At 41.9% G+C, this 72,089-nt stretch overlaps 1 protein-coding gene across 1 annotated transcript; it reads left to right on the top strand.

The window, feature by feature from the left end:
- Positions 1 to 17,671: 17,671 nt before the first annotated feature.
- Positions 17,672 to 63,577, top strand: LGSN (lengsin, lens protein with glutamine synthetase domain). Its single transcript, XM_090052208.1, has 4 exons — positions 17,672 to 17,701; positions 33,521 to 34,526; positions 60,618 to 60,796; positions 62,378 to 63,577. Exons 1-4 carry the CDS (start codon positions 17,672 to 17,674, stop codon positions 63,575 to 63,577), a joined length of 2,415 nt encoding a protein of 804 aa, XP_089908334.1.
- Positions 63,578 to 72,089: the final 8,512 nt, after the last annotated feature.

The following is a 72,089-nucleotide window of genomic DNA, read 5'->3' as shown; positions in this document are numbered from 1 at the left end:
AAGGGCAGATGCCTCTACTGGCTGTGCAGTCCCCATCCAGGTCTGGCAGGTGCACAGCAGGTCACAGCCAGGCCACAGCCCCCACTACCAGACTGCTGCAGTGGTTAAAGGGTGCAGGGGACTCTCAGGGCTGCTTCAGCAGTCCATCTGGCACAAGAGGTAGTGTCCCCAGGTACCAATTGGCCCCAGAACCTCCTGAGAGTGAGTAGCCATGAGCTACTTGCCAGGGCAGCTTTTTATACTGTTGGGGACAGCACAGGTGCTGGCCCCGTGCTCTGGCTCCTCCTGGCTGCAGATCTGGGAGGAGCCAGGCAGGGTTATTTTGCCTCAAGTGGCACAATTTACTCCACAACAAAGTGCATGTCTGAGTACGTGTGCTGAGGCAAAAAGCCCTGACTCAAATTTGCACTGCTTGTATTTGAGCTGCTGCAAGCGCACGTGCTTTCATGTGTGGATGTGCCCTATGAGATTAAAGAAGAAAATAGTGAGGAGCCTAACAACTCATCGATTAAGCAATTAGCTGCTCATTCACGGGTGCTCCCTCTCTTACCTCCTAGGGCTTTATGTTAACTGTGTTGTCTGGCGGGGCTTGCCACCACCTCCTCCCATCCATCAAAGTTGGGGAGGAGGCAGTAGGGAATGGCGCCCAGCAGCAGCTATGTCTAAGCTGCTGTGTTATTGGACCAATATAATTACAGGAAGTTAAATGAATAATTTAAAAAATGATATTTACATTGCTACTGAACACCACAAATGATTCACTAATAAATAGGGAATAAACACATATGAACAGAAACATTTGGACTAAAGAGTTTTCTGTATATAAATGATATGGCAAAGAACTTATTTTTTACACATGAATAGTTTTACTGAGAAGACAAAAATAATGGAGAGAGGAGCTATGGTAGAACTTAGCAGACGCATCAACTGGACCTAACTGATTACAATGATAAAGCTGGGATCAAATTTTAATCATCAGAACTACATAGGTTTAACAAAAGCATAATCACCTAGTAGACCTAATGTGAACATTTGGAACATTCAGATTTAAATTCTTCTTCATCTAGTAAGAGTTCAAAGTTGCTCCAGAGGTCACCTGAAAGGCAAATTCACCTAGGATTTAATTAAGATTCCAGGCTTGACCTAAAAAAAGACCCCAGCATTAGCAGGGATTAATTATTTCTAAACAGGCAATGCACAATGCAGACAAATATAAGCTCTTTTTGTAGAACTCCTAGACTTAAGATTAGATTAACAACAAGCATTACTTAAAATTGCAGCACTTGTTAACTTCTTCATATTCAACATGCATATCATTGGAAAAGTTATTGCAAAATAGCACTAACTTGTTGGCTATGCTCAGTATACACAAATCAAATACAGAATGTGTGGTAATATGCTGTGTATCATTAGTTTTGGTGGTTCACGTGATAATGTGTCTTGAAACAGTCACTGGTCACTTATACAAAAATACTGGACCACATATAAAAATGCACATTAATCAGACAGGCCAAGGTATTTGACAGATTTAAATGTTATTTTGATAGCAGACCTTTGAAGAAAATGTAAGTGATTCAAGAGTGTTACTCTTACTTTTGAATCAGTAGTGGACCAATGCCAGATCACGTTAGGGAGCTCCAGGTTGCTATTCATATGTCATTGTATGAATAGTCATAAAATTGAAGTCTTGCTACTAAAATTCCAATGACATTTTTTTGGGCAAGATTAGAGGTGTGAGTACCAGTATCCTGATTTAATTTCAGTTTGGACAACCGCAGGCATTCTATATTTTCACAGCAATTTGTATTTTTTTCTACCTGTTCCAGCCTGATAAGTAGTATTTCAGTGCTGTAAAACATGTATAAAATTCTACCCCAGGGATGGCTATACTTAGTAGTGGATAAAATAATATATATATAGAAAAAGGCGGGGGGGGAGGGAGAAGTACAATTACCCTTTTTTGGCAGAAGACATTATATAATATATGATGTGCAACCACAGTAACTTCAAGACTTTCTAAAAACCATCAATGGCAAATCAGTACAAAAGAAATAAATTATTTTAAATCACCTACTAGGATATTAAAAATAATGAAAGGTATAAAACCAAAAAGCATTAAAAATTACTTGATTTTCTCTTGTTAAGAATGACAAAAACCCAGAAGGCTTTGCATACAATCTCACTTATTACATGGTTGGACAGAATATCTACTATCTTCTAATCAGTAGTTCTTTATCATTTGAAAAGTATTTTTAGCTTGCAGACTTGAAAATAAATCACATGTAATGCCATAAGTAAGGCGAATAAAGGGTTTGTAAATTTTGTTTGCGTATCATAAAGATGAATGACCAAGACCTGTGAAATATATTACTCTGTCTGGCATTTTGTTTTAATGCCTAAATTATAGAGAACATGCATTAAGAAATTATTTCGAACACAAATCATGCTAGAGATTCCAAAGATCTTGCTTTGTTTCTTATGAGCATAAATAATTGCTTATTATTTGCTGACAACTATCAGGCATCAATTTAAAAAACAGAACAGTTTCACATCATTAAGTATATTGTAGGCCAATTTTTCAGTGGGCCAGTCTTGTTTGTGGATGCCATATCCACCAGCTCTTAGCAGTAACATGTCTAACAGCTTGAGAGTGGTGAAAAAATATTCACTGAACAGCTGAAGCAGGGAAACTGGGACAAAGTCAACACAGTCTTGTGTAAAGAACAACAGCAAGAGCAGGAAAGGTTAACACAGAAAATACAACAACTGCCATGCAAAAGCCATAGTGAAGTTTGGTGAATGGGAACAACAGCAGAGAGAATCGTATCAGGAGGCTGGCTGCAGTCATTCAGTATGATACCTTGCAAACACCATGCCCAACTCTGGTCCCTATTTGTGGTTGTATAGTTTGATATGTAGCAACATACTTATGGAAGCCTTGGGACTTCCTGGTTGGAAACCTTTGAAATCTTTGGTGCTGAATAAATAACCCATGTAAGAAAAGAAAAGGCATAGTCTATAAGTAAATAACACAGGAAATTGGATAAAAAAGGAAATATATACACATGAGTAGATTCTTTGGGTGGAATTTTCTAAGGGGAACAAGGTGTTTCTATCTCTCAGGTGGCTTTTCTAGATCAGCCTTGTGGTAGGAGGGTAAAATTTTATAGATTCAGGATCACAAAACGGAGATTTAGGCTTTCTAAGGTAAAAATTGACATGTCAGAACCTCAGATGAAGGAAAAGTTAAATTGAAAGAGTCCCTGGTCCCATAGCTCTGGCAGCTTGGGGCCCCCTCTGGCAGGGCAAGGAGGAAGGAGCTGTGGTGGGGGGCAAGGGGCACGAGCAGGGCTGGGTGAGACTGGGGGGCCTTTAATTTTAATCATGAATTTTGGGGTTTTCATCAGAGAATTTGCAATTTTTTTTATCACAGAACACCAGGATCCGTGGTCATTGTCACTCCTGGAGCTGAACCCTGTTACACCTGCATAAACTGTTTCAGTGAAGATGACTGGTGCTGTGCCCACCCAGAAGGGCACACTGATGGAACTGACTTGTATGTTTATATGGAAATGGCAATGGTCAATTTTAATAATTATTAGAAAGTCAAGATCTCTGGGAGAGGAGCCAGGATCCTGAGCAGAATGCAGGAACTAGAGCTTACACATTCACTAAGCTGGAGCATTATTTTCTATGTAGAGTCTAGTTCATATATGCCAAACACACTAGTCATTTTCTCTAGTGAAATTTAGGCAATATTGGGAAGCCATTTAAATTAAATTCTGATGAAGGCAGCATATCTAGTAATCACCTTCACAGAAAATAAATAAAAACTTTCCAGATAGCAGTGTATGGCCTAATTCCTGTCTCATTGGTACTAAATAGGAGCATTACAGAGCTTCCCCCATATGAAAGTGGGTGTGAGTTAGAAAAGATTCAGTCCCATGGCATTTTCACTGCTCTTGAAGCAGCCAGGTATGTAGGAATAAAAAATGCCATCTCTGGAGCTGAAATTACTAATGAGGACCTGGTTGCTAATATCTGTTTTTAGGCCACCCTGATGGTACCATTTATAGAGAAAAGCAGCCATTAGGATAATTTCCTAAATGGCGTATAAAGGGGAGGAAAGAGAGGCGAGCAGCAGCTGCTACTGGAGAGGTTCTGCACTTCTGTTTTAGCTCCTGAAGAGCTGTTAATGGGATAATAAACAATCACAACACTCCCATCACTGCCTAATTCAGAGGAGAAAGCAGAGATGTAATATAATAAAAGAACCAGTAATAAGTGATAATTTTTATGGTATTGGTCTGTGGCTTTTCCCATGAAGTATCTATGCTTTTAAATAAGTGCTTGATAAAATAGAATTAGAAAGAATTTACATGTTTATCAAAACAATTATGTGGAATTCCTAACACCAGCTATATGTCCCACAAAGGAGGCTAACATTTTATATCAGGTTTCTTTTCCTCTTAGAGACAACCTGCTCTCCCTCATTGGATGGACTTATTGTGAATATCTTTCCAGAAATGTCACAAAGAGCAACAGCTTTACTAATATGACCTTGAGGAATTATGTTAATTAACACAATTTCACATATGACTTATCAGACAGCATAGTCTAGGGAAATCATTTTTAACACTATGTCATCCAGATAACCAGATGGCTCCATGAGGATTCCTATATGGCAAGAATTTTCAGTAGTTCACTGGAGACAATGCAATTACATCACCGTGTCTGGATGAGGATGATAAAAGGCCTGAGGAAAAGGCTGCCTTTCTCAAATGTTGAGTAGAAGGGGTAACACTGTTAGAAATAGGAAGCAGGACTATCCAATGCTGCATCCAGGAGACAGTCCACAAGCTGACCTAGCCAACAGATCTGCATATGACATGATTAATATAATGCCCATATAATATTACTATTGATAGTTCTAGGAATATAACTACAATTTAAATATTTATTCTGTTAATTTCCCTTATTAATCTGAAACTTCCTTGAACTAGCAAAATCTTGGTAAAAAAATGAAATCCTGTTTTTTGTGTCCACTTACACTGTGAAGGCAGCATATCCCTACAGGGATGGTTTTTTGGCACACCCTGCTACTGTTCACCTATGCAAAACCCAAAGGTACCCTGATTGCTGTCTCAAGAGTAAGCCCAGATGGATGTCCTCAGAGAAGCCTTGCCATCTCATTTCCAGATGCAGAAGCAGCAGGGTAGGGCATGCTCAGGATCATCCCTTCCGAGCACACTGCCATGGAGGTGTAAACATATCCTCAGTAGCAAATATGTTGGGGGGATATAGATGTGTTGGGCACCAGCCCTGGGTACTGAATTAGAGGGGGCACACCTGTGCTCTGTTCCCCTGCATCCATGGGTGACTGGTGCCTCACGAGTCTGGGGGAACACCAGATTTCCAATGGGTGGGGGTGCCCTGGTTGCCATCACTGACTTGGGGGGTGGTGAAACTGGAAGTGCACTTCTGGTGGCATGTCTGGTTTCATGGCTGGCAGTGCATGGCTGTTCTCAGGGGGTGCATGTACACCCACATGCACCCCCTATGCATTGCCAATGCCTGCATCACTGCCCAGGGCAACAAAATGTTACTTATACCTCTGCATACCCTTAGTGACTTCTGTTTCTTGAGATTAGGAAGACATATATCAGTGCATTAGCGTCAGACTCTGGCTTGTTGGTAACATTGGATAACCACATCGTCTCATGATCCTTCTTCTAAGCAGTTCAGGGGCTCTGGTTTGCGTGTTCTTCTGGTTTCTGAATCAACCTGTATAAGTTCTTTGATAAAGAAACCCTTGGGAAAGTCCACAACAAATTCCATGGCAAAAATCATTTTTCTTACACGGGAAACACTCTGTAAGCAATTGAACACTTAAATGAGTACGTTGTAAGACAGAATAAAGGATTGTGGCTTTATAAGTGAACTATTAGATTTCTATGACTATCAATTTTCCCTTATAAATTGCTAATGAATGAAGCTGGGATTGTGAATCTTAGTATTTTAAAATTTTAATGATTTTTTTTGTGGAGCAGAAAGATATAAACCATTTTTTTTGCTTAGACGAGAGGGAAAACATATATAAATATAAAATACAGATATTAGAGTGTTTTAATAGTGAAAAACACACTAATTCTCCAAAGTTTAATGGGGACATCATTTAAACTCAGTAAAATGTCACTGATTTGAATGAATACTTTCTTTTACCTGGATGAGGAAGAATCCCTAACCCAGCCGGAATCAAGAGGAATCATACTGCCAGCACACACAGCAGCTTCAGGGCTTTTTATGTGGCACCTGTTCTTCCAGTCCAGGAGGACTGGACCTCGGAACCTCCTACAGCAGCTTCCTTAGGGCCTCAGCGGAAATACTTTCTCCCTCAAAACTGAGAGTGAAATTCACTCCTTTGCAGACAGTCCTGCATTAGGTTATATGCACTACTTGCTTCCCACTACTTAGTCCAGGGTTTAGTAGTCTATGGCTGCAAGCTGGATCTAGCCTGTGGTATGGAGCCATTCAATCCAGCCCATGGACATAGGGTTTCGACAGCCATTGCTTTTTCTGCCACCACAGGGAAAACTGCCATCAGTAGGGGCTCTCTCATGCCACTGTAGGCACAAGTGGTGGCGGCAGGTGCTTTCTTTTTGCCACTGCTGGGAAATGTGGTAGCAGTGGCTGGGTCCTAGCACTCATCCACGCATCTCTGACCCGCACTGGGTCAATATTTCCTGTAGCCTTAAAAGGTTGCTGACTGCTAACTCAGTCCATGGGCCAAAGATTTTGTCAAAAAGGCTACCTTGCACATAAATACTACATGAGGTTTATGATGCATAAAGCGGTTCGTTTCTCTGGAGGCCACAAAAATCACAGACACACACTCATTAGATGGCACAAAAGGTGTATTTGCAAATAGGGTCAGAGCAGAGTTAAAAACTCAGATTACTCTGAACCCACCAAGGAATTTTGCAGAGGCTGTATTTATCTTTTTCCTCCTGGGCACGTGTGCAGAAACAGGAACTCTTATAGCTCACTTCCGTTTCATACAAGCACACATGTGGTTACATCACTACATACATCGCATGTATAGTATAATTAACTACTTAAGTATGCAGGGCAGAGAGGTAAATATGCATCAGCTAATTGCACATGCTCAGAGACTACTATAGGTCACCAAGCCTTCAAACCTCTCCCCCTTTCAAGGAGACAGTCAGTTGAATTCCAGCTTCTGTAATCTGCATGAGAAAGGCTAGGGAGAAGCTGGGGGAGAGTCTGCGATTTAGCATAAGAAAAGCTGTGGCAAGGCTGGGAAAGGAAAAAAGTCCTTGGCAGTGTTTCTTTCTTATCCGGTGCAAGATGCAAGCTGTGCATTTCTAACAATACTCCATTTCTAACAATATTCCATTTCTAACATTTATGTGGGGCCATCAGTACCACTGCCTGCCAGCTCAAGGGCAATGTCAAACTTTCTCAATGCATCATTAAAAGACAACACTTTAGAAATCTAGCCCTCACCTCTGGGAGAAGAATTGAGGCAGAACCACTACTCCAAAGCACTTGGATTTGGTGGGGTTCCATGGCGTTTCCTTCATGATACTGCACCGAAGGAATAGCTGAGCACAGACTTACATGGCCTCCTGCTGTGTAGTTCTCTAGCCCTGTAGAAGGCTGTTTCCATAGCCCCAAAGGGCTGCTCCCTGGCCTTAGTGGAATAATTGCTTTCTCCTGGTACTTAGCACCCACCTTGCCCTCAGACAAGATTTGGCTCTTGCTGCAGTACAACAGTGGTGCTCATCCTTATGGTCTGCAGGCTGGATCGAGCCCCATACATCAGGATTGGGCCGTGTAAGCCTTGTCTGGCTCCCATTCACTGGGATTGATTCTGGGGCCCAGCACTGTTCACTCCCTGCTTGGGGTGCTGGGATTGGGCCTTGGGGCCTGGTATCACCCTCTCTTGGCCCTACACACTGGGACTGGGTATCTGATTCAAGTGCAGAGCCTAGGGTTCTCTATGGGTCTGGAAATGTGGTAGCAGGGGAGCAGTGCCCTTCCTGCCAAATGTATGGACCCGTAAGAAGCCCCAAATTGTCAGGTGACATGATGTTGTGGGCCAGATCTGGCCTCTGGGCTGGGAAATTGAGCACTTCTGCAATATAGCGACTCTTCTATTCTTTATCCTCTTGGGGCCATTTTCTAGTCTGCATTTTAGATATGCAAGTGGACTTCAGGTCCCACCCTACTCAAGTCCCTGAAAAACAATTATGCAAAAGATGGGTATCTCTTCCTTTTCTCACTGCTTTTTTGTGACTCAGTCTTAAGGGTAAGATGGTGGTATGCTATGAAAGTAGATGCATTAATGAATTTTTAGGGACTTGGGGTGGGTGGAACAGGATTGTAGTTAGGTGTCTAAGTCCATTAAAACACTTAATGGGTGAAATAGAATCAACCTGAAGTGTAGGAAATGGTAGTTGCAACCATTGATCCTCCTGGATCATGGTGTATGCATGAGGGCCACCCAGACCTTTGATGCATATGCCTGGGAAGGAATTTTTGGAGAAGTGGTTAGTGTATTGAATATCACAATTAATTTTAGCAGCACACATTATAATACTTGAGAAAAGTCAAGTAAACTCCTCCTTTTCCATTTCAATTGATGTCATGTAGAACTGCTTTGTTGCCATGCCAGGGCCCAGGCATGACTTTGAAGATGGATAAATGCTGCATAGAACGCTTATTTCTCCTGAACTTGAACATGAGTAGATCTAGGATTTTGAAAAGGGGAGTGTGTAACAAGTGGGCTGTCCTGGGGCTGGTCCGAATGTTGGCCCGCTCACTTGTCTAGGGCAGTCTGCCCACATGCCTCGCCTTTGATGTAATTTGTTTCCAGGTGGGAGGCTGTCCATTTAATTGCCGTGATGCTAAGGGCATCTAGCTGGTGTTATAGCCCCTATTGACTCATGATTGTTAGCTTTCAGCTCCTTTTCCCACAAGATTCCTTCATTTGATGTTATCATTCCTGTGACATTAAAGCAACTGACTATTTTACAAAATTTATCATTTAGGCTATTAAAGAGTAATTTAGTTTAAACTATTCCTCAACATAGATCTCAAATCTAAAGTCTAATCTGATCCTTTTGCCTATGATTCTCTCTATCATCTATATTCTGAATTAATTTCTTTGCTGCATTCTGTATTTGATTTTGTAAGCAGGGAAGCAAGCAGTCTAAGATATGCTTCCTAGAACCAGTTTGTAAGTCAATGGTAAAAAAACAATAGGAAATAATTCATTTGTTTCTGGGTAATACTAATATATTAATAATTCCACTAGGCATTTCAGATATTTGTGTAAGTATAAACTAATTTAGTGTATGTGAAAGTAGGCTTTGACAAAATCCAAAATCAAATGATGGGTTTTTACAAAACAATATATGAATCCAATGAGACATATTGTTATAGATAAAGAACTATTCCACACCTCTAGAAACTGTAGGAGCTGAAAACTCTTGTAAGTTTTTTTTTATCTCACCTCCCATGAGGCAAAGCTGGGAAAAAACAAATGTAAAAAATAACATAAAGGAGGAAAATAGGTTAGGTATTGAAAATTATTTCATTTTTCATAATCTACAATGTTTTTAGGTAAGGAACTATATATAATGTCTTTGTTGTGGGAGAGTCTTGCTTTCATCTCTGGTCAGCTTTAGTGATCAGAATAGCTTGACTCAAGTCATTGGTATTACAGAATTTCACAGTAGCAGAGACTCCTACCATCCTCCTCTGTCTTTCAATTTTTTTATTTTTACTATTTCCAGAAAAAGAAAATAAACAAGTCTTTGTGGGAGATGCTGTTGCACGTATGAGCTAAAGAATGATTGATCCCTCAAGTGCCAAAGGATTCTTGCAACACAAAGCACTGATAGTATCTGCAGAATTGGGCTTTTTAGGCAGCAAGATCATTAGAATTAAATGATTGGTTTGCTGTTACTAGTGGAATAAGACACAATGTGTCCACCTCTCCCTGTGGCTTAGCCTTGGGGATTGGCTTTGTCATGCAATGGCTCTCTGGCACTGAAACTGAAATTTTATGGCTAGTCTATGTGTTTGGAGACCTGGATATTTTAATGACAGTGCTATGGGATGGGCTGATGAGTGAAGTATGATCGCCAGGTGCTGCCTAAGTGGGTGGGGGGACATAAGAATGGAGCGGAAGCCCCTCACCCTCCCATCCTGTGTTCCCCCTTCCTCTATAGTCTTCCAGCTTTAGCTCCAGCAAAGCAGTGGTGGCCTTGCAGGAGTAGGTGTGAGAGAAGAGCTAGATCCTGGCAAAGAAGGTACAGAGGGAGGATAGATTGACCCAGATAAAGCCCAGGCCAATTATGTCTCTGTTTAATGGTATATCCTTCTTGAATACACTAATAAAAGATATCATATCTACCCAAAGAACCTAGTCTGATAAAAGGAAGATGTTAAAAACGGATATTGTCATCAGAAGCATAAACAAATAGAACTTATAACTTGTAAGTCAAAAACAGAGGCTATGGATGTCAATGCGATCATCATTCTAGAAACAGAACTGTTTATGAATTGATTTCCCTAGGCACTATCTTTCATAAGTCTGGTGTTTGAATCTAAAATATAATGATATACTTGGGTAAAGAAAGTGCTTTTTTTGGAAGCTTATTGAAGTCTTGACACCATGGCAGCAGCACAAAGCTAGAAAACATTGGTAGTAATGTACTAAGTGTTCTCCTGTATGGGTTACAATCACAGTAGAGCAACAGGTCCAAGAAATGGAAGTTGAAAAGGTTTTATGTTTGTAAGTTACACAGGTTTCTTTACTCACTGGGCATGTTTACATGTACTATTAATGTGCTGTAAGCTTACTGAACAGTAAATACAGTGCAGTAAGCTTTCCCCAGGAGCACATCTACACATGAGCCCATTGGAAGCAAATTTACTCCTGACAGGAGCAGTTCAGTGTATAGCTACTGCTGCCTGGTCTTTCCCCCTACAGTAGCCATGGGGAGCTGCGTCCCTTCCCTCCACCCCCATCCCATCCCTTCCTGGCAGGGGCCTCTAGGATCAGTCTTGGACTCAGGGGGGCTGGGATAGCTGTCCCATACAGCATCTCATGTAGATGTGCCAACTGAAAGTAAAATAAACAAAATTAAAAATGTTGAGAGCTGGAGTGGGTACAGAATGGACTGGCTACCTAAACAACTTGAATAAATCCAAGGATCTGGACCTTGAGAGCATTGGTTAGTAACAAGTAACCTCTGTCTTTTTCACCTTGAGAGCATTGGTTAGTAACAAGTAACCTCTGTCAGTTAGTTAGATTGGACCTCTGCCCTGCCTCCCGTTAGCAGACAATAGGAATGTTGGCTTGCAGTAAGATTTTCCTTTAGGACCTCAGAGGTCATCTATTCCCTTGTTTTTGCTGGTTACTGTGTCAGATAAACACTTTTATATATTGATCAAGCTACTTTATCAGTCAAGAGAACAAATCCTGCAGTGGATTTATATTAAATGATTAAAGGGGAAGCAGACAGTTTCTCAGAGGCAGAACCTAATCTGCATTCTGCAATTACACTCTGGGTATTCTCCATAAATCCAAGCTGTAAAGTAATACTTAAATGTATTCTATGAGAAAATGAATGATTTTTTTACAGGAAACATGGAAAAGACTAAATGAATATTTTTGGGCTATAATGTGTGGAGCTGTGGAGCAATTGGGCTCTTCCATTTGCTGTGTAGAAAAAGTGGATAAAGCCCAGTTGCATAATGGATCTTATTTTGCTTTCAGTTTTACCAGCTGTGTACAGGAGCAGGCATATACCCCTCCACACATGCTGATCACTGTTCTATACCAAGACAAAAAAAAGTTGAGAGGATATTTTATAATCTGCTCTCTTGCAGTGTTTCTTGCATGCCTAGATAAATTTTAGGAACTGGAGCTCACAGTCATCTCATTCTGCACCTTAAGACACTGCTCCTTTGTATTCTGTTTGCTCCTTCTTTGATTGTATTTTGCCTATGCTGCATTTATTTTCCACTTAAATATGTATATTGGGGATGCTCAACTTCCAGCTGGTGGCTCAAATGCAGGCTTTAGAGCCTTAGAATATGGCCTGCAGGACTCCCCATGGGTTGGGAAATTTGGTGGTGGGGAACCAGTGGCAGTACTGCCACCTCTCCCTGCTGCCAAAATCCCAAACCCCACATTGCGGGACTGACCTGGGTCATGACCCTCCACTGTATGGCCAGGTTGGAGCGGGGCCACACCCTTTTCCCAGATGCTGGGTTGTGGCTGAGCTGTGCTCCCTTCTCCCCTCCCCGCCAGGCCATACCTCCTTCCCTCTGCCTGGCTAGGCTGGGGCTGGGCCATGCCATCCCCCCACACCAGGGCTGGGTCACACCTCTTTCCCCTGCATGGAGCTAGATCGGGGCCAGGCCATGCCCGCTCCCTCTGCAGAGCTGGCCTGGGGCAACATCACAGCCCTACCCACCATGAGGTTTGGTTTGGGCTGTCTCAAGTCCCCTTCCACCACATGGCTAGGCCAGGCTGCACTTTCCCCCCCTCTCCACAGCCTGGTGAGGCCCTGCCAAATGCAGCCTGCAGAGAAATTGAGCACTGGCCATCTGGCTCCCTGGCTGAAAAAAAGGTTGAGCACCACTGTTACACACTTTAATTTCTTTTGTTTGCACTTTGTCTATGGCTTGGTTTTTTGCTTTTTCCTTATATACGTATATATTGCTGCACTTTGTGAATGGCTTGCTTTGATTCCATTTTTATGTAGTTTGTTCTTAGTTTTTTGGCTGTACTCAGTTCCTGGTTGTTTTCTATATTTGTTAATTTGCACTTTGTTATTGGTTTGGTTCCATCAGTTGTAGTTTGGTTAATTTATTTTGGTCGGCCTATTTTGGTTTGTAAACCTTTGATAATTTATTCATGTTTACAGCTCAATAAAGTTCTTTCCTGCTGAGCCTTGAACTGGATGCATTTACTGCCCAATTCTAATATAAAAGGATGATGCAGCCTTGCAAGAAGATTTTATTGAAGTTCTATAAAAGAGCAAACTGCACATTCATACACCCCACAGACCGAAGGTCCATTATCTCAAACTAGTTAAAAGAAAAAGGCTTGCACCTGATCAGGTTAATTTAGGTGCAATTTGGCCATAGTGTTCAGCATTTCAAGGGAGTTAACTACTCCTTGAAAACTCATTGTGGGGCACAGGAACTTGTGAACCAGGGGTGGGAAACTCCACCAAGATAAGTTTCCTGTTCTAACACCCAAAGATGGTTAAGAGGTCCAGCAGGATTAGAAGTCTAGCATACAGAAAACAGACTTTGAAAATGTTGTGCAAAGCTCAGAAGGTAACAATTATACATACAGCTTTTCTTTCGTTGTCATCCAAACAATTCTGGAAGGAGACTATTTTCTTTCAAATTTTCACTCCATCATTCATTCTAAAACTGCCAAATATGTAACCTGGATGATGCCACAGGGCTTATCCAGACAAGTGCAGACATGAGGCATGTGGTGCTGCAAAATGTTTGCAGAGTTCTCTGTGCTGCAAAGACATGCTGCCTGAGTGTGTGCTGCTTTGGGGTTTTTTCCCCACAGTTTTTGGACCCCTGGACATCCAGGGGTCAAAAAAAAAAATAAATTAAAAAGCAGGAAAAACCCCAAAGCAGTGCATGCTCAGGCAGCATGCACTGCTAAAAAGTGAAGCCGGGCTGCTCAGTTGTGCTGTAGCAGCCAGTCAGGCTATACCCTGCAGGATCACCATGGCTGTAGCTCCAGGAGGCACCCAGGACCTCAGGTAAGGCTGTTGGGGCCAACACAGTGCTGGCCCCAGCCTCCCCTATACCACCAAGAGCAAGTTGCCACATGCCAAAGCTCACATGGTACAAGTGTTCCCCAGGGACAAGAAGTAGTGGTGCAAGGTGCAGCGCTGCTTTTTGTCCCCAGAGAACAAAACATCCACACACATCTGGATGCACCCACTTTGTTTGGGTGCATCTTCTAAACCACAGCAGGAGAAGCTAGGTGTGTGTCTGAATACTCATACATCCCTCATCAATGAACATGTCTTTGGAACCAAATAAGGTTCTAGTCTATCCAAGCAAATAAAAGATTGTTCTTCTCAGAACTGTGGCATTATCCTACTTGGCTACACTGTGATCCCTTAGTGATCCCATCATAGTTTGGGAGCCCCATTCTCTGAAAGACAGTTATTATTTCAGGTACTCTGTGAAGCCAACAATCCCTGAGTAAAAGAATGATAATATTGCCTTGCAAATTCCTGCTGCTACCCCAATAGTTGACTTGCCAACATCAAAACTAATCTGCTACTCACTTGTAGCAGTCTGTGGGGGCCAATTCATTTCTGTAACAGTATGAAAGTACTATTAGTACGGTGCTCTGATGCTGTAGGGCTAGGGGCAAGCTCCTTGCAAAGATCCAAGAAGGTCTTCCCCTTTATATGGAAGTTCTAGAGACAACTATGGGCATTCTATATGTGCAAAATGATATGATGCCATCATTCTGTCTACCTCCAAAAAGCTACTATTTGGCCAAAGCAAAATTGCCAATGGCACAGTGTATATGTGGATCCAGGCATTCGAAAAGGGGTGTACAGAGAAGCTACTAGTGCTATGGGACAGGTTTTGGCCATTCCTTCTCCACCTCCCCCCTCCCCCCACCCACCACGGTGGGAAGCAGCTCCCAGGCACTTTTTGGAGCCTCTAAAGCAGCTAAGATGCCCCCCTCAACACCTCATGGAACCTACTGTCCTCCAGGGAACATACCTCTCCTCCCCTTCCATTCTCTTCTCCCCCACTTCCAGTAGGGGGTGCTTCCAAGTGCAAGAAGGGAGGACCCCCCTCACTGCCACTACTGCCCACTTGGGGGCCAGAGGAACTCCAGGGCTGCTTCTGCCCTGCTCCAGATGGGGGCTTCAGTAAGTAGCAGCATAAGGACACAGGTGCACAGTGCTGGGGAGGCCTGGGAACAGTGGTGTCAGTGCATGATCTTCCCCTTCTAGGTGCTCATGCTTCTTACCCACCTCTTGGATGTCCCCTGCAGTGCAGGAGCAGGCACTGGCAGTAGGGGGTTGTCCACTGATAACTCTGTCCTCAGCCCTGCCTGGCTTTCAGTTCAGATGTTTGTCCAGATGAAGTCTCCTGGCCAGAGGAGGAAATACAGTGGAAGGGGAGGGAGCAGGGACCTGGCAACCTGTGCAGCTGCCAGCTCCCAGCTGGAGTGGGACAGGATTGTTCCTGGGTCTTCCCCTGCCCCCCAGGTCAGCTGGGGTCCCCCCTTCCTTACTCCCCATTCCTCCTGGGTGTCCCACTCCCATCTGAGGCTTCAGCCATGCCTTGGACACCACAGGGGATCCAGGCACCCAGGGCCATTGGGAAATGGAGCCACCAGCACACTATCTTTACTGCTGATACCTCTTGAAGGTAAATACCTATATCCTTTAAAAACTGAAGTGGGAATGACTCCTTAAAAAAGAAAAAGAAAAAAACAAGGAGAAACAATGTCAGAAATGTGATTCTGCAAGGATCATTTCAGTAGTCATTGGGTGCATCTACACATGTCTTTTACTGCAGAGTAGACTAATTTGCTCCACAGTAAAGCATCACCATCTACACATGCACTGCAATTAGGCCCGAGTAGATTAATCTACTCTGTAGGATAGTCCTGTCAGATACAAATACTATCTGATACCGTGTAGATGGTGATGTGGGTATAAACTGTGCCCAGTCAGCTAGGCCAGCAGGGAGCCAGCAGGGGTCCCTGACCTAAACTGTTCCAGTTTGCTTAATTTGCTCCTATCACTGGGTGCATGTGTAAACACTGCACCCAGAGTAGTTAACTTGGGTTCAAATTGGATCAGAGTAAATTCAGTTGCATTAATTGCATGCGTAGATGTGCCCATTGGATAAAATATTCAAATAGTACTTGAAGAAGGAACTGGAAGCCAGGTCTCTCCTCTTCTTTTGAGCACCCTACCTACTGGGCTATGAAGTTATCCTCCCATGTCATATTCCCTCTTTCTGACTTTGAACTATTTTTTACATTGTGTTAGAGATTCTGGGGGGGTGGAATGTACTCTTCCCTGGAACAGCTTATGAGTTGGTAGTTAGGACACTCTTATGGGAAATGAGAAACGTGGGTTTGAATCCATTCAGGCAGAAGATACAACTGATCCTGGCTCTCCCAAGTGTGGGCAAGTGCTCTAACCACTTGTATAAAAAGAAAGAAAACTATAAAACCCCACCCCTGGGTTTTAGAAGAAAGCAGATGTCTCCATGATATTTTATGAGGAACCCAGTTCTGCCCGTGTGTGTTGTGTGTACTCTGTGTATACCTGCTGGATTGAACCCTCCAGGAGAGTTAGGCAGTGGAATCCAACCAGGCTTAGGTGTAAGATAGGTACTGAGCTGCTAACCCCTGTGAAGACATAGGCAATTCAGTATGAAGGCTAGAGTGTCCCCTTCCCCAGAATAATGTATAGACTGAGCATTAGAGCACATTTTTGGGGGATCTTTAAAGTAACCCCTCCCCCCCCCAAAGTGCCAGAGTTAGGTGCGTGTAGGTTGTAGCCGTGTTGGCCTAAAGACATAGGCAGACAAGGTTCTTTGGGTAAATGTGATATCTTTATTAGACCAATTTTAGTGTAGTTTACAAGATACCATTTTAGGAAATTGCTGCTTAAATTTTCAGTTCCACTTCAGGAACCAAGTCTCCTAGCCCATAGTCACAATTTTAATTGTTTCAGTTTTAATTCTACTTATAGAAATGACTTATATAACCAATTACATTGAGTTTTAACTCACTTAAGTGTGATTGTTAAACACTGTAAAGTCAGGATGTTGAATGACTGTTAGCAAGCATGTACCATAGTTTTATGTTGCATGGTTCACTCACAATATTCTCTTCTAATGCTGAATACCTTCTTGGGCGATATACATAAATGACATTGCAATTAAACATTATCCCTTGAATTACTTTTCACCTTTATAAACAAAAAGGCATGGACAAGATAGGTATCCATAACTTTATTCTATATGATCTTTCTCATACTGTGTAGTGCACACCACTGCCTTAAAAAATACACACCAATATTAACAAGCAACATAAATGCCTCAGAATTTTAGTCTGGTGCTAAAGCTCTGTTTTTGCTATGAACTTACCCTTTCAAATTCCTGTTGATTAACCTCAATAACATATTATTGTTATAATGCCCAGGAAAGATTTTACCTCTAAGGAGCTTAACAATTGATTCGATTCTAGAATAAAAATGGTTCATTACTCGGCAAAAACCTTTTGTGAGGAAAAAAGGGTTGAGCAAAACAGTTTTATGCTCAGTCGTCTTTTGTTTTGCAGGCAGGCAGGCAGTCAGCTAGAAATGTGCATTTGTCAGTTTATGACTTTAACACTATTCCAGAAAACTGTGCTCCTGGCCATGACACATGAGGGTTTGCTCTTTATGGTTCATCATCTGCCATGGCCTTCTGGGAGAAGAAACTTATAGAAATTCTATTCTAACTAATGTTTTGTTGTAGATAGACCTATAAATACTGGTCACATTTTTACTACAAGGCAATTGCCATTTCTGATAGTAACTTGAACCAGAATGTGCTGGACATGGACCAACAAGAAGACTTCAGTCAGCAGGTAAGAAGTCTATTATGTGTGATTTCAACACAGAGACATTGGTAAAAAGTATTCCTTATTTCTGGTTTGCAAGATTTATGAATAAGCAAATTTATTCTACTTTTTGGAGGCAGAAGTCTTGATTTGTGCACATTGAACAGAATGTTTCTGTTCTGAATCAGACACAGATAAGAGAGAAAGAACGAGAGAGAGGGAACGAGGTCTCTTCAACTATTTTAAATTAGATCTATTCATTTTACCGTATCTTATTTTTCATTAATAGCTTCATTGAAAATGTCTGAGACAGAGGGCCAAATTCCAATCAGACTTACACTGGTGAAAATCTAGAGGAACTCCACTGTTGATGGAGTCACTAGAGTTTCAGGGCCAAGATCAGAATCTAATTAAAACACTGAAAATATGGTCCCAACTGACCAGAAATGGTTAAAATGTGCTGGCATGGCCAGTAGTATGCTTCCTGAAGCTTCAAGACAGTTTCATCAGCATGAAAAAATTAATAGCTCATTTGACAGAGATACGCTTTGTTTGAGGGCCTGGATATGCAACATATTTACATAGGTGTTTACATCAGTTTTGTACAACAAAGTAAAGTAAATTACACCAGACTCTGAAGTTGATAGATAAGCAGCTTATTCCTCTGTAGCAGCCTCCAAATTGCTATTACTACATTAAATGGTGGGAGAGCCCAGAATGCCTTGTTTGTATTGAGCAAATGGCTTCACTGGGACATACAATCCCAATGATGTCTAATTTACACCAGTGTAATTTTAGTTCAAATTCTTTCAGGGGTCATTATACACCAGATTGGATAGTTACTTAGTGTAGAAGTTCACGTCATTTCTCCACTTCTCATTTACAGAGAATAAAAGTCAATTGCACTTTTCAAAATTTCTCATGTGCCTGGTCTCTGGGTCACTGTCTCCTATCTCTTCTCTATTTTGTATACAAAGGCACCCACAGACTTCAGATTTAAAAAAACCCTTAGATCAGTGGTTATCAGTCCCCACAGAGCTACCTGGCACTTTGCCAAGGGGTACATGCCTACATCTTAGTAATGGCAGTGGAGCTTCCACTGGTCTGTGCAAAGTGAATAATGTGTTTCCATACACTGATGTCCACTGAACATGCAAAGCGGTATGAGAAGCAATATTTTTAGGTAAAGGGGGATGCAGTCAAAAATGCTGAAAAACAACCACATTAGATCCATTCCCCCACAAATATCTTCCAGCCAGAACATGAATCAGATCCTGCGATGGTAGGAGCAAATACTTCTTTTGAGATGGCATCTTGTTGCAGAGCTCTTTCCTTTTGGAAAGTTGGCCTTATGTAAATTAAAGTGGTTGCAAATAAACTAACATTGCTACCACCAATACAAGAACAACCATGATGCAATGAAGCATTATGAAAATCAAAGGCTTTCAGAACCTAATCAGAACTGAATGCTTTAAACAAAGGCTTTGTGTGAGAATAAGGGACAATAGCAGTTGGCATATGTGAAAATAAACAGCATGATCATGTGAGCTAAATTCTAATCCATTGTCAAAGGAAATACATAATCTATACTAGTTTATAACTAATCTTTATTAGTGGAAGATGGTGTTGGGATGAAGGTATTGACTTGAGAGTCAGGAGACCCTGATTCTATCCCCATTTCAGCTATTCCTTTTGACCTAGGGTCAAATGCCTTACTTCTTCAAGCTGAAAAAAATAATACTACTTGAAGCTTAATATCTATGAAGTACTCTTGGTTTGCCTACACTCCATAAATATAGACAACCACAAGATATATGGATTCCTAGAAAGAAACTTCCTTTTCTCTGAGTAGGGCCCTTCTAAGAACCAGTCTGTATTCATGTCCCCTCTCCTGTGAGTGCAGTTATTGCATTGCTATGTGACAGCTGCCATAGCCTTCTGGGAGAAGAGCCTCACAGAAATTCTGTTCTAACTAGCCTTCTTGTAGACGCTACTATAAATATTGGTTGCATTTTTACTACAAGGCAATTACTTGTATAAAAGGTATAAAAGGGACTAGAGGACTCTATTTCCCTATAGATGGGGAGGTGTGGCTTCAGGTAGTTGAGGTTGACCCATAGGGTTTATCCTAAACAGCAGTATAAACATGCCCTCAGTTGGAAGGCATTTTATTATAACCCAGTTTCCTATTCTGTTTTGAAGAACTACTTCATCAGAAACATTCAGAAAAATACTATTCAGAGTGAGGTCTTGACAAAGAGTGGTGATTTTTTTGTGATTAGTATGTCATCGTTATCCATAATGCACCAGGGTTGCCTATCACTAGAACCCCACACTTTGAGAATGTTTTGTACTATGCTGCAACCCAATTTTACACAAGACTAAATTCTCTCTGATTTACACCAGTGGGTAAGTTAGTCCAGTAGCCACTTCTTTTCCTTCCCTTGTTAATGACTGAGAAGCGTGAAGAGATGCTTTTTCCATCCTGCCTGCTTTCAGGGACAGCAAAGCATCCTACAGATTCTGTTTCATTTGCTAAGCACAAACTATACCAGTTCACATGAGCATAAAGGCTACCTGTATTATCAAGACTCAGCTTTGATGACATTTTTGGACAGGATGAGAACTAGAACCTAATAAACTTCATTGAGTTTTAGGGTATAATAAAGAAAAGAGCTATGGAGAAATTTCCATGAAACTTATTCCATTGAAATATAGAATTCCATTGAAATCTAAATGCTTTCTCAAGACTAGGTCAGTCTCACTGCAATTTCATGGCAGAAGAAAACTGGAAAAAATAATTAGACAAAGACAAAATCTCTCATATCAACATTGAAACAAAACACTTAGATTCTTTTTTTTAATGAAATGTCATTTCAGAGGGAGTTTTCATATGATAACTATAGTACAAAATACTGAATTCAGACAACAAATTTGAAGTAAAGCATCTTGATTTATGTAAAATGATAATTTTTTAATTTTTAATTTTTATTTGTGGAGAAGTTAAAAATTTCATTTTTCAGTCTGATAAAGAAACACTGAATACTAACATCTCAAAAACCTTTACAAAATGTAACTTAAATCTTCTGTATAGCTCTAGTAAAAATTGGATTAAGGATATCACATTTCACTCGACAAAACCCAGATCTACTTTGTTTAGACAGTAACCCAAATGAGACTTAGGCAAAGTTTAGATGCCTACATTCTAAAAAAAAAATCTAGATTAGAACTCTTCCACAAACCACAGAACTCAACAGGTACCTAAATCCAGGTAGTACTTTTTTTGTTTTGCAAATTTCCCTAAGGGCCGCTCTACATATGCACATAAAGTCATGATGGGATCTAATGCACAATCCACACCATTTTGCTTTCTGCCATGCCACATGTGCATGGAAGGAGGGGTGATTGTGGGATTGGGCATTAGAACCTCTCCCAACTTATTGCTGGTGCAGGAGCTCCCAGCTGCAGAGGCTCCCCACAGACCCCCTAGGGCTGAGAGATTGCAGCAGCTGTGGTCTCCCAGCCCCAGGGGTGTGTGGTATGGGACATTGAGTCACTGGCACCATGGGGCCCTGCTGGGACTGAGTCCACAGCTGCTGGGCAGTGCTAGGGCTTAGAGTCCCCTCAGCAGTGGCATCCCCAGCCCTGGCTGGGCATGGTGCATCTCTAAGCCTGGGAGTCTGGTCAGCTGACAGGGCACTCAGCTACAGGGAAGACCCTGCTACACATGCAAATTAAAGCTGCATAGCAATCAGCTATAAAATTAGTACATATTTTTGAGGTTTAACTTTATAGCTGGTTGGACCTTTTATGGTGTGATAGGTACTTGGCATGTATAGCTGGTCTCAGTTAATCGCACAATTAACCAGCTAATTGTGCAATGACTGTAATGTGTAGAGGGGGTCTATGTGCCTAACCTTGAACTTCTGTTTGGAAGTGATTCATACTGATCACCCAGAGTCCTGCCCAAGCTCTGTAGTGATCCAGACTGATGCTGGAGAGCCTCTTGAGGAACCTAATCCCCACAGAGTGTTCAGAGCACACCTAACTCACATCAGCAACACTGAGTTTATTAAAAAATACCATTGGTAGTGATACCTACCAATTAATTAATGACTTAATAATCTAAGAAGAAGGAAGCCTAGGTTATAGGCCCTTTCTCAGCCTTTGGGGTTTTATGCCAAATTCTCCCACATTTCATGCAAGTGCCCTACATATTAGTTTATAGGTTAGTCTGGATGGTACCCAGGGTGGTTGCTTCATTTACTCTGCTCTAGTTATGCTACTGCTATCCACCCTCACTTGATTTCTAAAGGCTAGATTATATCCCATCTATTAGGCCCTAAGTGGATTTAGTCACCTAGGTTTACCCTGAAAATCCATAATGAAAATCCATTAATATATTTACTTTTGTAACACACCACTATCTTCCTTTTAATAGTGGATTACAAAAAAAACAGTGAGGTGCAGGACCCACTTTCCTTTTTACGTTAACTGTTTTTAACTCAAGCATAATGCACCTAATACAAATTATAGAATGGGGTATTATGTGCCATCAGCCTGAATTTATAGGGTGGGAGTTCAAGTGACTGGCTACCTCCTGCCATTTAATTGCCCTTCGGGAATACCTACCTGCTTCTGTTCTCCGTATAGGTTATCTAAACTCATCTGAAGGTTGGACAGGTGGTCTTCAGAGGTACCTGAGTTTCTCCATTGATTTTATAAAGTTTTTAGATACCTAAACCTGATCATATTAGTTCAGTCTCCTGGCACAGAGTCTCTATACTTTAAGGCCAGATTTTAGTCCACCTATTTGGCAGCTAAGTAGGGCACTGCGAGTCCCTGAAAAGCCGCTAATGAATTTACTTTTTTAGCTCAACATCGTCTTGCCCTTCAGACTAAGTCACAAAAAAGCAGCGAGGTGGAGGAGGACCCACTCATCTTTTGCATTAACATTTTTCAGGACTTGAACTTGGTGGTATAGAATTGCTTTTAAGCATCAAAGTCCACTTACGTGCCTAATAGGTGGAACGGAATCTAATCCTAAGTGTTCCAGAGCCTAAGTGTAGGTGCCTACCTGGCCAAATTGGCCCTATAACACTTTTATAATATGAAGAATAAATGAAGAACAAGAGACTGAGAGCAGAACAAAGGTGGTGAAAAGTAAATTGGACCAAGTTTGTAATGGTGGGAGGTCTGCATCACTGTTTTTGATTGCCTTGTGGGGAACAAAATTGTTTACTCCAGTAATTAGAATTATGATAATTTTTGTTTGAGTTATATCATTTCCTCTTCCCCTTTCATCACAGGACCCTTTTATAGCTGCCCCCATAATACTTGCAAATGTTTTAAAACTTCTTGACTTCCCCTCCTTCTTCTTAAATGTGACAATACAAGCTTTCTCTTTCTTTTTTGCTGATGCGTTTTTGATGGAGGTTTATACATCCCAAGGGTGCTTTGTAGGCTTGCATCAGGTCATGAAACATTTAGAAAGCGAGAGAAAAAAACAAGCCCCTTCCTCTGTAGCTTCTGAATTTGTCTAATATAAAACTGCAGAAAGTATTGACCTTTGTGTAGAGTTTTTTCAGGGCAAAAGTTCAAGAACTGCCTTGAATTTTCACATGTCTGTCACATGATAAAATTTGCAGCATTTAGCATTCCTCCCAAAGGCAATACTTTCAAATGGCTCCAGACTGATCAATGAAGCTTGTGGATTGGCTTTGTTGAAGAACTGCCTTTTTGCAGTGCTGTATATCACATTACATCTAATGTCCTATTTCAGAGCTTTTAGAAAGTTTGAAGACTAAATTAAACTGATCAAGATAAATTGTTTCACATTTCAGGGTCTGACCTTATTCTATAATATGAAGTGTGTAGCAGCTGTAATAACTTGATGACATGTCATTGGCTACACAGAGTACAGCTGGCAAATTCAGTGTCAAAACCAGTGTTTGTTATGCCTTCCCCACTTATTACCCCTTCCCTATTTGTTTTTTTTTACAACAATAGCAGTAAAAGGAAACCAGTTACAGGAGGGTTCTTCATGTTTCCAGCCTACTGTACAATATCCCTATTTGAGGGGAGAAATTAAACTGAGGAATTTGCACTGAGGAATTTGCTCTGACTTCAGCCATTAGTACCCAGCCACTGGTGTAAATGCATCAGTGGAAACACCAGAAAAAGAAAGGGAAAGCTACTGTTTACATTCAAGAAGTTTACCTCAGTTGCACTAGGGTCTGTACAGGTATAGCTATACTGACAGCTGTAACTATGACAAATCCCCAGTATGGACAAGGACTGCAGCAGACTGGGAGTAGACCTAGTGGAGTACTTTGTAGTACCCAAAGTATCATTTGGGAGAGTGACAGTGTCTGGACTCCTACAAACTTTGCTTGTAAAAGTGCACAGACATTGGCTGCTTTAATATTTAGAAGGCTGACTGTATAGTACATATAAGAACTTATGTTAAAAAAAAAATCTAGATTTCAGAACTTTCTGTCTGTGTGTTTGCCTCAGGGCCTATTAAATAACTCTTATTTGCAAGGGATGCCATCTCTGTGCATACTGGCCACAGGAAGGAAGTGAAGCCACACCCAAATCCTGTAAAGGCCCTCAGGATACAGAAGACACAAATGACACCATATCAAATAACTCAGCTGGCTATAGTCCCCAGAGACTTTGCCTTGCCTCCACTAATCAAAGGGGCAAAAACAAAACAAAACAAAAAAAAAAGGAAAAAAAAGAGGATGTTCTCATTTCCTCTACAACATGGGCTCAGTTTTGTCTTCTTCCTTATATATCCTAGCCAGCCCTGGGACAAGCTGAATGACATTACTCATTTTTGCTATGAATTGAATTTTCCTAAATGAAAGAATTGCTGAAACTCCTAGAGTTCCTGTTTACTAGGCCTGTGCAAATAGGTAAGTATTTGATTCAGATTCAGATTTGGCTGATTCAGAGGACAGTGATTCAATTTGGAGATTTGGATCACTGTCCCAAATCAATTTGGCTGAATCGTCTTCAGCAGATTCAGTTCCGATTCAGAGAGATTCGGAGATTCAGCCATAGACTATAATGGGGAATCAGTGAAATACCTATAATTTTGTCATTTTTTGTCTGATTTAGATAAAACTTGCAGAAATGATAGCTCCTTCTAAGGGAATGAAGGTTGCCAAGTTTCAAGGAGATAGGTATAGGGTTTTCTGGGACACTGCATCTCAAGCTGATGACAATCAAACTTTGGGGTAAAGTGTCCACATGTGAGGACAGGAGGGCAATCCAGGTTGACCTCAACAGTCTCAAGAAATGGGCAGATGAGAACCTGGTAGCATTTAACACCAAAAAATGCAAGGTTCTTCACCTTGGGAGGAAAACCCCACAGCATGCTTATAGGCTCGGTAGTGCTACAGTGGCTAGCACTTCTGACGAAAAGGACTTGGGGGTCATGATTGACCACAAGATGAACATGAGCCTTCAGTGTGATGCTGCAGCTAGTAAAGCAAGCAAAACACTGGCTTGCATCCATAGATGCTTCTCAAGAAAATCCTGGGATGTCATTCTCCCGTTATACTCAGCCTTGGTGAGGCTGCAGCTGGAGTGCAGTTGGAGTACTGTGTCCAGTTTTGGGCTCCACAATTCAAAAAGGACATGGAGAAGCTTGTGAGAGTCCAGAGGAGAGCCACATGCATGATAAGAGGTCACAAAAACAGACATTACGATGAGAGGCTGAGAGGTATGGGACCCTTCAGCCTGAAAAAGCACAGACTCAGGGGTGATCTGGTAGCCACCTATAACTTTATCAGGGGTGCTCATCAGGATCTGGGGGAACATCTGTTTACCAGAGCACCCCAAGGGATGACAAGATCAAACAGTCACAAACTCCTCTGTGACTGTTTCAGGCTGGACATAAGGAAGAACTTCTTCACTGTCCAAGCCCCCAAGGTTTGGAATAGACTGCCGCTGAAGGTAGTTCAAGCACCTACTTTGAATGCCTTCAAGAGACATTTGGATGTCTATCTTGCTGGGATCCTATGACCCCTGCTGACTTCCTGTCCTTTGGCCAGGGGGCTGGACTCGATGATCTTCTGAGGTCCCTTCCAGTCCTAATGTCTATGAAATCTATGAATCTATGACAAGCAAAACTCATGTCACGTGTGTGTTAAGGCACAGTGGGGTGAAAACTGCAGGCATGCTAGGCCCTGCTGAGGCCATGAAGTCTGCCAGCTTTCAAAGAGATAGGTGCAGGGGTTTTCGGGAAACTGCACATGAGGCTGCTGACAAGCAAAACTCATGATATGGGTGACAATGTGTGTGTGTGTTAAGGCATGTCCTCACTGGTGCTGGGGCCTCTACACGACATGATAGTGTGCTCCAATGAGGTCTCCTCCTCCCCTACAGCCTCATCTCAGTCCACCACTTTAAATGATAACAGGTAATAAAATAAGTGAGCATTAGCACAGTAGCACTGGTTGGCATCACGGATGGCCTTGACCATATTGGCCCCATGTTCATGCCATGAACCTGCCCAACAAGCCACCCCTGTACCATGTGGTTCATGGCCACCATGATCTTCCTTGTCGTGTGGGACTTCTCCATCACCTCATCTTGAGGGAGACCCCACTGATTGCCTGACTGATTGCATCAGTGCCCTGTGAGGGAGAGGTAGGCATGACCTCCATCCTGGCTGCTCCAGATGTCAGAGATGAAGTGCAAGGCTACCTGTGACCCTGCCTTGCACAGCTCCTACCTCAAGTACTCCCTGCAGGGAGGGCACCATGTACTCAGGGAGGGCATCAAGTACTCCATGCCTTATATAGGGAGGGCACCACCATCCTGCTAAAGGTGGTGTGTGCGGGCACTTGGTAAGATGGGGCCATGACTGCCATGAGCTGCCTGAACTGCCTTTACTTAGATTTTAAAAAGGCCTTTGACACCCCATTCTTATAAATAAACCGAACAGTTCCAATATAGATTATTACACAGTCTGGTGGGTGGAAAATTGGCTTATGGGATGCACCCAGACAGTGGTGGTTGATGGGCCAGTTTCTACCTGAAGAAATGTGGTCAGCGGAGTCCCCCTAGGCTCTTCCTAGGACTACTACTGTTCAGTGTCTTCATTAGTGACTTGGATGAGGAAGTAGAAAGCACCCTGTCCAAGTCTGCAGATGACACCAAACTATGGGGGGAGGTAAACAAACTAGAGGGCAGGGAGTGAATCCAGGTGAATTTGGACAGGCTGGGGAAGTGGGCAGAACAGAATAGGATGCAGTTTAACAAAGATAAGTGCCATATGTTGCACCCAGGGAAGAAGAAGAACCAACACTCCTATAGCCTGAGAGGTACCATTCTAAGCAGCACAACTGTGAAAAGGGATCCCGGAGTTGAAGTATACTCCAAAATGAACATAAGTCACCAGGTGATGAAGTAATAAGTAAAGCTAACTCCATTCTTTCTTGCATAAGTAGGTGCATCACAAAAAGTTCTAAGGAAGTGATACCTCCCCTCTATGCGGCCTTGGTTAGGCTACAGCTGGACTACTGTGTCCAGTTTTGGGAGTCACACTTTAGGAGGGATGTAGATAACCTGGAAAGGGTTCAGGGGAGGGCCATCCATCTGGTTAAAGGCTTACAGAAAAACACCCTATGAGGATCATTGAGGGACCTGAATCTCTTCAGCCTCCACAAGAGAAGGCTGAAAGGTGATCTTGTGACCATCTAGAAACTCACAGGGGAGGAGGGGGAACAGCAGGAAATAGGGGATACAATATTTACCAGGGCACCCATAGAGGTAACTAGAAATAATGGCCACAAACTGAAGGAGAGCAAATTTAGACTGGACAGCAGAGAAAAAATTCTTTACAGTGAGGGTTGCCAAAATGTGGAATATGATTCCATGGGAGGTGGTGCTGTCCCCTTCCTTGGAGGTACTTAAGAGGAGATTGGACAAATACCTGGCTGGGGTCATCTGACTCCAGCACTCTTTCCTGCCCAGGGCAGGGGGTTGGACTCAGCCATCTAATAGGTCCCTTCTGACCCTAACATATATGAAATCTGTGAAAATCTATGAACCCTGGCCTCTCAACTAAGGAGAGGGGCTGGCCATTGACAGCAAGCATCACCCCAATGCTCTGGGTAATCTTGCTTGCCCTTGCAACTTACCCCGCTTTGTCTGTGGCTTTCCCTACCACTCCAGGGTGGCCTGCCTGTGCTTGGGGGGACCATCTGCCACCTCAAAATGGTCCCACACTACAATACTCTCCCACTTCTGGGTTGAGGGTGGGGATCCTGCCTTATCCCGCTCCTCAGCAGGCAGAGGCACAACAATAGGAGGAGCTGACTCAGGTGAGCCACTTGCCTCCACAAGCTCCTTTGACCTCCTTTGCCTTTCTGACAAGGAGACATGGCTCTAGGGGAACTTTGAGGGGTATGGAGCACAAACTCAGATTCCTCCTCAGTCTCCAGATTTTCTATAGCTAGGGTGCTCAGGTCCCCCGGTTCCAGATCCAGCTCCTCCTCTGGCAGTCGGCGGCTCATGCTGGGAGATGAGATTGGGGTGGAGAAGACTGTCATTCTGCTGCTGGTGCCTATTTCTGGAGTTAGGGGAGGTGGTTTAGGGACAGGTACTGTTCCCACCTCCTTGCTTGCACTGGCAGCAGAAGACTCATGGCTGTCAGGAAAGAGGATGCGTCTATGTTTGGAGGTAGGGGGGAGAATAACTTGAAGCTCTAAAAGCTGAAGACTGGAAGGCCAGAGATGGGATTGGATAAGGCTTAATCTGTGGCTTGGTGGTCATGTAGATATGTAACTAACATTTGGGTATATAAAGTGAAATGAGATTCTTCCCTAAGTGTCAGTTATATATTTATAGCAAAAGCTGCTATTAGGTCACCACTGCTGTTACATTTTCCTATTGCTCTAACTATATTTGTAGGTGCCCCTTTCTAAACAGCAAAGTTTTCTTCTCTCTCTTTTTTTTGGTTGCTATACTTTTTTCAGTCCTAAATGTTACACCTGGTGCTAGATGTGTAAATTGTATTGTTAATATGTTCCATATTGTTACTGCTATTTAAGCAAGCAAATGATCTGTTTGGACTATTGGTATCAGCTTTGTTACTGTTGTTAATTGCAGCTATATCTTCACTTTACTCTCTGACTTCCCTTGAGCTTCTGGTTCTCCAGATGCTTTCCTTTAAGAAAAGAAAATTAGATACTTTGTAGTTTTGCTTCTTTGAAGATAGCATTCTGCAGGATTCTCATTCCTTGCACCAACAAAGCCACTTTTCCAAGGTATTTTCTATCCCCATATGTGTCTTTTCCCAAGACAGATATTTTGATCATTTCTCATTTATTTTTAATTCTGGTAGTTTGGTCACTACCAAAGAGGAAGTACTGACTGCAACACAGAATTCATAGATATTCAGTGTTTCAGAGATCATTAGAACTTTATATCTGCCTTCTTGTAGGTAATAGTGACCATGTGTATACATGCACTTTACTGTGCATTAGACTAAGCTAATGCACAGTAAAGCAGCACCATCTACATGTGCGCAGCAATTACTGCACAGTAGATTAATTTTGAAGAACTATTTGATAATACTGACAGACACAGGTACTAGAAAATGGTGCTTTAAATTAATACGCCAAAGTCTATGTGTAGACACTGACCAGGATCAAATTGCTCCCTGGTCAGACCAGGCAGCAGAGGGCCACAATTGCTGTCTGGCTAAACCCCAATCTCCATGTAGTTGGGAGCTGCCCCCAGATAGCTAGGAGCTGCCACAGCATCTCCCTTCCCATCCCGTGGAGCCCAGACCTGTCCCACTGCCATCCTGGGACTGGCACCCAGAGTTCCCCCTGGCTGCCTGGAGTTCCCCCTGGCTACTGCAGGGGGGCAAAGCAGGGCAGGAGCAGCCCTGGACAAGGCTGCTGCTGTTGGGCTCAATTTGATTTTGACCTGGGTGTACATTTAGACATTAGGGGTGTGCAAAGTGGGCAGTTTTCGATTCAGATTTTGATTCGATCCAGATCAGGGGACAGTGATTTGATTAGCTGATTCAGATCACTGTCCCAATTCAATTCAGTTGAATCTGAAGATTTGATTCCGATTCAGAGAATCAGAGATGTGGCCATAGACAGAGCTTTATATTTTTTTTCTATGTACCTTGATGTACCAGGCATGGCTTATGAATCCTGAGATTGTGGGGCAGATGGAGCATCCATGGGAGTATGGGGGGGGGGCGGTTCCTGCATGCTCAGTGGTGGACCCCCCACACCAACTCAGCTTGGTGATTGCCCGCAGGGAGACCCTGGGTGCTCCCCCAGGCCCATGAGACACCAGTAACCGAGCCAGGAGTGCTCCATCTGGCAACACATATCAAGGATAACAAATAGTCCTTTTTCAGATATGTAGGAAGTTGGAAAAAAAGCAAGGGTAACATTGGACCCCTGCTGAACCAAATGGGATGGCTGATAACCAACACTCAGTACCCAATCTGCTCAATGGGTACTTCGTGTCATGCTTTCATCAGTCCAATGGGACTGCCCTGCCTAGCAAGATGCAGGATGGCCAGGTGGAGGGCGTATTTATACCCAGCATTGGTGTTGATCTAGTAAACCGTCACCTTGAGAGGCTGGACACCTTTAAGTCAGCTGGTTATGACAGATTACACCCTAGAGTACTCAAGGAGTTGGCAGGTGTCATAGCGCATCCATTGGCAAAAATATTAAAAAATTTGTGGCGCTCAGGTGAAGTACCTGAAGACTGGAAGAAAGTCAATATGGTATCCATCTTCAAGAAAGAGCAGAAAGTTGATCCTGGGAATTACAGGCCAATCAGCTTGACCTCAATTCCCGGTAAGATTTTGGAGAAAATTATCAAGGAGACCCTTCTGAATAAGCTGGCCTAATGCAACATCCTGAGGGATAGCCAGCATGGGTTTGTTGCGGGTGGGTCTTGCCTGACCAATCTCATCTCCTTCTATGACCAGGTGACATATCACCTGGACAAGGGAGAAGAGATTGATGTCATATATCTGGATTTTAAAAAAGCTTTTTATCTGGTGTCCCATGACATCCTCATGGAAAAAATTGGCCAAATGTGGCCTCGGCTTCACCACAGTCCAATAGCTGGGTAATTGGCTCCAAAGTCAGACCCAGAGAGTAGTGGTTGATGGTAGTGAATTATCATGGTGCTCTGTGACCAATGGCATCCCCCAAGGCTCTGTCTTTGGACTGGTTCTTTTTAACATATTTATCAATGATGTGGACATTGGTGTCAGAAGTGCACTGGCTAAGTTCAACGATGACACTAAAGTTTGGGGTATTGCATCAACACCAGAGGACAGGCTAATCCAGGCTGACATGGATAAACTTAGTAAGTGTGCAGATACAAACCTGATGACTTTTAATATAGATAAATGTAAGGTACTCCACCTTGGGAGAAAAAACCCGCAGCATGGTTATAGGCTTGGCAGTGCTACGCTCACTAGCACCACAGCTGAAAGAGACTTGGGGGTCATGAATGACCACAAGATGAAAGGAGCCACCAATGCGATGTCGCAGCTGGCAATGCAAACAAAACCCTGGCTTACATCCATAGATGCTTCTCAAGTAAACCTCAGGATGTCATCCTCCCGTTGTACTCGGCCTTGGTGAGGCCGCAGCTGGAGTACTGCATCCAATTCTGGGCTCCACAATTCAAGAAGGATGTTGAGAAGCTTGAGAGAGTCCAGAGGAGAGTCATGCACATGATCAGAGGGCAAGAGAATAGGCCTATGAAGAGAGGCTGAGAGCTATGGAAAAGCGCAGGCTTAGGGGGCACCTGGTGGCTGCTTATAAGTATATAAATATATAAGGGGTATACATCAGGATCTGAGAGAACATCTGTTCACCAGAGCACCCAAGGAAAAACAAGGACCAACAGTCATAAATTCCTCCAAGGCCATTTAAGGCTGGACATAAGGACATTTTTGTTTACTGTCCGAGTCCCCAAGACCTGGAATAAACTCCCTCCAGAGGTGGTGCAGGGAGGGAGGGAATAAACTCCCTCCAGAGGCACCTACTCTGGACTCATTCATGAAGCGTTTGGATGCTTATCTTGCTGGGATCCATTGACCGCAGTTGACTTTTTGCCCCTGGGCAAGATCTTGATGATCTTCAAGGTCCCTTCCAGCCCTAACATCTATGAAATCTATGAAATGAGCTGGAAGTACTGCTGGTCCACTTCTGGGTCTGCTGCTGAGCACACAGGGGACCCCTCCCCCTTGCCCCCACAGGATGCTTTATCTGCCCCACCATCTCAGTGTTCACAAGCTGCACCTGGTACCTCATGGTATATAGAAAAAACATATAAAGCTGTGTCTATGGCCAAATTGTCAAATCTCTCTGAATTGATTCGGAGGCTTCCAATTCAATTCAGAGATTAATGGGTCTCCTGACTCGATTTGGATTTGCACATTTCTTGCTGAATCAGGCCGAATCTCCTCCAAATCAAATCAGTTACCTGAGCTTCGCACAGCCCTAGTAGATGTGCACCTGGGAGCAGTTTAACGTGCCTTAATTTTCTGTGCAGTAAATTCAGGTGCATTAATTTCACATGTAGACACTCCTGGTTTTTTGCATTTCAGCCAGATGCCCTGTTTGGAGTCTAATAACTTTTGTTTGTGTAAAGCAGAACTTGTATTTTTGCTAAAACATATCTTCCAGAAAGGCTTCCAGTCCTGAAATGTTCAAGAGAAGAATCCAAAACTTCTTTTGTTCCTGTCTTTCATTTTGAATTGCCTTCACTGCTACAAATTGTGTTTTATTTCTGATTTGGTTGTGTGTGGTTTCAGCTTCCAGCCATTGATTTTTGTTATGCTTCTTCACTAAATTAAACAACACTTTAGTGCTGGGTATTTTTTCTAGGTGGGGGTACTAATATATTACATACAAGTCACTTCTAAGTCTTCCTTAACATAACCCTAAAAGATTGTGTCCATAATGAATTTTCTCTACATTTTAAATTAATTTTGTGAATCTTTTCTGCAACTTTCCAATGTTCCAAAATATGGACACATGCGTGTGCCAGGGTCTGGTGGGGGAGGGGGAGGGGGATCACATGTATTAAGCACCCAACATTTCAAAATGGCTGAGGGGGCACTTTAACTAAAGCTCCTTTGATGAGTTTTAGTTAAAGCACTCCCGCGGCCATTTTGAAACACCAGACACTTAATAAACGTGATGGTGAGGCACGCTGAAGCATTGTAATTAGAACGTCAGAGCATGTATATAGAGACCAGAACTGCAAATAGTGTCCCAGCATGACATAGGTTACACATTATTTTTCTAATTTTACATCTAAGGGTCTCATTGGCACTTTTTAACCTTAACATTGTACAATATTCAGTTACTTGTCTGCTATGACCCCTAGTTCCTTTTTAGAGTCACTGCTGACCAAAAAGCAGTCTCCCACTAGGTTTGGTCTGTATTCTGTGTACCTAGATGCTTACATTCCCTTTTGACTTCACTAAAACATTTTCTTTTCACATTAGAAGTCACATTTACACTTGGCACACAATGGGCATGGCTGATACTCTTCCATCTTAAGTAGCCCTTTAAGAGCTAGGGCACCAGTCTTGCTCTAAATGTGCTAAAACCAAGGAATGAGGCTCCTGAAAGAAGATATAATCGCAGAACCTGAATTACAAGTCACTTCCCCCTTAGATCCTCTTAAGCAAAAAATAAAAAATAAAAACAGGAGTCTCGCACGATAACAAAATGCAGTTAGTGATCCTCACTGTTGCATGCTATTCCAATTCTCTTTCACTCATGCATATTATTTGTCTATGTATTTTGTTGATGGTTACAGAACACAGACACAGCTGGACATGACGATGAAGTTGATGGCGGCAATATATGTGGATTAAGAATGAAAAAAGGAGTCAGAGTTACTAAAACAAGTAATCTCCCATTAGGACGTGAGAAAGTGGAGGTCTCCTACTCTGCAGATCCTACCTTCTCTTACCATTCTTCTCTTCAAAGAACAACTGGTCCTGCAGAACTACAAATGGACTTACCTTGTCAAAAACCATGTTGTTTCCCTCAAATGCCAGAGCACAATCAAGGGAGGAATGACAGTACTCTTAAGGAAGACAATTCAGAAAAAAACTTGTCAGAGGAAACGCAAGAAGCCTGCAAAGATGACAAAGCTGGGCGAGTGATGATGGAAAGAGAAAAGAAATATAAAGAAGTAGAAGCATCAAACAAAGAGCATCACCAGCCTTTGGTAACAGAACCCAGATGCAAAGATAAAGTGAGCTGTTTAGAAACAGCAGGCAGAGATGTTCCATGTGGCCCAACAAAGATATCAAGCAATGAGAATAAATGTGGGAGAAAGGAAGAGGAAAATGACAAGATTTCTGTGACAATGAGTAATTTTACAGTCCAGGAGAAAGATACTGAAGAATTTTTTGCACCAGGGCCTGCAGTTTCCATGCACACACCACAAGAACAGAAAAACTGGCTAAGCGAGAGTCTTTTGCTTAGTAGCAGGGCCAAATACAGCAGCAAATCAAATGGCTCTTCTCTCCATCCACCTCTGTTGAACCTCGGAGAAAAAACAGTTGACAAACAAGATCGTTCCTTTGAGACCTCTTTCCCCCTTTTTGGAGAAGAGATTCAAACACCCCAGAGAATACACAACCAGGGAGCAGGGAAGACAAGCAATCCTCTATTTTTTCTTAGCTCTGCTGGATCTGATCAGCAACAGTCAGAAGGCAGTGAGATGGAGCATCGCTTTGTAAGACAACCAACAGCTCATAAAAGTGCAAGCAGTCCTCCAGAAATTAAATTCAACACTTCTCCAGGCCAGACTGGTAAGAATGTGAAACTATCACCTGCCGTAAAATTAAAGAACAGTCAAATTGTTTAAAAAAATGGAAAACTTAAGTTGGAATTAATGTTTTATACAGTTGACTACAGCAGTTACCAGGCACGTGACTGGAACTGATCACAAGTTCTGTGGTACTTCTGCTCTGTTTTTTCTACAGCAAAGTGTTTACAAAGCCCAACTGCCTGGCAAGAACTGTTGTGCACAAGTGGTCATGTCTTGTTCACTAAAACTGAGATATTTTCTCATTTAAACTGAGCACAGGCAACATTTCCCAGAGGCCTGTTAGTCACAGGGAAGCTGTGAAAGCTCCTGGGTTTCTTGAAATTTTCTTTTTGTTAACATTTCCAGCAGTGAAAATTGCTCCCATGTAGAGATGATGTTTTCAGTTATTAGTCCTGAGAGAGGCTTGGAATGCAAAAACATCTAATGTGAACAATAGGGAAAGAAAAGCAAATCAAGCAGAGAGCTTACACTTATCTTCATGCTGTTCAATAAGTCCATTTGGGAAAGTGTTTATAAAGCCAATTAATTGCTACAAATAGACTGTGTTTTCTTAGAAGCAGTGAAAATTAAACTACTAGGTTAACTACATCAGTAAACTGAAAGTTACTATTAGCTGTAATAGTAATAATAGGTTTGTAATAATGACTTTAGGCAGGTTGGTTTTGTTTGTAATGTGGAAAGCACAGAAACAACAAATTATTTCTGGAGATTGAAAAGTATCAGGCTAATACGAATTTAGGTCAGGGGGAATGGCCCACAGATAATTTTACCGTGTTTTTATACTTTTACATGTACCAGAAGATTAATGAGATGTACTGATTATTTTGATTTGGTGGCCAAATCTCTGAATCTGAATTGAATCAGAGGACCCTTTAATCTCTTTGAATCAAATTGGAACCCTCCAAATTGATTCAGAGAGATTTGGAAAGATTTGGAGATTTGGCCACAGACATAGCTTTAAATGTTTTTTCTGCATAACTCTAGGTAGCAGGGACTTGTGAATGCTGCGATGCTGGGGTGCATGGAGTGTTGGGTTCCCCAGAGTGGTTGGCAGCAGACCCAGAAGTGGACCAGAAGCACTTCTGTTCCACTTCTGGTTTCGCTGCCAAGCATGTGGAGGACCCCTGCACTCCTGTGGGGTGCAGTGCAACATTCACAAGCCATGCCTGCTACCTTGAGGTATGTAGAAAAAACTCCTAAAGCTGTGTCTATGTCCAAATCACTGATCTTCCAAATCTGCATTGAATCTTCAGATTCGGCTGAATAGAATCAGGGACAGTGATCCAAATCAACGAATCAAATCACTGCTCCTCATTTGGGCCATATCTGAATCTGAATCGAATACAGCCCACTTCTCACACCCCTATTTAAGATCATGTGACCTATAATCTTGTGCACCATTTTAAAGTTATCCAACTTCCAGAAAAAAAAGTCATCTTTTGCATGTAAGGAAATGCTGCTGAAGATGAGTTGAAGAAGATGCAATTTGAAAACAATTCAAACTGCAGGAGAAATTTTTAGTATATTTAATGAATCAACTGGGTTGAAGTTTGAACAGGGTACTAGGATGCATCAATATTTGTGCTCTCCCACAGTTAATTGAGTGAATTACTAAAGAGGCCATGCTTCAGATGTACAAAATATTGAAAACACATATTGCAGCAGTTTCTGCTAAGATCATATTTAATGTATGAGAACAGTTGAGAAAGAATAGGATATTTTTCTGCATAGACTGGATCCACATCTAGGTTGTTTGATGTTATTATCATTAGTGAATGAACTGCCAGTGGAATTCATTGCCAAGTTGTTCATCTTGCCACTATTTGCCCTTAAATTAATGAAGTGCATTGATAAATTGTAAAATAAAAACAGGAATAACTTTTTTTCAGCCTTACATTATCTACAGGACAAAAACAGACCAATAGATACCATTTCAGAGGCTATGTGACCACGACTGATCATAATATGAATTACATTTAAATCTCATAAAGAAAACTATAACAGAGAATTAGAGGTTGTTTTGCCATAATTAGAACATTCTGTGAAATCTCTGAATTTAAAAACAAAACTCTTGAGGTCCAAGTTCGATTTAGCTTGAAACATATATGAAATATATATTTTATACATATGCATTTTAATACATATATTTGCAGTAGTACTATAGGACAAGAATAGTGTCAAACAGAATACATTCTCCTTTGCATAGCAGTGTTGCCATTTAGTTAGAAATATGTAGTTCAAAATTTGTTTTCATTGGCAAAAATCATGGCTTAAATTCAGAGAAAGCTGTTTAGCAAAAAAGGAAAAATTCAAGAAACCCAGTCTTTTACAATCAAATTCATTTCTAAGACAAAAAATCTTAGCGCTGACAAAAATCTTTAATAAGGCTTTACATTAGCAATATTATACAAAATATAAGAGTTATAAGAGTTTTCTTAATGTAAGTATTATTAGATTTAACCCCAATTGTTTTCTTTTATTATTAAAATACAATTTTAATTGACTTGATTTAGCTAAGAGTTAGAGCCAAATCTTAGAACTAAAACAATGTAAACTTTGGGGATGCTTGAAAATACACGCAATTACCTAAATTAGGTTAAACTGAAGGACTTGCTAAAAAATGTTCAAACTGTGGTGTTTTAAATTTACATATAGAAATAAGTATGTTTTCTATCCATTCTTATTTTATTAATATAATCAGAGCTAAGAAGCAGATTTAGACTGGTAAACTAGGCTCTGAAATCAGACTTGGGCAGAATTTAATGTCAACATTGCAAAAACCAGCCTTGTAGGTGCTCATATTCACTCATGGCAGAATCCAGTTTAGTCCCTTACATGACTGTACTTAGGTGCTTCATTGCCAGCCTGTTGGAAGGTGATCCCAAGGAATGAGATAAGTCTGAGCTGCTTATACAGTGAATGGGGAGAGTTAGGTGCTTCTATAGGGCAATTCAAAGAAACCAGATGCTAAGCATGCAGCTCCCCAGAGCTAGACAATATGATGTGTGACTTAACTCCTGCTCCTCCCCATAGCCTAGACACCTAACTCAGGGCCTGTTACACCAGGTCATGGGCAGCCAATCTGGGGGCACTTGGGACTTGAGGTGCCAACCAGGATCAGGAGAAGCAAGTGTTGCCCTGAGGGGTCAGGCCAACTCTCAGGATCTCAATATAGTGCTGTTAGACAGGACGGTGTAACACAATTGCACATATACAAACACACAAATCAATTAGGGCATACACACGCACACTACCAGCTCATTCACATACACATTCAAACCAGTCTGGGCACATGCATACCTATTACCAATTCAAGCACATACACTATTCACCCCAAAAGTCAGACACCGATCACTAATTCCTATATCATGCACACAATGCCATATGTATATACACACATACACACATATATATACATATATATACACACACACTCTCTCTCTTTCTCATGCTAGGAACTCAAATACAAACACGTTCAAAATAACTAGTTTAGGTTCATGCACACCTATCAGCAGTTTAAGCCCATACGCGCTACACACACCAAATTTAGACAGAATCAGTTACCATGTACCAACACCTGCACATCCAATACACATACGTGGATTACTAATGCATATACCACACACACACACACAATGATATCTATATATGTGTATATATATGTATTCACTAATTTACACACGTATCACCCACCTACACATATGCACAAGTGAGTTCCTAAGTTGGGTATTGTGATATGTATGTATGTATGTATGTGCTTGGTGTACTTGGGATACCTGGGGAAAGGTTAAAGTAAGAAAGTAGAATTGTAGGGAGTGAAAGTCACCAGGACAGGGATTAGAACTGGTAGACTAGAGGGGCCTGGGCAAAGAGCTGAGGCTCAGCACTAACTTTAGGTTAACTGATTTTAATTGATTAAAGATAACACCCCAAACCTATAAAACAGGGGAGCAATGCCAGCACAGAGCTGGGGCTGGAGCCAGAGCTACAGGGGAGCTGAAAAGGTAGATGGGGAGAGGAGGGAAAATGGGACTAAGGGAAAGTGTTGGTGTTAAAGAGGGGCTCTGGATGCGGGCAGCCAGAGGATGGCTCTGGGGCAGCTAGACAAGTGGCAAGGAGTAGCAGTAGGTGCTGGGAGCTGGGAAGCTGGGGGCAGGGGGTGAAATGACTACAGAAGGTGCAGGGTAAGCCTGAAAAGAGAGAGACAAAAAGAGAGCGGAAAATCACAGGAAAAGTAGCAGGAGAGACTGAAAGGTGGCAAGGCAGCAGGAAAGCAAAGAAAGGCAGCAGAAAGTAACAGGGAAAGGCAGTAGGAGCATGGGAAGCTGGGAGACAGCAGAAGAATCACAGGAAAAGTGGAAGGAGAGACTGAAAGGCAGCAGGGGCAATGGGAAAGCGGAGAAAGGCAACAGAAAGTCACAAGGAAAAGGCAGTAGGAATTGAGAGGAGATTAGGAAACTAGTAGAGAGGGGTGGGGGCTAGAGCTGAGAGAGAGAGGAGAGAGAGAGAGAGAATGAGGCTGGAATTTAAGATAAGGAAGGGACTGGGATTTAGTAACACCTGACCCAACTTGGGGTTGCAAATGACAGTGGTTTTATTGAACAGGGGAGATGGTAACACAATGTCTTATTGGTTTCCTTGCAACCACACACACACAATGGCACCAGGGGTTAGAGAGGCTTGGTGCAGGGGCTGAAGTCCAGAAGGAGAGAGAGAGAGAGAGAGTCCAAATTGTAGGAGGAAGTGTGCAGGTAATACCTACCTATCCAGGCTGGAAAGGGGTTCTTGTCCAGTAGGTGTTGTCCAGAGGGGGGTTGCCAGCATGGCCTCTGGATGGATAGGTGATGTGGCATGGTGCTGGTCCAGAGGGAGAGGGCATCCCACTGGCTCTGTCTTCACTGCCCCTTTTTATAGGGGCAGACCTTGTGTGACCCTAGTGATGGGAGGCGTGCTCTGGCAAGGGTCAGCCCCTGGCGTACTCAGCATGTGTGCTCCATGCAGGGATGTGCAGTTTTGAGTGTCTGTAATGGTGAGAGTTGCTGGTTCTGCAGGGACTTTTGTCTTTCAAATGCTGGTCTTGTCTCTGTTCCTGGATGAGGTCCATGGTTCCTGGATGAATCAATGCAAGGTGATGGCCCAGTCATTACAGGCCATTCAGTAGATAGCCTGCTACCGCTGTATTTCAGTCATTCCCAATCATTCTCATTCATCAGGGAACCCATTTACATGGGAGGGGTACAGTGAATCATACTGTTGCAACATGGGATACCCAGGCAGAGGACACAAGATGGAAGCTTGACATATAAACTGGAAACTTGACATGACTTTGGTTCACTTACAAACACAGGCCTAAACCATTTAATATCCACATGAAACAATAAAAATCAATACAAAAATGATAAGAATACAATATACAACAGTAAGAATCAATACAAACCTAATAATAATACAATATAAAACAGTGGATATCCCAAACCAAAAACTTGCTACTAAAATAAAGATATTTAAAGCTTATTCTAAGTCTGAGCTCATTTATACTTCTCTATAGGGAATAGAAAGGGAGAGAAAAAGTAAAAAATGGTTGGGGAAGGGGAAGGAATGCATTTTAAAATATATTTTAAAAAAAGAAAAACTGGGGGTTTTGGGTGAATCCAAGTGCCAGCCAGGTCAGGAAGTTAGGAGGTCAGCCCAAGAGCATGGTCTAGGAACATGCTGAGTCAAGAAACTGTGAGATCAGGCAAAGGATGGAATTAAAGATCAAGAAGAGAGTAGAGGCAGAGCAAGCCAGAGGCAACAGTGAAGAGGTCTGAGATCAGGTTGAGCTTGAGCCCTATTGCTCAGAAACTTTCTGTCCTTGCTCAGGAGCTTATATGGAGGAAGTAAAAGATCAGCTGACCCAGACCAGCCACTCTGGTGACAGGGAGTGGGCAGAGGGCTACACCCTGATGGAAGCTTCAGACCAACCTCGCCCAGTCTGGGTGTCAGTTAAGGTGGCAGACAGGACTAAGGCCTCAGGTTTGAGGCTATGGACTGACTATACACATCTGTTCACTCAGGATTCAAACTGTGTATTCATGGGACAAATGCACCCTGGTCACTTCATTAGCTATAATTAATCTATGTATCCTCTCTTCTGAAACTAAAAAAAAAAAGTCACTGTGGAAGTACCTCTTGCATATATTCTTTTATTTTGAGCAAAACAGATTTTACATTTGGCAGACAACAGAAGCACACACAGGTTCACAATTCATCAGAGAAAGAAAATTATTTTTAACTAGAAAGACAAGCAAAATCTTTCAGCCAGCTTGGACAGTGCCAGTTAGACTAGAACCTGTTATGGCTCCTTGAAACCAGTGCATCACCATAGAAACATGGGAGGTACCTAGTACGGGTGATCATGCAAAACAGTTCAGTTGCATAAACAGAGACATTTGATTTTGCTTAAATCCCTTCATATGTTAACGGTATGTACTTATGCAAATATACTTAGTTTTAAACTAGACATTAGCAATCAAAAGCCTACTAGGCTACTCAGAGATGGCACACTTGGGAGACAGAAAGAGAAGCCTTCTCAGTGAGTATTTGGATGAAGATTTAGTGTGTATATCGTATTATACAAATATTTGGTAGGCCACAGTAGTCTCTGAAATGCAATATGACTTCTACATTTCACTTGTATTAAACCAGCTGGGCCAAATTCTGAGGTCCTTATTCAGATTTTTAAATTCTATCCTTGGTTAATCAAAAGTCTTACTAATCTCAAACAAAATACTATGTAGAGGAAAAAAGTAGCATATGTAGGTGGCTATATATGGAAAACATCTTTATGTCCTACAATTCTTGCTATGCAGGTGACTGAATAAACTTTGGTGCAGTTTGCTTCAGAATTTATTGCTCCCAGGTGTGTCATTTGCACATGTACCCAGGACTGCAGCATGTTGAGCTGGGGCAGAGCAGCTGGTGGGGGGAGGGAAAGGGGCAGCAGGGGTTAGGCGGTCAGCCTGCCTGCCCAGGGCTGCTCCAACCCAGCTCAAAGTACTGCAGAGGAGCTAGCCAGCAGGCAGCCCCCACATTGAAGCACCCTTGTGCCCCAGCCAGGCCCACCAGCATCTACACATGCATAGCAACAGAGTAAATAACTCTGCCGGGTGATCGTACTTGTGTTTGGTAGTACTGTCCTATGACAGAGTTGTTTAGTTTACTTCATCCTAATAGCACTGCATGCGTAGACGGTGATGTTTTACTGTGGAGCTAATTAGGCAACTTTGCAGTAAATGTCTCATGTAGACACACCCAGAGAGATTTCCTGTAGTGTGCTTTTTGGGCCCCACTTTCTATCAATAAGACCGGATTTGACAGGCTTTTTTGCATTAAGAAAATTTTAAAGAGAAACTAGGGAAGATTAATTGCAACACAGTGTTGTATTACTAATGCTCAAAAGCAAGAGAATAAGTACATAAAGCAGATGATGGGTTTGTTACTTTAGTAGACAGAACTGACTGATTTTCCCTGTAGACCAACATGACTACAACCTGTATCCCTGATTACTTTAGTAGAGTGAAGCAAGGGAAAGGGGGTAGAAGAGGATGACCTTAAAGAAGTGCTCTAGAGAGAAGTCATTTGTGAGGAAAGTTGTGATGGCTACATTTGATATGGAAGGAAATGGAAGCCACTGTTCTGTATACATGTAGATTTATTTTTGCATATGATCTTTCTTACATAAGGTTTACAAAGAACTTGGTAAGTGTTACTATCTGAGCAGGGAATGAAAGCAGTCTGTGCTGTGACTATTTCCTCAGTATCACAAAGACAGATAATTCATTCCAGGTTTGATAACTACTATGTAGTTAGTATGTAATGGTCCCTCTCAAGTGCCTGAACTTCATCACATCCTGCTATGCAGGCAGTTTTACAAGTACGGCTCTGCTACATTCAGGCTGTAGAAGGTGGCATAAAATAAAAAGACTCTAATGAAAGAAGATCTGCTCTCCCTGTATGTTATGAAGAACAGCCTTATGGGGCTCCCTCAGTCCTAGGGTGACGTGTTGAAAGGATGGGTCAAAATCAGATTAGTACATCCACTAGCGACCTATGCTTCCCTACAAAACAGTCAGAAGGGTAGATACATCCTGATACCACTTCCCAGTGTGGAGCAGTTTCCCATCCTACTTAGTACAGTGGACCATAAGCCAACACTGTGCTCTTGTTGCAGAAAAAGCCAGCAGCATACCAGGTTGTTGAACAGCTCTTGCAACTCAAGGGCGGTGATTCTTCTGTTCTATACAGCACTGGTGAGGCTTCACGTGGAGTACCGTGTCCAGTTTTGCACCCTACATTTCAAGAAAGATTTGAACAGATTGTTAAGAGACACCAATTATTACAGGTCTGGGAAACATGATTTATGAGGAAAGACTAAAAGAGCTGGACAGACCTGAGAAGAATCTTCTCTCCTGAAGAAGAGATGGCTGAGGTGGGATTTGATAACCGTCTTCAAATGCCTGAAGGGAGATTATAAAGAGGATGGAAATGGGCTTTTTCCTGTGACTTTAGGGAACAGCCTTAAGCTGTAGCAGGGTAGATATAGGATGGAGATAAGAAGGAACTTTCCGACTATGCATGTAGTCAAGCATTGGAGCAAGGTACCTAGAACAGCTGTGCCATCACCATCTCTGGATATTTTCAACAGTACGTTAGATGGGCACTTGTCTGCAATGGTTTAGTCAAAGATGATCCTTCCTTAAGCAGGGGATGGAACTAAATGATGTTATGAGGTCCCTTCAAGCCCTACTGTCTTATAGTCTTATGAATTACCACTGACTACAAAAATGTGCTGCCTGCTTTAGGTAAGCTAAGAACTGAAAACAGGCTTTGGCCCTATGGATTGAACATTCCTCTTATAGCCTGGTCTTTAGTCAGGCCAGATTCTCATTTAAGTTGCATGGCCAAGTAACAGGACCAAATGTCTGAGTGGATACCACACTGAAAATGTGTTCTTGGGAGTCTGGCCAATACCAGCTCAGGAACCATGTGGGACATCTGGGATTTTTTTTTTAAGAAAGAGAAGTCTATTTTAAGACCATTTTTTTGCACTTAAAAACCCGCTGTCTCTGTTGGAATTTGGGGTACACAGAGAAGAGTGGGACCTCCCTCCAGTTTTGTAAAAGTCCCTTCAGTGGCTAACCCCTGGGACAACTGAACTGCTATAAGTATTAGTACTGTATGTTTCTCACTTAAGTTTTCACTTTAAAGAAAATCCTGTAAAACAACTGATAATTGAGTACATTAATTATTTACCAGGGGTTTTGTCACTTCTGTGAATTCTTTTAAAAATGAATGACCTCATACTAAGTCATCTATTACTATTTATGACACTCTAATGTTAAGAAATAAATCACTTATGAAGTCTTTAAGGACTTAAATATGAAACCAAGATGTTGCTGGTGGACCTTGCTTGCACTGAATTTAAGGAATTTTGCACTAATGTCAGTGGAAGCTGGAGCCTCTTCATGGTTATAAAAGAGAAAATCTTGCTCTATATCTTACATGCAGCTTGAAAAGAATGGCCACTATGGTCCTGCTTTGTAGGCTGGAAATGGAAGTGTAGCCTACATAATAGATCTACATAGATATTTCAGTAGACCCTCAAAGCATATAATTTGTTGTTTTAGGGACTCCATACTATCTACCTTCCCAATCATTTCCACACCACATCTCCCTCCTATTGTGGGGGTCCCCAAGGGCTCTCTTGTTGGCCCACTCCTGTTCTCTGTATATTCTAATCTGTTCATGTCACTGGACAGCTCCATCAGTCTACCTTGGACATGTATCCCTAGTCTTTCAACTCAGTTAGTGAAATCTCTTCTCTCCCCTTTCACTCTGTATCACTGTCTACCTATTCTCCAACCAGTAAAAAACCTCAGCTATCCAGATTATATTCCTAGCCTGTCATTTTGACCACATCACAACCACTTTTAATCTCATCATTAAATACTCCTTCTGCAGCACATACAGAACCTATTTCTCTTACCTTCATGGTATTGCATAACTCTTCTTCTTTGTTATCCAACCCTGTCATTTAGATAACGGACACAAGTAAAGGCGTGTTTAGCTTTTCTGGTGTTATGATTACATTTACATGCTTCTATAGCTGTGTGAGAAGTGAAAAGCCATTGTAACTTTAATTCTGTTTTTTTCAGTTAAAACTGCAGTTTAGGCTCACTTCTAGTGCTACAGGAGCATGTGGAGATAATAGTTATCCTATGTGATTTTTTTTAACAGTATGACCAAATCCCAGTGGCAACTCTGTCCCTTTTAAAGAAACTTAAATTTAGGTCTATCTGCAGTCTTATATGCCTTTTTAACACATGCTTCCAGGTGGAGGGGGCAGCTTTTGGAGCCACTATAATTAAAACTCCCACAATGTCACTTGTATTCAGTGTCCTGCACTTCAAAATGGTGGTAGGGGTGCTTTAACTAAAGCTTGTTTAAGGAACTTTAGTGAAAGCACACTCCCCACCATTTTGAAGTGCAGGATGCTAAATACAAGTGATGTGGATGCTGCTGGAGCATGCTAATTTGAATGCTGGTGAACACTTGATTGGTCGAATCTGCTCCAATGCATGGTAATTAGCACGTGTCCAGAAAGTATATAGGTGCCCATTGTGTGGGCCCCACCTATTCCACTCTACAAGTTGCTTCCATACATTTTTTCATAGATTTTAAAGCAAAAAGGGACCATTATGATGATCTAGTTTGATCTACTGCATAACAGTCCATATAATTTCATCAGATGAAAATCTGTAGGATATTAAAGACATTCACTCCTGATTTAAAAAAAAATTAAGTGCTGGAAAGTAAGTTGTTCTAGCAATTTGACTATTTTCTTTTCATGGTAATCTTCACCTGATTTCTGATATATGGCCAGAACATCCTTCTCTATCTAGCCCTCCAAATCACTGCCATCTTCTTATTCAATTTCCTCACTAGTGTCCACTTTTATGAAGGTTCCAAGAATTCAAGCCTGAACTGCTTCAAATGACTTATATAACATAATGGTTTCTAAATTAACTGAAAAAAGCCTAATGATATTTGTGACCTGCTCAGTGAAAACATCTATTCCGTTGCAGCAGCTGCTAAAAAAGGAAAACAAAATATTGGCAGTCATAAGGAACAGAATGACACTGAAGACTGAAAATATGATGTAATTCTCAATAATAAGTTAAAAACCTTTCCCCACAAAAACTGATATTAAAAAATTATTGCCAACTTCCCCTAAGTTGTTCAAAGGTTCAGTTCAACCATTGGGCTAGTATGGTTAAGGCATGCCAGTTTCTATAGTTAATAGCACACTACGGAGGACTGGATCAGCATCCTATCCATCTGCCTTTGTCTTCATAGTTCAAATGACCAGCTATCCATTTACTGCTGAGTTGACTTATCAAGACTAGGAGTCTAGTCTACTTAACTCTACAAAGTTCACAGCTTAGTTGCAGAGCTGATTTTGCAGTCATTTCCCAATGGTCCCACACTTTGCCGCTGTATACTATATAATTTAATAGGAAATTCCCCAGAAAGTAAATTATATAATAAATATAAACATCAAATTTAAATCTAAATTTATATACAATATGAATTGTAACATATCATCATAATTTATTATATGTAGCACTCCACAAAAAAGTTTAAAAATACTAATAAATGCTAACCTTAATAGAAATAATTCATTTTAGGTGATGAATGCTAGCATGCAACATCCACCAGCAGTTGCAGCTGACATTCTTTGTCTACAGTGTGAAAACTTGTCCATACACAGTGACTGCATGTTCTGTGTCCACTTAATTGGTTGGAATTGTAAGGCAGTATTTTGCCAAATTGTAGAGATGTGGAAACTGATCAGAATCCCAAAACTAAATTACATTCAAAGGCATCTGGCATTCTTTGGCAAAGTACATGTAAGCAGCACATTCTTTGTCATGTCTTTCTACCATCTGGGGATTGATTCAATTATCTAAGGGTTAAATCTCAGAAATGGCACCTGATTTGAGTAAAAAATGTATTTAAAAAGTAGGCAGCTGGCTGTTTAAATCAAGGTGGTAGTGACTTATCATACTTGTAGTACTGATTTAATTTTGCAGCTATTGCCTGAAATTGTTTTTGTCTGCCTTGGTTTTCAGTTTGACAGTCTGAAAATTGTGATGCCATATCTTTGACTCATAAAATCTATCAGTTTGGTGTGAGCTTTGTGTACCAAAACCTGCTGACTTTCAAAACTTGTTAAAAGGTCCATGAATCGGATTATGTTTTTAGCCAAAACTTAACTTGATTTTCAGTGTTGCTCTGTTTTAATAAATCACAGGTCACATCCAGACGAGTACAGTCATGTGGTATATAGCACCACAAACAGGTTTGCAGTACCACATACTGCACAGTCCGGTGTTCTCTGCACTGCATATAAAGGGGTAAAAAAAAGTGGAAAAAACCCTTACTGAAAAGTGGAACTGGGTTGCCTGGAGCTGTGCTGAGGTGGCCAGCAAGGCTCTGCCTTGCAGGATCACCACAGCTGCAGCCCCTAGAGGCTCCCAGGAGCCCAGGCAAGAATGCTGGGGCCAGTACAGTGCTGGATCCAGCCCCCCTACCTTCCATGGCCTAACTTGCTATGTGGCAAAGCGTGCATGTCACAGGCGTTCCCTGGAAACAAGTAGCAGTGGTGCAAGGTGTGTCATCGCTACTTGCCCCCAATGAACCAAAAGTTCATGCACGTCTGGACGCTCCCACAAAGTTGAAGCATATACTGTGTTCTGGGTGTGATTTCAATCTCACTGCACACAAATTACTGGTAGTCACAGGCAAGTGGTAAGAGGGGTATGGGGGGGCATGTGTCCCCCCTGAGATTGACCCTGAACTCGGCACCGAGTTGTTGTGTGGGCCAGTGGGGTGTTGGGGGGTGGGGGTGGACACTAAGCTGTGGCACAGAAGTATAGGAGTTGATATGGGGCTTTTGGCCTACTCCTGGGCCCGCCCACAAATTGTGTCTTCCTGGACTCAGGAGGCACCAGTCACCACTGCTGGTAGTACCTAATATTTTTTGCATTATTTTCATGATCTAACCATTCAAACCATGAATTCCACCTTGTAAGCACTGGATTTGGTGGAAGTCACACAGTTGTATTCAGATCCCTGTTTTGATTGGCGATGGACTCCCCTTATAGAAGCTAATGGCCCTGACAATGTTTGAAGGTGTTTTTAAAAGATAAAACCAGGATATCCACATCAGAAGACATGTATGTCAGATACCACTTACTAAGGAAAGAATGTATGCATTGCAGGTAACGTGGATTGCGTTGGGCATCATTCCATGGAGCACATCAGAGAAAACTTGGCACATATACATTGCATTATCCGAGAGAAATTCTGAGATACTGTTAAAGTCTAAACCATAATTTACAACTGCCTACACTACAGTTTGTGTTACAGTTGAAAAATTTACAGACTTGAGTTGAACCAGATCTGTTTGAAAAACAGGGAGGTCTCAGTCTTTCTGGCACCCAAGTACAAATAAAATGTAGAGTACATAGTTATCCTGTGCATCTGTTGCTTCATCTGCTACAGCTGAAATTGAATTATATTCTGCCAATGCAGATTTTGTAGACTAAACATGCAAAGCAGTTACTTCTGGTAGAAAATCCTGGTAAAGTTTGTTTGCACATGGGAAACTACCAACATTTGTTATGTACTTGTTGAAATGCTCCCTTAGTTTCAGGTTATTATTTTTTTCCAAATGTATGTTGGCAGCAGTGAATGCCTCCACTAGGTTGAATGTAACTTATGTTCTTGTTAAACTGCTTTCAATGGTTCTTTTAGGCTAGGAACATAAACAGGTTTAAGTAAACAGAAACTGGTTTAAACCTGTAACAGAAAATAACCCTTCCTGGTTTAAGTTAAATCAGAGTCCCCCAACATCCTAGCATGCTCTGCATCCTTGGGCTGGGCTCTCTGTTCCAGTGGTGTAGGGCTGGCCCTGCCCCAGCTGCCAGTGGGGACTTTTCTATCTCCAGCAGCCAGGAGCAGGGTGGATTTTTCTACTTCACCCCCTTCTTGGCTGCCAGCTGGGACAGGGGAGTAAATCCCCCACTGCTGGCTTCCCCCCTCTGCTGGGCATGGGGTGGGCACCTCAGCTGGCAGGTGTGGCAGGGCCTGGATCCAGGGCAGGGACAAGGCCCTGGGCTGCAGCTTTGCCCAGGAGGTGCCAGGCAGCCAGTGCTTTGACCCCCTGAGCTGGCTCCAGCGAAGCAGTGGCAGTAGGGTTCATGGTCACTCAGTAGCCCCTGGGATGGCAGGAGGGGTCTGGAATGGAGGTGGGAGAGGGAGGGGGGAGGAGACTGCCTTTTTTCATCCCCAATCCCTCCTTAGCTGGCCTGCCAGCCAAGTAGGGGTCACAATTGGTAATTGCCCAGAGCCCAGCTTTGGGGAAGCTGCAGTGAGGACTTTACTCCCCCAATCTTGGAGTGGACGGATCACCTGGCCATGCTCCCTGCCTGGCTGGCAAGCCACCTGAGGAGGGGTTGGGGGGAGGGAACAGCCCCCACTGATAGCTTCCCACTCCATGTGTTGGGTGCAGCCCAGTTGGGATTCAAAGTGAGGTAGGGGGAGTTGTTTCCCCCACACTCCCTCCTTAGCCAGCCTGCCAGTTGAGTAGGGTGCACGGCTGGGTAATCCAGCCACTCCCAGCTTGGGGGGAGTAAAGCCCCTACTGCTGGCTTCCCTGCAGCTGGAAGCTGAGCTGATCACTTGGTCATGTCCCCTGCTTGGCTGGCAGGCTGGCTGAGGAAGAAGCCTGGGGGAAAATGTCCCCCACTGAAGGCTACCCCACCCCTGCACCTGGCACAGCCCAGCTGGGGGTCCAGAACTACATGGGGCCATTCCCCCCACCCCGATGGCCACTGGCTAAGAAGGGGGCATAGCCAGGCGTTTGGCTCAGCTCCTGGCTTTGGGTGTGGGGGGGAGGGAGGTTCCCCTCTCCCCGCTTCCTCAACACTGGGGAGACCCTAGCTGGGGGGTCCAGTGCTACACAGAGGGGAGGGTTTTCCCTCACACAGCCCCTCAGCCAGCCCAAACTGAGGATGGGACATGGAGAGGGGGACTGGTTCTGGGCATGGGGAGAAAGGGGAAGCGGTGCCCTGCTATGGGCTTCCCTCCTCCCCTCTTCATGGGGGAGACCTTGGCTGGGGTAGGGGGTGGGATGGGTTTTCCCCCAGACCCACTCCTCAGCCAGCCTGGACTGAGGAGGGGACATGGCTAGGGGGACCAGCTCTGGGCACTGGGAGAGAGGAAACAACCCATTGAGGCTTCCCTCCTCCCCCTTCACCAGCACTTATGAAGATCCCAGCTGGAGGTCTGGGGGGAGTGGGTTCCCCCCATGCCCTGTCCTCAGCTGACTGGAGGCTAAAGAGGGGGCATAGCTGGGGAAATCACTCATCTCCGCACTGGCCAGCAGGATGGGAGATGAGTTCTGGCGCCCCCTGGCGCCTGGTATGGGCCACTGCAGGAGTCTGGCTCCTTTTCACTTTTGAAAAGAGAACGTGTTCACTTGCTTATCCATTCAATCTAAGCAGTTTACAGAAACCTGCAAAGATTGAATCAATTCAGCCTCGGGCTTTTTGACTGTCTGTCCCTAGCCTTAAACATCAAGGACATTATTATTTTTTGTTCTGACCTTCAGCCTCTGCAGAAGCCTTTCACTTTATAGCGATTCAGACTCTAGATGGCAATGAATGTTGTTTTTCCTTGATACATCCAGAGTCACGGTACAAGATGAATAAAACAATTTACCACTATCTGTAAGATAGTGTAATGTAAGATTTTTACAGGGATTACATGATCCTGAGCTTAAATTATTTAGCTTTTTAAAATTTCTTTTTACTCATCTTCAGACTACAGTATTGCATTTAACTTATTAAAAATGGGACTGAAACAGTTTCACTTCACTGAATGGGGCCTTCACTTAGTCGACATCACTGGCAGACAGTACCTCTCAGTGAACCATCTATGGCTGCAGTTATTGTTGCATTGTCTTTGTATTGTGATAAGCATTGGGACGTTCTAAACAGTGAATAACAACTGGGAAGGGGGTTAGGTTGATCTGCGGGGAATTGCAGGCTATGTAATATTTTCTGGTGATCACACACAATGATGTTTTTTGTGGTTTCCACAAAAACTGCAAAACCATGAATTAAATAGACCCCTAATCCTGGCCTTTAACACAAGCCTGGAGCAAGCCTCAAATTCATTCCTTTGGAACTGTGGCAAAATAACACAGTCACATCACCACCATGCTCAGGATATCATAAAGGAATATAAAATAATGAATTAGGTAGAGAAAAGGTAGACTGGGTGTTCCTATTCACCTTGTACACCACCTGCCCTCAAACCAGGGGAAATGTAATGAAACTGAGATGTAGCCATTGTAGAAAAACCTTTTCTATCAGTTACTTTTACAGCACAGTGAAAATGCACCATGAAATCCATTGCCACAAAATACACCAACAACTTAGTAGGATTTATTAAAGGATTAATTGTTCCCATGGATAACAAGGATTAAAGAGAAAAACAAAATGAGAATCAAAGCAAGTTTGGAAGCAATATAAGCCTGACCATATACTAACTCTGACTAATAGGGATTAATAAGAAACATTCCCTACATGCAGGTTACTCTAGGATAAATTTTCTTGTGCGTTACTCTGAATCAGTAGTGCTAGTAATTGTCAGAGACAGGATACTCCACTTTCTGCAGTGTGTTTTAATTCCCTTAAAGCTGTATTTCTATTTAAACTCATGTACAGACAAAGATTAATAACTGGTGTCAGAGCTTCATGATAAAAATTCATAGTCATGAAATTATTTCATTATCATTATTTTGTAGCAGGCTCTCTAGTAAAAAATTTAAAATAACCTTAGGTAGCAAAGGACATAGGGAAGGCTAAAGGAATGTGTATAACAGTATTTTAGGGTGCCCAGCTGTGTACACAATCTGGTACTTTGATACCCAGTGTTACAGCTTTACTATAAATTGTTGTTCAAACTGCCAAACAAAGCATTTTTCAATATCAGTGCATTTGTTAAGTCAGCTTCTCTTTGTCCTTGCTGTGTCCCTAGACAACATGTAGCAAAGTGTTCCTCCTGTTCAGTTCATTTCATTAGTCTGACACTTTCATCTGTAAAGGGCTGGGAAATTGTTCACTTTAGATGCAATGTCGGTTAATAAGCAACCGTGGGATACAACTACCTTTGAACAAGCAGAAAATGCCTAGCTAATACTGGACCTGAGCAATGTCTTTTATCAAGGTGCTTTTTCTATCAGTAAAAAAACCCAAATTAATGCAACCATCTTCTCTAACTAAATGCCAGCTATCTTTAAGACTCCCATTGATGTCTGGTACTAATAATCTGGCGAAGAAAGGCAGATCCTAACTGATTAAGCAAAATAATTTTCTTATGAAACATACCTGTAGTGGCTGCAAGACAAATAGGCCAAATTCAATAGGCTGAATTCTAAAAATTCCTGCTCAGTTTTACTTAAGTGGAAAACAGAGTTTTGCCTGAAAAAGACATAGGTAAAAAATAAATAGTGAATGTTTTCTTCTATACACAACTGAATTGCTATAAATATGTGAAATACATATACAAACATATATATGCACATACTTCCTTCATAAAAGATGGCCAATATGGACTTCAACCTGGTTTTAAAGAATTCAAAACCTTACAATGAAAATCTAAATTTAGTTTAATTGTCTTAACTATAGTATTTGATAATTTTCTAAGAACCTAAGGGGCATGCCTAATTTGCATAGAGTTACATAAATCAATTTTATTAAATGGATTTTAATTGGAAATAGAGACACCCATTATTTTGTATGTAAGGAGAATTGTGAAAAATAAATACAATGTTTTATATAACACAAATTAGGAAAATATGCTTTGGGAACTGGATGAACCAGTATTATTATTGTTATTAGGTATTTCATAGATTCATAGATTGTTAGGGGCTGGAAGTAACCTTGTAGATCATCAGGTCCAGTCCCCCTGCACTAGGCACATAGTTATTCATTGTTATTAGAAGATAAAGAATCCTCCTTCATTTCAAAATCCTGATAAGGTTGCTAAGTAATGACAGTAATTTTAAATATCACATCATGTATGGCAACCAAGCATTTTAAAGGGAGAAAATGAATAGTGAATATGAAGATATTATAAAGTTAAATTGCCCATGAAATGTCTGATTCAAATTCATGCAGCTCATTGGGTTTTGGATCCAGTCCATAGTAAATATAAATAATATTAGTACTACCTGACTGTTATCCACTGTTTTATTAATCAACATTTTTTCTTAATTTTATTTTGGCTTCTACATAATTTCTTTTAAGAATTATATACAGTTAAATGGAAAATTTCATTTGATATAATTATCAATCAACAATAATTTTAGTCCATTATTTTTAGCTTCTATTCTTAAGATCCATATATATGTTATATAGGATCCAGATGGAAAAGCTTTTAACACTGATGGATAGTATAATTAGGTATACATGACCTTACTTATGTAGCTCATTCATGTGTTATTAATGTTTATGTGCCTTATATTTATGCTTTTCAGATTGATTTTGTATCCTGTTAATATGTTAGATAACCAAAGAAAGAACAGCATTTATTTTAAGTTAAAGTTATTAGGTGTGATAAATTTGACCTGAAAAGCATATTTATTTTAAGTATGAAACATTTCAGTAAGGGATCAGTTTAAAATCTAAAAAAGGGATTTACAGAATTTAAATGAAAAAAATCAAAAAACAGTCTATATTTTGGTTGCCAATGAAACTTCATCTAAAAATACAAACAAATAGGGATTTTTATTTTTGGTTTTTGGGCTATGAAAAATGCCCAGTCTTATAAAAGAACTGTTTGAACCTTCAATACTGAAACCATACCCTCCCTATCTGTACCAGAAAACCATATGCATGCAGAATCAAAGCCAGAGTCCTATTCTGACAACCAGAAAGGGTCAAAATTGACTCTGGAGATTGTTCTTAACTACCCTAGTCCACATGAGTAGCCATTTCCAAATGCAGTCAGACTGGTAAAAGCACCACTATAAGATATCTTTTATTAGACCAACTAAAATAGTTGGAAAAAGTCTTTTTTGTAAGCTTCTGGAAACAAACACCCTCGTTCAGGCAGAGGGAGAGCATCTTCAGGAGTTTTGTGCTCTTCCTGGATCATCCAGGAAGAGGGAGGGAGGGAGGGGAATGATGACCTTTAGCTGGAGTCCTTGGGTAAAAGCAGTATCTTTTATTAGACCAACCAAATAATTTTTAAGAAGTTGTTATTTGCAGGCTTTGGGACACGCATGTCGTTTCTTAGGCAAAAAAAAAAAATTAAAAATGGTGAGAGATATGAAAGATGGTCAGAAATCCCACGCGTATGAAAACGGCAGTCTTTAGAAACCTGTTCTGCAGGAATGGAAATTTAGGAGGGTTGTAGGGAACAAAAGCAGGTTGTAGGTATCAGATGTCAGCCAGGTTGGGAGGGGGACGTAAAATCAATGCAATATTGCCAACCCAACCCTGTCAGAAACCATGAGACAAACCCTTAAAAATCAAGTGATTTGGTACACAAATTATGAGAGGCTATTTTTGAAGTGTGTGTGTGAGGGGTTACTAATGAAGGTGTGGGGGGCTGTAGCTGTGTGTAGGGGGTTTGGAGCTCTGTTTGCTCAGGTCTGTTTGCTTACTGCCTTTACCGGGGCCCTGGGTCCCCTCCTTGCTCTGTCAGGCACAGCACAGGGCCACCAGGGCAAAGGCAACAGTGCAGAGAGACCCAAGCAAAATACTAGTCTAAGCAGTTAGGCAAGGCATTTTAAAAGCTCCATGTCTGAAGCTAGGCTCCTAAATAAATGGGGTGCTTAGCATATTTTCAAACTGGCCAAAATTTATTTTGGAAAAGCACAAAACACCTGCAGATGCTCCCTTTGCCTGAACAAGGGAGTTTGTACCTGAAAGCTTGCAAAAGACTTTTCCCAACTATTTTAGTTAGTCTAATAAAAGATATCTTATAGTGTGGTGCTTTTACTAGTTTGACTGCATTTGCTACAGGACAAAGGAGCATGCCTCCTGGCCAATTTGATTCTTCTTTCAGGATGGCTTATCCCAGAAGCCAATATGCAACATGCCAGTTAGTGAAAATACAAATTGTGGCTGATAGTGGATGAGAAATAGGTGTGTGGAGGGGGGATGTTAACCTGTAGCTTTGGGTAGAGGTTAATATCTTTCATTAAATCAACTAAATAGTTGCAAAAAATATTATTTGCAAGCTTTCAGACACACAAGTCCTTTCTTGGGCAAAAAACAATAGAAGACAAACAAGAGTCTACATGACCACTAAACTAAAACATCATTCCTTTCATGTTGTTATACATTTATGACAATCCCATGCATCTGAGTAATTTTTCTAAGGCAGTTGTTTTATTCAATCTTGTGTATAGCAAAATTGAGTAGTTAATTTTGACATTGGGTGTTGTGCTTTATTTATTAATGCACCATTTAACAGGTCTATTTATTAATACTTTCTGATACATTTATGTTTATAATGGCGCGTGCGGGGCCTCCAGTTTTCTGTTTGCCCAGGGCCCCATTGAACCTTAACCCACCTTTGGATCTTGGCTGCTTCTTCTGACCCTGGGTGACCTCCAGACCTGGCCACTTGTGGCTTGGCATGACATTCATGAAGTCACCTAGTCCAGACCCAATCAAAGCAGGATCATTCCTGAATAAACTAGCCCAGACATGTGTCTAACCTGCTATTGAAAACTTCCAAGAATGGAGATTCCACAATTTCTCTAGGTAGCCTATTCCAATGCTTGAACACCCTCATAGTCAGAAAGCTGCTCCTAATCTCCAACCTACATTTCCCCTGCTGCAGCTCAAGCCCATTGTTCCTAGTCTTGTCCCCTATGGTCATGGAGAAAAGCCCAACTTCATCTTCTCCATAATCTCCCTTCAGGTATTTGAAGACTTTTATCAAATCCCCCCTCATTCTTCTCTTCTTCAGACTAAATAACCATCCTAGTCCTTTTAGCCTTTCCTTATAAATCTTGCCTCCAAGGACCCTAACAATTTTCCTTGCTCTGCACTGGACTGTGCACATCCCTGTTGAAGTGTGGGGCACAAAAGTGGACACAGTACTTCTAGTGAGGCCTCACCAATGCTGCATAGAGCAGAAGAATCAGTTCTCTTGATTTGCAAGAACCATTCATGTTAATATAACCCCATATGCTATGGGCTTTTTTGCAACAAGAGTACACTGTTGTCTCACATTCAGCTTATGGTTTACTGTACCCTCAGGTGCTTCTGTGCAGCACTGCAGCTTGGCCATTCATTGCCTAGAGGGGCTAAGTAGTAGGATAGATATATCCAAAACTACAAATGTCTACTACTAAGGCATAGGAAAAGTCTTTTAGTTGTAGTCTATAGAAAGATATCAAGGCATGGGTTGGGTCATATTTATATGGAAAGCAAAGCTGGTAAATTTCATTAAAAACACTACATTTCCAGCCAGTGCTATAGGAAGTCTTAAATAAAGGCTTCAGAATGGAAATTGGTTGAGGCCTTAACAATGGAGAGGGCACTGGCTTTCTATGATTACTATGATTATATTAGCCAAACAAAAAGTGCCCTGACTATGCATCATGGCTAGGTCTTTAAAATATATATATATATAATATGAGGGAACTGTACTGAGCTGGACACAGTAGGTTCCAAATAACTCTTTACTCAATATACACAATGTGCAAGGCCTAGTTCATACAGTACATGTATATGATTTTGCCCTCTTTGGGTTCTAGCACCTTCTATAACATGGAACTGTGTGAGTATCACCAAAATGGAGATTTCATATCTCACTTGTATACATTATTAAACATATATTACTTCATTTCTATACTTTCCTTATTGCATAAATTGAAAGGAAGAGCAGACAAATGCCCTTATAAATAGTTTGTAATTAAAACTACAATTTAAAAGACCGACAAGCGGAACATATACACAGGTAAGCAACAGGGGCCAGAGCAATGCTGAGAGTAGGGGGGCCAGTGCACACATCCTCAGGAGGCCTCAAATGCCTCTACACAAATGCTTATAGTATGGGAAACAAGCAAGAGGAACTTACCCTCCTGCTAGCTGACACCAACCCAGACATAGTGGGGCTCACTGAAATGTGGTGGGACCCAATGCATGACTGGGTGGTGAATATCAAGGGCTATAGGCTGTACAGGAGGGACAGGACAGGGAGGAAAGGTGGGGGTGTGGCACTCTACATTAAGGAGGAATACACATCCTCATCAATTAGCAAAGAGTCAGAGGAGGGGCACTCTGAAGTGCTCTGGGTTACAATACAAGGCAGTCGAGGGGAAAGAGACTTAATGATGGGGGTCTACTACAGACCTCCCAACCAAGGGGAAGAGCTAGACCAGGAATTATTAAGTCAGCTCACGGAGGTAGTTAGGTCAAAGGATGTGGTCATCATGGGTGACCTGAACTTTCCAGACATCTGCTGGGAAGAGCAGTCAGCCAGGTCTGACCGCTCACGTAGGTTCCTAGCCCGAATGCAGGACCTCCATCTAATCCAGGAGATGCACAGCACCACCAGGGGAGATGCCTTGTTGGACCTTGTGTTGGCCACAGGAGATGACCTGGTGAGGGGGCTGCGGGTGCTCGACACCTGGGTGACAGTGATCATCGCCTGCTGGAATTCACCATCCAGCACAAGGTGGCAAAGGCCTGCAGCAAGGCAGCAGCCCTAGATTTCAGGAGGGCAGACTTCAATGAGCTAAGGAGAATAGTTGGGGAAGCACTGAGGTCCCGGAGAGGAGGGGAGCCAGGTGTCCAAGGAGAGTGGTCACTTCTTAAGGAGACAATCCTCCAAGCCCAAAGGGAGGTAATCCCAATGCAGATCAAAGGGAGCAGGAGGGTGCAAAAGCCCCCATGGCTCACCAAAAGCATCTGGGAATGTCTCCTAGCTAAAAGGGAGGTGTACACCCAATGGAAGGGAGGGGCCATCACCAGGGAGAACTACACTGGGGTTGCTCAGGGATGCAGGGGGGCAGTCAGGAAGCCCAAGGCGGAAATGAAACTGGGACTAGCTTCCTGGATCAAGGACAACAGGAAGTCCTTTTTTAAATACATAGGGGGCAAAAAGAAGGTTTTGGGTAACGTGGGGCCCCTGAAAGACACGCTAGGAAATTTGGTCGTCACACCAGATGACAAAGCTAACCTATGTAATGACTTCTTTTTCTCCATTTTCCTGAGCAGAGATTGGAACAGCCACCCCCCCTCTGGGCCCCGCTTATACCCCAGTGGAGGCACACCTAGGCCAAGGGTTAGTGAGGAACTAGTTAGGGAACTTCTGGAGGGACTGGACGTATTCAAATCAGCTGGAAGAACCAGCAGCATACCTACAGGCTGGGGAACTCCTTTCTCATCAGTACAGAGGCGGAAAAGGATCTTGGAGTCATCACTGATGCTGATGCCAAGACGAATATGGGCTGGCAGTGTGGAGAGGCAGTCAGGAAGGCCAACCACACCTTGGCATGCATCCACAGATGCATCTCAAGCAGATCCAAGGAGGTGATCCTCCCCCTCTATGCGGCACTGGTCAGGCCGAAGCTGGAGTACTGCGTCCAGTTCTGGGCGCCGCACTTCAAGAGGGATGTGGACAACATGAAGAGGGTCCAGGGGAGGGCCACTCGCATGATCAGGGGGCAGCAGGGCAGGCCTTATGAGGAGAGGCTATGGGACCTGAACCTGTTCAGCCTCCACAAGAGAAGGCTGAGGGGGGATCTAGTGGCCTGTTACAAACTAGTCAGAGGCGACCAGCAGGCACTGGGGAAGTCCCTGTTCCCCCATGCACTACCAGGAGTGACCAGGAATAACAGTCACAAGCTGGCAGAGGGTAGATTTAGGTTAGATATCAGGAGACGCTACTTCACAGTCAGGGCGGCTAGGATCTGGAACCAACTTCCAAGTGAAGTGGTGCTGGCTCCTACCCTGGGGGTCTTTAAGAGGAGGCTAGATGTACACCTTGCTGGGGTCGTTTGACCCTAATACTCTTTCCTGCCATGGTAGGGGGTCGGACTTGATGATCTGCTCAGGTCCCTTCCAACCCTAGAAACTATGAAATTATAACTATGAAAACAGGTGAAATACCAAGAAATCATCAGTGGGAAGAAGTATATTGTTTTCGTCATTTTCCCTCCATTACTTATTTTTTATTTTTCTTCAGCCACCTACATTCTTTCTCCTATACCCACTGCACCCCAAGAGAAACATTTATCTCCTTTCTCTTAATTTTAACCACACTATGCCCTCAAAATTTCTGTGACCTTTTACTTGCTGCTTTTCCATCAGAAACTGATAAAAGTTGATTGAAAGGTTTTCAGAAGCTTACAGCAATCTGCGGTGGTGAAAGTGTTTGCTGTTCTTGCTATCTCAGGCAATGTGGGGAAGTTGGGGTGGATGTTAAAAGTCAGATGTTTTTCTAATGTTATCAAGACCTTATGCCTCAGTTTCTTTCCTCAGTTAGACTAAAATACATGCAGTATGAACATTAATATTGAGAGTAGAACTAGAAGTCAGGAGACAAGGTTCAGGAAATCTGTGAGAGTGAGCTACCAGCCCAGATTTTTCACTCCATTACAGCAGTTTTATATAGTCAGGAACAAAAGCCAAGAACAGGCAGGAAGGCAGCAACTGCCGTCAGGAGTGTTTGACCTTACAGAATCATAGAAACATCGAATCACAGCAAAGTAGGGCTGAAAGGGACTTCAGGGGCATGTTTCCATGAGTGGGAATGTGCATTTCCCCGGGGACAAATAGCAGCAGCACACAGTTGTGCTGCTGCTACTTGTCTCTGGGGAATGTCCCTGCATGTATGCTTTGGTGCATGGCAAGTTGCCCCTCGTGGGGTAGGGGAGGCTGGGACCAGCACCTGGGCTGGTCCCAGTAGCCTGACCTGGAGTCCTGGGGGCCTCCCAGGGCTGCAGCAGCAGTAATAAAGGTGCATGGAGCCTGACTAGCAGCTGGAGAGCAGCTCTGGCTGGCCAGGCTCAGGTTTAAGGTGGCACATACTGCAGCCACATGTACTGCCCTGGTTTTTTGTGGTATATTTTTTTTGACACTAGGAGCTCCCAGTGTAAAAAACCCCCACCACGCTGCAAATTAGCAGTACAGCAAACATGTGCAGTGTGTGGTGCCACAAATGGGTTTGTGGTGCCACAAACCATACTTGTGCGCTCATCTGGATGGGCCCCAGGAGGCCATTTCAGTCTAAGCCTCTGCTCAGTAGGGATACATTGTTTCTATTTAAGCCATCTTAGACAAGCTTTTTGTCTAACTGTTATTAGAAATTTATGAATAACACTTCCATAAGAGGCTCAAAACATCAGTCACCCTAACTTGCAATGGGTAAAGCAGGAGGAAAACACCACTGTCAATGTCCTGCCACTGCAAGGAAAGGAAATAGCTAAGTAAAGTGTCCTTTGGTTTTGTATGTTTAAATAGGGGACTTGCTGCTCTTCCCAACCAATCAGATGGCATATAGATGTAGGCTGACATACAATCAGGCTAGAAGGAGGTTACTGCTCATGTTCCTAATGGCCCTTTGTGTCCTCGAAAATCCCCTCATCTAAGTTAACAGGGTTCTCTCTGGGAAATCATCTTCTCTGTTATACTACCGTCATATTTATTACATACACCAATTATCTAAGTAATTTTGTAAAATACTTATGGGAAATTATTATGGGTGTAGTGACCCTCAAGGACAAAAATGGCCTAACCATTTACAAAAATATTTGCAAATTAATTCCAAATCTTCCCACTATTTTTCCAGTAACAAAGTCATATTAAAACTTTCTGGTAAGGGGTTAGTATTTATTCAATTTTGTCACTATTGCACTTTTTAGTACAATAGATGGTTGTGAGAGTACTCAGAGGTTTGTCTGACGTGAAGCATCCTGTTCATTTTAAAGAGCCTAGCAGAGACCCTGATATAAGCAGCCCTGGAAACCAAACTCCTCTTCACCTAGTCTCTCAGCTTGAACATATTAAACAACAGATGGCCAGAGACAGCATACAGTTCATCAGATTTGAGGCGACAGACCTTCATGGGGTGTCAAGATCCAAGAGTATTCCTTCTCGATTTTTTCACGTAAGTTTTTATGCTTCTAGTTGCACTTTGGAATTTCATGGTCCAGCTTTTATTGCTAATATATGTTTCTTCATAATGCAGGCAGCAATTTAAGCTTACAAAAAATCATATGTTTCTCCACTCATTAAATGTTCCCCAGAGATTTGGGCTTCTCTCATCACCCCAAATCATTCATTCCTCTGCCCTGAAGAAAAACAAATCTAATTAAATAAGGTTGGCAATTTCAGTTCTCTCTTTTCCCAGCAATCTCCTGCCACTGAATTATCTTTTTCACTTTCACTACAATTAAAAAGACTGTTTCATTTGACATCATTATATTGCAGGAGAGGACTCAAGAGTAAATGCTAGAAGAAACAAAAATGATTTGATGGAAATCACTTTGGGTGTGAAGAATTCTCTTTTTGGCAATCAAATCCAATAAGAAAGTAGCATAGAGAATAGCATGATGGCTTAATAAAAAATACCTGTTGTATTGATGATCCAGAAAAATAAGTCAAATTACAAAACAATGCATAGCTTTTGTGTGGATACCTGACCTCCTGTCCTTTTTAATATATTGCTTATGATATTTAATGTGGGTGGCTTATGCTGTATTTTTACTTTACTACCACTATGAATATTTCATGCTTTACTGAGCGATCACAAAAAAGATACTGACATGACAGGAAGCTGAGCACTTTTATTTCAGGCCTCTTTTGAAGCTTAAGCTGTTTTTTCATTATTTTGCACTTATATTTTGCTACACCTTTTATCTCTGGCATTTATATACAATCTACTCTAACAGATGTCATTTGGACATTATCAGGAATAAACTTTTTTCAGTCAATTTGTTGTGTGTGAGGTGATGGGGTAATTGCACTTTTTCAAGCATTACCTCAAATTGCAAGTGCCATTCTCAGCTTATTCAAAGTCATCTTTCTATGTTATGTAGTACCCCAAAAACAGTGCTTTGCATGAGAGTATAAATTCAAAGGTATCTTAAAAACATATTTAAAAATAAATTTCAGAGAAATAATATAGCTTTTAATGAATGGAGCAGAATAGTTGTTACCCTCAACAACTAATCAATGCTGCATTTAGAATTAGATAAACTTGCTACAGTATTTCTTGCATGGCATGGTGTTGGCAATGGATTAAAAGCATTGTATAGGGATTTTGTAGGAGATTTCTGTGAATACTGAGGTAAGATCAGCTAATTAATGGAAAAGGGAAAAAATGTTTTAAGAATAGCCATAGCATGGAGCTTAAAATCATTCGCTAGTGTTGGTAATGATTATTTGGTTAAAAAATAAATCTATTTTTAATGTCCTTTCTTGTTGCCTTTATCCCTAATTCACTCAATTTGCAGATTTAAGTGATTGCTGGTCTCCACCTCAAAGATGACTGCATTTTAATGGAGTTAATACTATAAAGATTTTGTAGCGCTCTTCCTAATTTCTTGAGAGGAAAGGTCCTATGGGCAAACACTAGAATGCTTATTCAAAATTTGCATATATTTGTAAATTATTATTATTGTTACTATTATGACATATAATTCAACTGTGAGAGACTCATTTATCCATTCCTAACCCCTCTGTTTAGGAAAAAGCAACCCATGGTGTTTCCATGCCTAGAGGTTATCTTGAACTGACCCTGAATCCTAAGGACAATGAAGTGGGCTATATAAGTTCAACTAGTTTTCATCGTGACATAATCCTGAGCCCTGATTTATCAACATTTAGAGTTTTACCATGGATTGAACAAACTGCTAGAGTAATCTGCGATCCCTTTACTGTACTAGGCAAACCTGTATCAACCTCACCTAGGTACATTGCCAAACAACAGCTGAGCCAACTTCAAGACTACGGCTTTTCACTGTACTCTGCCTTCACTTATGAATTTTGTATTTATGGCATTGCTGAGGTTATAAATTCAAAGACAATATCTTTTCCTGCAGCAACTTTACTAAATAACCAGGACCAGACTTTTGTTCAGGAACTCATTGAAGGAATGTATTACATTGGTGTCAACATTGAGAGCTTTTCTTCTTCTACTGGTCCTGGGCAGATGGAAATCTCTTTTCATCCAGAGTTTGGCATTGAGGCTGCAGACAGTGCCTTTGCCTTCAGAACAGGCATTAAAGAAGTTGCAAAGAAGTACAACTACATTGCAAGCTTTTTTTCAGAGATAGGATTCTACAATTCAGGGATTCTGGCTCATAGTCTATGGGACGTCAGTGGTCAGAAGAATTACTTTTCAGGTAGCTTTGGAACTCGGGAGCTCAGTGATATTGGAAAGTATTGGCTTGCAGGACTCTTGTTGCATTCAGCAGCTCTCAGCTGCTTGATGGCTCCTGCTGTCAGCTGCCGTAAGCGTTATTCTAAATATAGTAAGGATTCAAAAGAGACTGTGAATGCAAAATGGGCATACAATGACAACAGCGGTTCCTTTAACATCAAATGTCATGGTGGAAAAGGCATTCAGATAGAAAACAAGCTAGGTTCAGCTACGGCAAACCCCTACCTTGTACTTGCTGCAACTATTGCTGCAGGCCTGGATGGAATAAAAAGAAAACTTAGCATCCAAGATGTGTCAGAAGAGAAACAGAATACTTCTCATTTGAAAGCTTTGGCAATCCCTCTGAAACTAGAAGATGCTCTTGCTGCCCTTGAGGAAGATTTATGCATTAGGGAGGCACTGGGTGATACCTTTATCCGATATTTTGTCACCATGAAACGTTACGAGTTGGAAACTGAAGAAATAGATGCTGAAAGGAAAAAATATTTAGAATATTTTATTTAAAATGAAACAAAACTTCCTCTCTCAACTGATGGAAAGAATTAAACTTGTAGTAGCACTGTGCAAATACCTAAAGATATATAGAAAAAATACTTGGAAATTAGTAAATATTTATAAATAATTCAAGTTGTTTTCTTTTCTCTTCTCTTATCTAGTAGGTGGTGATTGTACCTTGCTGTATAGGTAGCAGAATGGAGCATTGGTTTTCACAGGGCATCACCAAGACCAAAACTCCAGGGTAGTAGTAACACATATACATGTCTTGAATTTCTTGGGTGATCCTCTCCTCCTTTCCTTCAAAAGCATTGTATTTGACAGTTCCTATTGTGCAGTATAAGTATCTCTTTATTGGCAGGTTTACCAATTACATTGATTTGCTATACATTTTTGTTGTCCCCCCTTTAGTATAGCTCCTGCTGGCTGTATACTAATTCAACATGTAGTCAGGCTATTGTTTTGGGTCCCCATCCAATGGTTGCATCTGCTTTTAAGTATCCTTTGTCTAAGGTGGGGTGCCTCAGCCCTTGAAGAAACACTAACCTTTGCCAGCTTCCCAGTACCTTATACATACCCCTTCTCAGAACTCTACTTCAGTGCTCTGCATTCATGTGTTAACTCTTCCAGAGCATTAAACAGGTATAGCATGTTGTGCACATAGACTTTGCGTAGGATTCTTAGGTTATGCCATATTTATCTGAATCCAAGATAAATTTGAATTTAGAGATGACCTCCCAGCAATTAAATGCTATACATGGAAAATGATAAATTTGTTATAATTATTCATGTATAGAATCTAATTATTGGAGGATCATCTAAAATTTACATCCCTCCCCCCAAAACTGCTGCAGCAGGGAAAGTAGTGACAGGGGCCAAGCAGCACAGAAAGCAGCAGTGTGGGGTGCAGGTAGCCTGCCTCCTGTCTCCTGGCTCCCTCAACTACCACCCTGCCACTTTCCCCCCTCACCTCCAGCCCTTCCCCCCACCACCCACTTACTCTATGTGAGGGCTCTGGCTCTGCCTCTAGCTCCAGTCTGGGGTGTGGAGCACACAGTGGCCCTGAGACTGGCCAGGCAACACCAGAGGTGGCAGATCCAGCTGGAGCCCTGGCCCTGGCCCTGGCCCTGAGTTAGAGCCGGGGCTGGGGCTATAGCTGCAGCTGTTGTTGCAAAGTCTCTCTTGCACTCCCCTACCCTTTATGTCGGATGTGTAAAAAGACTTTATCTTGAATTTGAGTAAATTAGGCATATGAGAAATTATCTTTTAAATCTGAGAAATATAAAAATCAAGTAAAAAATGAAAAGCTGTACATGTATTTCTTTGACTCTTTTCCCTCACTATTCCAGAACATTTTGGCAGTATGGAGCTTCTCTCTCTCTCTTTCCTCCTTCCTCCCTGCCCTTCCCAGCTACAAGTCAGCTTGTTTTGGCATTAGCTTATCAGTAAGCAGAATTCCCATTTCTCATACTGGACTATGTAAACTACTCCTCTTTTTTTTGCTTCTTATCCTACCATGTCTTGTGGGGTCTGAGAGCTATATATCCCCACTAATACTAATACCTGATTTGTTTGTTCTGCTTCTGGTAGTTTTCCACTCTCAAATTCACCAGCGTTCTGCAGAAAACTTTTGTCAAAGTTGTTTCTCCATTCAGGCAAGCTCCTTAACCACCTTTGTTCAGTGACAGCATGCTTATTAAGGTTAACAATTCTCCATTGCTCCTGGTCTGGCAGAGATGTGATACAGTCTATCAATAAACGACAGATTCCATGCTCGGACAGCAATTTCATAGCAACAAGTTCATAACACCACCATAATTCATATATTTCAGATAGATTCCTCAAAACATTACTATGCACCTGCCAAATTTGGGGCAGCTCCCTCTTGATTCTGTGGTCCAGCACAGTGTCAAGCACCATTTCACGGTAAAGCATGGTGGACCCTCACACACTTCTGATTAGCCGAGGGGCCCTGGAAGTCCTGCCCCTCACCAGAGACTGACAGATGGTCCTAATGTTAATGTGGCAATTAATGGCTTCCGCAGGCCTGGTCAGAGGGTTAAACCCATGGAAGCCATTAACTGTTGTTTTATTAAGCAGCCTAAGATGCAGTTAGTGGTATCTGTGGGCTTGATCAAGCCTGTGGAAGCCATTAACCCCATCCTAGACTGCTTGCTAAAGTGCCAGTTAATGGCTTCCATGGGCTTAATTCTTTGATCAAGTGCAGGGTGGCCATTAATTGTTGTGTTAACAAACAGTCTAGGATGCAGTTGGCTTCTGCAGGCTTAATCAAGCCCATGGAAGCCATCAACTGCATCCTAGATTGCTAAATAACACGTCAACTGATGGCTTCCATGGGCTTGATCACAGGATAATGCCTGTGGAAACCATCAGTTGATGCTTTAACAAGCAGTTTAGGATGGAGTTAATGGCTTCCATGGGCTTGACCACACGGTAGGAGGGGAGGCAGCTCCTTGCCACAGCAGGCGGGCAGGCAGGCAGTACTGGGCTAAACATTTGCAATGCAATGCAATGGAAAAAAAAGTCAAAAAAAAAAACAACCAGAACATGGTGGTTGGGCTTCTTTGCTCATGGGCTGGCCAACTGGTTCCTGGACTGAGCCTACATTAGGGGCTTAGCCTCCAATTTGCTCCCTCTTCTCCATCCTTCCTTCTCCCTGTGCCTCGGGGCTCCAGGGCTTCCCACTGTTTTCTGCTTTACTACTCCCTTTTTTTTTCTTTTCTCCCCACTCACTCACTGATTTTGTGCCTTTTTGTGGTCCCTGCACTTTTTCAGAGATCGACCAAATTTGTGGTTTCCTTGAAAACTGTAAATTTGCAAATTTGGTAAGTCCCTAATTACATAACACATGTAGAATGTGACAGAGTTTTCATACTGCCATACACCAAAGATACTGCTGGAGGAATGATTTTGGTTTCTTGTAATGAGCTCTGGTTGTTCAGCACCAGTAGGATGCCACACAATTATATCACATTAACCTACTATGTTTTTCACTACTGTATTTACTCGAATAGAAGATGGCCCTGTTTATAAAACAACCCCCCCAGTAATTAGAGTCTATATATGGAAATTAATAAATTTATTATAATTTTCCAGGTATAGAAATTAATTTTTGGAGGTTTGCCTTGAATTTGTCTCCGTCCCACTCCTATAGCAGGGAAAACAAATCTGGAGGGCCAGGTAGCCCTTTTGCTCTCTGCTTCTGCCCCAAACTTTCCCCTGGCAGGATCTTCCACCCTCTTTACTGTCAGACTGCTTTCCCTGAGCACATGGACATGAGAAGCAAATTTGAAAGCAATAACCTTGAAATTAAATGTGGATATAGACATTGTCATATAGTATCTGTGCACTTAGTTTATCCAGAATTGATGTATATTACCTTTTTTTTGAAACTGCTACAAGTTTTAGCACAGATACTCCATAAACACACAGCTGAGCAGCATTTTGACACCTACTTATATGTAATACAAATTATGCATGATATTAATCCAAAGACAAAGGCAATTTATATGCAGATGAGACACAGGGCAGCCAGGTCCAGCTTCACCTCAGGGAGGGTAAGGCCACACTAATCATGTGCCCCAGCTGAGGGAGGAGGGTGACAGAGGGATTCTGGGTGAATCATATACAGTGTCACCAGAGTCAGTGGTGTGGGGGACTGCACTTAATGGGCACGACCGTATGTCTTATTTAGATGGGCTACACTAACCTATTCTTGCAATCGGTTCCCACAAGTATGTTTGCCCAATGTGGCCCATGTGTTTTACAGTCATGCTCAGTATTGGCTCAGTATTTAATCAACTTCAAGACTGGTTTCCATTACTGAGCACATACTGCTTTTGGCAATGATAAAAAATGTATTTAGTGAGATTTTGTAGTATGAGAATATAAGATGTGGGGCTTTTTCCCCCTCATGCCACTTGGGGAAAAAACTCATCTTGTATTTGAATGAATACAGTAATTTTGTTTTTATGGTTGTTATGTAGTTGGTCATTGTATTGGATTCACAGTTACATTTATTTACAATACATTGTGCTTGTTGGCCACATTTAAAATTTCCAAGAGACAGGCTATAATGAATATAACTTTATATAGCTTCCCTGCCACAATATTAAACACACGCGTGCGCGCGCACACACACACACACACAAACACAATAAGTTGAAGCTCATTACTTTTACCACTGAATTCCCAACTTGTAGTGGAAGTCAGTTAATGGAAAATATTATTTACAAACCTGAAGTAGCTGTTATAGCACATGTTATCTAATATCTGTACACTAAGGATTTTCTAAGAGGAATACAATAGCATAAGCTATTATGGAGGAGAGGGGTGGAGAAGAGAAGCTCTACATATGAAATGATTCAACATGATTCAATGTGTTTAGTTTATTATGCTTTTTTCCCCTTGTTTGGAAACACAAGGTTCAGAAATACAGGCTGAAGCCAAAGAGTGAGACAGGTATGAAATACTGAATACTTCAGAAATGTAATGAGATGTGTTTATATATGAGAAATAAGGCACAACCTTTGCTAATCTTAAACTATTTAAGAACACAGAAGATACCTTTTCCCTAAATGGAGTTAACTTCTTATGAACAGGGCATCAGCAAATTTTTACAAAGGCAATAGTACTAGTTGTACCTGCTTCATGCTGTTACCTGAAATTAATTCTTTATGGTAAACAGAATCATAGAATCATAGGGTTGAAAATGGGCCCAAAGGGTCATTTGGTTTACCCCTCTGAACTAACGTAGTATTTTCTGCTCCTAAACCACCCCAAACAAATATCTATTGATCCCCTTCTTGAGATCATTTAGTGAAAGATATTTCAGTTTCCCTAGGCAATCTATTGTCTTACTGCTTTTAGGGTACATGCAGAAGTTACGCTTACATCAACTTAACTAGGATTTGATTGATCTAAATGTGGAACTGTACATACATTCAAGGAGTTTAGATTGGGCAAAAAATGGCTGGCCCAATCTAATTTAGTTCATCTAAGGAGATGTATTATGTAGATCTGTCTGGACTAACTGAACATGCATATGTTTGGAGTGCAGTCCCACAATTGGGAAAGCCCAGCTGCTTGCCCCAGCCCTGGAGATGCACTTTTCCTACCCTTCTGAACCCTGACTGGGTCATTCTTAGCCCTCCAATTCCTCCACCCCAAGATGGACAACCACACACATGGATCCATACCCCTTCACATGGATCTGCCAGCCCCCCTGATCCCACCAACCCTTTTCCACACCAAGACCCACCAAACCTCTTGGAGGACCTGTTGGCCACCTGCAGATCCTGCCTACCCTTCCCCCTACCCCAACTTACTAAGATCGCATTCCTGGTGTGGCTTCGTACACTGGCAAACATATACACAAGCAGGGACATGATCTACCATTACATGACTTGAAGATGTATAATTGTAGATTGGTTGCTGGAAATGTCTGCAAGTGGTTTTACACTTAGGAAGTCTGCCCTGACATTTAATCTAAGTTTTAAGTTTACACTTAATCATTTACACCCATCTAAGTCTGAAGTTTACACCCATCTTGTGTTTACATTTAATCATTTCTGCTTTCATCTGGAAAAGCTTTCAATATACCCATAAATAGTGATGCCCAAAAGATGAGGCCTATAATTAGCTGATTTTAACCTTTTTCAGTATGGATAAAAGGCTGTCAGAAGTTGGACCAGATCACAGTTAATTTGCAGGGAAGTTTGTCTCAGATGTTGCAGAGTTCTGCATAAGGAACACATAACATTGACAAAGCATTCCTTAACTCCTCCCATTTTATGTACATACTTGATTTACATCTCTGTTAAATATGTGGTATTACTGTCAGAGCTGTACTCTGGTATGATGTCATGCTGTGCCCTGTAATTAGCATTCTGCCAAGTTTGGTCACATCAGGTATTAGCATGCATCAATGTTTCCCTGAGGTTCATAAATCACAATGAACACCCCAAAGGTCTTAGACATATCAAAATGACTGCAGCTGGCAAAGAATATGGCCAAGGTATGATTCACCATAGGTTTAAATTTAACATGTGAGTAATTTGTTATGGCAGCTAAGAGTACGCATGGCTTTTTATCAGCATCAAGAGTACATGTGGAAAAAATGTTCAGTCTTTTCTGTTCCTTTATATAATACCAAGACTTAAATTTAGACTAGATTCACAGCTTCCAACAAACCCTAAAAAATTCCCATTAAACATAAGAAGGCATAGGAAAGAATGATGTAGATGGCAACTTCTTTCACTTTAATGAATTAGATTTGAAATTTTACTTTAGAAAGGAGCCTTTAAATATGTTTCTGAGTGGAAGAATGCATGCCCACAAATGTTCATGTTTATACCCCTCCAGCCATGCTAGGGAGTACTGCAAGGAAGTATGTGGCATGTCCATGCTGCTTTTTAGTATGTGCTTAGTACTGCTCTTTGATATGTGTTGCTCTTTGGCAGGTGCTTAGTGGCCACATCTACATTAGATGCTGCCTGTGCAGTAACCTGATATTACTGCGCAATAGTGTTGTATGGCAAAAACTGTGATGTGACACTACTGTGCAGTAGTATTAGGCTACTGCACAGTAGCATCACAGAGAAGAGTGTTTGCTGGTGCTACTATGCAGTAACTTTGGGTTACTGAACATTTATTTAGTACTTGTATAAACGAATACTAAATAAATGCACTGTAATGACTGCTCAGTAGCATCTTGTGTAAATGCCACTAGGGTCACACTCAATTTGGGGCATGTTTCTAGTGCATGCACAGAATGGTTCTAAGGGTAGGTACAGTACATTTTTCTCATGATCTGGCAGTGAGTATGTATACCTATAAAGAGCACAGTGGAACATCCCGGGATGGTCAGAAGTGGTGTAGACATGCACTTAGACATGTGCTTCTAAAATCAAGAAGGAACACAGAATTTAACTGGTTAGATTATGTAAGGCTGCTTCTGCACCAATAGAATCAGTGGGGGGGGGGTCTGCTGCTAATTTCAGGAGCAGGTATGCATACAGCTCAGATCCTTTTCCCTGACAGTGGCTAATATTAGATGCTTCAGGTGAAACACAAACTTTCTATAATGTCTTTAACTATACAGTGCTATACCACTTTTTGTTGACTTGGCATAAGAGTATCTCATGCCCTTGCTATGGAGGTACCATAGGCCACAGAAGGGGTTGGGCTACCTAGGCCATGGCCTGACCAACTTTTTGCACATTAATTTATATAACCCACACATGCACAATTGTCATTCTGGTTAAGACTATATATCTATTTTTTTTAACTGTGTAGCTAGCTAAACTAAGATGCTAAAAGCTGGTTGGGCCATGGCCCGGGTGGCCCACACTGTTCCGCAGCCTATGGAGGTACTGACTTAACATGCATGCTACAACCCTTGTCTTGCTTCTTTTGTAATGAATGTTAAAGCTCTCACTTACACTTCATATTAGTCTTAGCATTTAAGCCACTTTGAAGCTGATTCAGCTGTTTGCCTCTCCATTTTGTGGCAGTCTTTTTTATGCGAATATAAAGGGGCACTAACAATGCTGCACATTGCATTTAAGTGCATAGCCTTAGGGCTGAAATACATTTCGCCCAGACAGACACTTACCTGAAATTATTGCAAACAGTTGATGCTCAGCAAGTGCACAGTTTTGTCAGTGCTGTGAATTAGCAGCTACAAACCTGACTGGCTACATCATTTTCAAGGCATCGAATAGTCGTTGTTGTGACTACAGTTAGAAGCCTTGACATTTAACATGTGTGGAATTCATTAACACCTATAATTTTTTAGGCTTCTAATAGCGCTTGGGCAGCTGCTTTTCCCTATTTCTGGAGCAGTTAAAACCGAGTAGAGTAGTCAAAAGGTAAATATGTAGAAAATCTGAGGTAGTAGACTGCTGGAGTACCATTAGGTTACAATCTAGAGAGTGAGGCTGAAAGCTGCTGTGAAGTTAAGCAATCTATGCATATTACTGGTATGCAGATTATTGGAGTCTGTTAAAAATGTAAGCAATAGAGAACAAATTGGGTGTGGCTCTGGCATTGTGTTATGAAGTTACAGACAATTATGTACTTATCAGTATGAATATCTGTGGAGTACACTGTTAGATTTTATGAGTGGATTAACTTCTATAGTTCTTATGAAGTCCAATTTCCCACCTGATGTCAGATCCAAAAGACATTGACTTCAGTGTGAGGCTGAGTAAATCTTTGCTTTTCCTAAAATGAGTTTATTCAGCTGAAAATCTAAGTTTGGTTTACATGCAGTTATTTGTGAATTTGATTAGACTTCTGTGAATAACTGGCTGAAGGAAACATTAAGTAAAAATGTCAAATGTCAAACAAACCATTTACATTTTCCAGGCCAGCTTCAGTCTTTTTGCTTGGCAGGCGGGATGGGCAGCACCCAGTTTGTCTGTAGGGAGGATCCAGTTGGTGGTCCTAATCTGGTACTTGGGACAGGTGCAATACTTTTACAGCAGGCTCACGTAGG

This window comes from Crocodylus siamensis, chromosome 1, assembly GCF_052110815.1.
Source record: "Crocodylus siamensis isolate JL-2025a chromosome 1, ASM5211081v1, whole genome shotgun sequence".
Taxonomy (NCBI): domain Eukaryota; kingdom Metazoa; phylum Chordata; order Crocodylia; family Crocodylidae; genus Crocodylus; species Crocodylus siamensis.
This window is presented reverse-complemented; position numbering and strand designations above follow the sequence as displayed.

Excerpts from the sequence above, each read along its gene's own strand:
- LGSN (XM_090052208.1), top strand. The coding sequence starts at position 17,672 with ATGGACCAACAAGAAGACTTCAGTCAGCAG. Across the intron at positions 34,527-60,617 it reads CACTTCTCCAGGCCAGACTG|AGCCTAGCAGAGACCCTGAT; the intron begins GTAAGAATGTGA and ends TTCATTTTAAAG. Across the intron at positions 60,797-62,377 it reads TTCCTTCTCGATTTTTTCAC|GAAAAAGCAACCCATGGTGT; the intron begins GTAAGTTTTTAT and ends CCCTCTGTTTAG.